Below are 72,089 nucleotides of genomic sequence, written 5' to 3'. Positions count from 1 at the left end.
GCTCATCACAAGTTTGGCAGTGGCTGCATCGGACTGAGATGCAAATTAGCGGCAGGGGGGCCAGGACGGTTGATGGCGGCAATTTTGTAGTAGATTGGCATAGGCAGCAGCCATTAGCAGCAGCAGCAGTGGGTATTGGCTTGTGGGGCAATAGAAGACATCAGCTCAGCGGTGGTAGGGGTCATTGGTGGGCCTCAGCGTACATTATTGCTGCAGTGCCTCACCAGCCACTGACCTCACCGCACGCCACTGCTAGACACATATATATACAAACACACACACACACTGCACAGCACTCTCACCTTTTATATTGATTCAGCCAGTCACTCAGTTCTGCCAGCCAGTCTCTATTGTTATCACCAGTGTCCCAACGTGCCGCACTACAGGGAAGTAGACGCACTACATAAACTACAGCTCCCAGCAGCCCTTAGCGCCGAAGCATTCCGCCCCTTAGGGCTGCTGGGACCTGTAGTTTATTGCGTACATCTTCTTCCCTGTAATGCGGCGCGTTGGGACACCGGCGCAAACAATAGTGACTGCCTGCTGTGCGAGTCTCCAGGAGAGCCACTGCCAAAGGGAGGACAGCAGCTTAGCTGCTGACAGGAGGAGAAGCATTACCCGCCCCTCCCCCACTCACAGTACTTTCGAGCCCCATCCGCGGCACCCCCACACTCCCCCTCTAGCACCCGCGATAGCTCCGGACCCCCTGCCCCACCCGCAGCGACCCCGCACCCGTACCTCCCGCCGCACCACCGCAGCCACCCCTCCCCCACCTGGGGCAACCCCGCAACTGCTCCTCCCCCACCTGAAGCGGGTCCGGACCACCACCCGCAGCACCCACGCACCCTCCCCCACCTGCGGCCCCACCACAACCGCCCCTCCCGTGGCACCCCAGGATCCCATCCGCCTCTTCCCCGCATCCCCTACTTCCCCAACCAAAGCACCTACTAGGTGATTCACCAGGTTCTGCATGCGCTGTTCACGCCGTTGCAAGGGGCTATGACCCCTTAACCATTGCACGCCCTTTGTCCATGCAATATTTAACCACTCACACAATTATGATTGGATGTAATACTCCATATAATAAAAATATTCCACGCCACAAGGGTGTGCAAGGGTTAAGGGGCCGTAGCCCCTTACGATGGTGTGAAGAGCGCCCGTAGGGCGCGATGAATCACCTAGTTTTATATATATATATATATATATATATATACTGTATATATGTGTGTGTGTGTGTGTGTGTGTGTGTGTGTTTATAGAGAGCAGGACCTGATGAAAATGTAACACTAAAACACTGAAACGTTGACTAAAATAATGAAACCAGTGTGCTGTCATCTTTTATTATGCTGTGGATTCTGTATACATTGTGGCAGGGATGGAACCTGCCATATCTGGAGGGCACCGGTTTTTTACATCAAGTCTCCAGGTGTCTGTATGGGATATAGATATGTATACAGTACTTAAAGTGGTCCTAGAGAGGTGGTGGAACTCACCCCCCTCCCCTCCCCCCGGCGCCCATGCAATAAAAGTATTGCACGCGCCAAAGGGGCGTGGTCTCAAAATAAAAGGGCCGTGGTCACACAATAGTAATAATGCCCACAGTAGTAGTACACCTAATACACATAATGCCCACAGTAGTAGCACCCCGTAATACACAATGCCCACAGCAGTAGCGTCCCTTTTACAATGACTACAGTAGTAGTGCTCCTTATGCAATGTCCACTATACTGGTAGTGCCCCTAATATATAGAGCCCATAGTAGTGGTGCCCCTTATACAATGACCCCAGTAGTAGTGCCCCTTATGTCCCCAGGAGTGATGCCCCTTATGAAGTGCCCCCTTTACAATGTCCTCATTAGTATTGCCCCCAGTAGTAATGTAGCCTGTAGTAATGCCCCCAGTCGTTTAGCCCCCTGTAGTTTAGCCCCAGTAGTTATGCCCCAGTAGTTTAGCCCCCAGTAGTAATGACCCTGCAGTTATGACCCCAGTAGTTTACCTCCACTTTAGTTTAGCCTCCCAGTGGTAATGCCCCCAGTAGATTAGCCCCATGTAGTTTAGCCCCCAGTGGTAATGCCCCCTGTAGTTTAGCCCCTGCAGTTATGCCCCCAGTAGTTTAGCCCCCCAGTAGTAATGCCCTCAGTAATTTAGCCTCATGTAGTTTGCCCAAAGTAGGAATGCCCCCAGTAGTTTAACCCCTGTAGTTATGCCCCCCCTGTAGTTTGCCCCCTTGTAGTTTAGCCCCCCTGTAGTTATGCCCCCAGTAGTAATGCGCCTATGTAGTTTGCCCCCTTGTAGTTTGCCCCCAGTAGTTAGCCCCATGTAGCTTGCCCCCAGTAGTTAGCCCCATGTAGCTTGCCCCAAGTAGTAATGCCCCCAGTAGTAATGCGCCCCCAGTAGTAATGCACCCCTGTAGTAATGCACCAGTAGTAATGTGCCCCTGTAGTTATGCCCCCAATAGTAATGCGCCCCTGTAGTTATGCCCCAAGTAGTAATGCACCCCTGTAGTTTGCCCCCAGTAGCTTGCCGCCAGTAGTTAGCCCCTAGTAGTTAGCCCCATGTAGCTTGCCCCAAGTAGTAATGCCCCCAGTAGTAATGCCCCCTTGTAGTCTAGCCCCCCTGTAGTAATGCCCCTTGTAGTTTAGCCCCCTGTAGTTTAGCCCCCCTGTAGTTTAGTCCCTAAATAGTAATGCCCCCAGTAGCTTAGCCCCTGTAGTTATGCCCCCAGTAGTGTGCCCCAAGTAGTCATGCCCCCAGTAGTAATGCGCCCCTGTAGCTTGCCACCAGTAATTTACCTCTTGTAGCTTGCCCCCAGTAGACGTACCTTAAAAAAAACACACAAAAAAAACACCATACTTACCAAGCCCCAATCCCGCATCCAACCGCTGTGATCTCCTGGCGTCCGGCTCCCTGCACTATGAGAGAGACGTCATGACGTCTCTCTCATAGCGCACACTAGAGCCGGGAGCACGAAGCAGGAGCTCAGTAGTGAGCTCCTGCCGCCGGGCTTCCACTGTGCGGGGACAGCTGGGCGCCGCTGGTAACAGCGGGCGCCCGGCATCTCCCTGCGGCGCTTGCACACATCGGGTGAGGTGAGCCGGAGGAGGCGGAACTGCGTTCCGTCTCCAAGTGGAACTGACGGAATGCAGTTCCGCCCCGTTCCGGCTCACTTTAACCCCTGTACATATATATATATATATATATATATCTACTCCATCTTTAGAGTCCACGATATGCCCAGGCGCCTCTGAAGGTGATAGATTAAAATGGAGCCAAAGATCTCAGCACTCATCATACTTGTCCACAAGCTACTACAACAGTGGTTCTGAAACTGGGTGCCACTAGGCCCTTGCAGCGGTACCTTGGCTTGGTGGTCCAGGACCAATTCAAAATAATTTATGGACAATGTAATAGTCAAAACCAGTGCTTCTGGCTGGCAATCATCAAATATGTGGACAACGGAAGCAAATTTTGTCCCTGAACCTAAGGATGACATATAAACACAACTTCATATTTTTTTCTGATTTTCTAAAGAAGAAAATTTTGACCTGGGGGTGCTATGAAAAAAATGATGGTACTGTAGGGCGCCGTGATTCAGAAACGTTTGGGAACCACTGTACTAAACACTAGGGAAGGGATGTAATGGTGTCCGAGATCAGTGGAGGTGTGGGTTGTCGGCTGATCTCTGACTTTTTTTAATGTGCCACTCACTTATAATGCATAGTTTTGCCATATAAGTGATTATACCTTTAAAAAAAAGGCCAGGATCGGCCGGCATCATGCACCTTCGGTTATTTCTGACACCATTACATCCCGCCGATGGTGTTTGACACTAGTTTGTCTGTGAAAGTCCAGTGAGTACCACGTCCGCTGATACCGTGGGCAGGTGTATAAGCATTTACCATATAAGCAGCACTGATACTGTGGGTATGTGTATAAGTGGCACTGATCCTGTGGGCATTAAGTGTATAAGCGGCACTGCTATCGTGGGCATTATTATGTTTTTAAGCGGCACTGATATTGTGGGCATTATTATGTGTATAAGCGGCACTGATACTGTGGGGATTATTATGTGTATAAGCGGCACTGCGACCATGGGCATTATTATGTGTATAAGCGACACGGATACTGTGGGCAGGTGTATAAGCAGAACTGCTATTGTGGGCATTATCATGTGTATAAGCGGCACTGATACTGTGGCCATTATTATGTGTATAAGCGGCACTGATACTGTAGCCATTATTATGTGTATAAGAGGCACTGATACTGTGGGCATTTGGGGGTACTGTTGTGTGGCCATGCCCCTTCTTTGTCATACCACACCCATTTTTTGCTCCGTGCACCTTTTGCACGTACTGTTCCTTTGGCTAGGAAACAAATTTGTAGTTTGCAGGGGGACACCAAACACCCTACCATTGGACCTGGCTCCGCCTAATGGGAGGTTAGTAGCCGGTGACTGGGGAGATGAGTTCCATTTCCTTTCCATGACCACTTTAAGCCCTGCTCATTATTATTAGAACCTAAAAGAAACCCATCCCTCTCTATGGACTGTTAGCCCTCTCTCCTTTTCTAGAAGTTCTTTTTTTTTTTCTAGGGTATGATTGTGTTGTCTTATACAGTGTTATACCCAGAATGTTTTTTAAAGCCAGGACACATTATGACGTAATGTAACTGGTGGGGAGGGTGTACTGGGAGATGATGATGATGACGAACCCTATTATTGGAGGTAAGCCGTATCATGCACCCTCTCACCCAACACCTCACTTACTGTTCAGCAGTCTCCGAGTAGGAGATGTTGTGAGTCTGAAGTGCTTCACTCCAGTGCAGGGTGGGCCGGGTCAAGAATGAGGCAGGCAGCAGCTATGCCCTCCATGGTGCTAGTCACATGCCACACACCCCCTGTGCAGACCATGCTGATCCTACCGCCACAGCAGCACACAATAGGCCCTTCAAAAATTGCAGCTCCAGGCCCATGTAAACCTTAATTTGGCACTGCTAATACCGGAGGGATCTGTGAGGTGATTATTGAAAGGGAGAGGGTGCCTGCAGTGGCAGATTTCCCACTGGGCATGTGTGGCACGTGCCTAGGGGTGCCACTTGCTTAGGGGGGCACATCAGACAGGGCCCCTTTCCGCCCGCTGCATCTGAGCAGCAGGCCTTTTTTTTTTTTACCAGGAAAGGAGAGGGAGAGTGAAGTGTGAGCAGGGTGCTGCTGTCAGAAAGTTGTAGCTAGCTGCTTTAGATCCCCTGCTGCCTGTGATGTTAGTGTGTGTGTGTGTGTGTGTGTGTGTGTGTGTGTGTGTGTGTGTGCAGTGCATATGTGGGTGTTTGTATGTTCACTGTTTGTATGTGTGTAGTGTGATGGGGCAGTGAGCTGTGATGGGAGCAATATGAGCAGTAGGGGGGCAGTGAGGGATGGGGTAGCAGTTATCTGGACAGCGAGGTGTGATAGGGCAATAGGCTCTGATGGGAGCAATGTGAGCAGTTGGGGGGCAGTGAGGGGTGGGGGAGCACTAATGTGGGCAGTTAGATATGATGGGGTACTGATCTGGGAGGGAGGGGGAGAGTAAGGTGTGAGGAGGAAAGTGTGAGCTGTGGGCGCAGAGTTGTTAGCAAACCAAAAAAAGCACACCAATGGGAAAAACCATGTTGTACAGCAGGTGGAGCAGATGTAAAATGTGCAAAGAGAGTTAGACTTGGGTGGGGTGTGGCTCATTCGGTTGGACGTGTCTAGATCGACAATGAAAAGGTCGACAACGGTACTTAGACAGGATCTTAAGATCAGCACATTCTACATCGACAGTAACTTTAGACAGACATTAATTTAGTCGAACATGGCAATAGTTCAAAATTAAATACATTGAATAACTAACATGCAGGTATAATTAGATCGACAATATTTAGATAGACGTGTAATCGTTAGACAATCTAAAGTTCAACAGTAATGATAATTCGGTTTGTCCTAGATACTGAGTTAGATTTAGTTAGATTAGAGTTAGATTTTGGTGGGGTGTGTTCAAACTGAAATCTAAATTGCAGTGTAAAAATAAAGCAGCCAGTATTTACCCTGCACAGAAACAAAATAACCCACCCAAATCTAACTCTCTCTGCACATGTTAAATCTGCCCCCCCCCCCTGCACTGCAACATGGTTTTGCCCATTAGAGGAAGACTTTGCTTTTGCAATCAACCTTGAATTAGGCCCTATGTCCCACTGTGGCACTCTAACACAGTCATAACATGGTGCTACTCATGCGCAGAAGTAGAGATGGCAGCCATCTTGCTTAGGGAATGAAGCCCCCCTAAAAGAGCCGATATGAGCGTGCGCAGTAGTCCTCACCTGGCTTCAACAACTTATGCTGTAGTTTTCTTTTTCTTGCCACCATATCTGTTTTCACAGGGGTAGCTTGTTGTCCATTTATTATATGCTGCCAGTGGACATGAGCAAGAAGTTATGGGACCAATTAGACAAGCCAGTATGCTGAAATCAATGAACGTACTGTTTGGGGACGTTTTACTTAGGATAGTCCAAGTAAAATGTAATTTTCAGTTTAAACTAAAATTCTAATACTAAAACATTAAATATATCATGAATTGGTCAATTGTTTATTATTTGCTCTTACTGTATATTCTCATGCTTATATCATAACAGACAAAAGCATAATACTAACTGATAGCAAATTATGTGTCTGAGATGTTTGGTAACAGTTATACAGCGACAGTGATAAGAATTTGTGGACCACACAGTTCTTACGCAAGGATAAGTAATTCCAAGGTTAGCTCTAACGAGAATATGCATGATTCCAATCTTAGTCTCAAAACAAAAGGTTGTTCAGACCAAACATCTCACCTAAGAAGATGTAGGTAAGTTTTAGTGATATTTTACAAATACATTAATATTCATCATTTTAAAATTGTGTCAGCTTTACTGCAGACTTACCTACTCTCTCGGATTCTGCGGGAGACACCCGGTTTCTCGGGTAGTCCCCCGCAGCCCCGGAAGAGTGGGCACCCCTCCTGCATTCTGCCCACTTACTAGGAAAGTGGGCAGAATGGGGAGCTAAACAGTGCTGAATCGAGGACCCGACGGAGGGGGCGGGGATTAATGACACGATTATATGCTAATCGCGTCATTAAAGCTCCGCCTATATGCAAATACCGCCCAATCGCGGTATTTGCTTGGGCAATGGGTGGGGCCTGATGACGTAATTGACCCGGCCCCACCTCCATCGCCGCCCACCTGCTTCTCCTCTCCGAGTATCTCCCGGAGAGGAGAGAAGAAAAGTAGGTAAGTATGCTTTACTGTTAGGTTGTTAGTAAAGTTCTTATAGAACCGGGGTACTGTAAAAATACAGTTGACCATTTCTCTTTGCTGACACACACGGGCGTTTTAAGTGAGGAGGGACCAGCGTGCAGCCTCCATTGCGCACTCCCTCCTCTCCGTCAACAAGTAGACTCTGACATAATGCCAGAGTCTACTGCGCATGCGCAGGTCTATGGGAAAATTGCGCCCACATCTTATTCCTGGGGACATCTACAGTGCGCATGCGCAAATTACTCGGAAATGGCCGCAGTGGCCATTTTCCAAGTGATTTCTGCCCGTACTGTGGGACTCTGGAGTGTTAAGTATAATTGGTTGGTGTAGGGTGTGCGGTGTGTGCCCCCCTGGACCCAGGGGCCGGTGTGCACCGCACACATTGCACCCATAACACACATTTGTATGTAATTATAATGGTTTGGGCATCTGTTTTGTGTGCACATAAGCTTGCAGTCTGAGGGCCTGATCCGAAGGTGGATGTTGCTGCATCCACACTATTGCCCTTCCCGAATTTGTGGATGATATAATATGCAAATGCTAGTTTCAGCTGCCCCCGTGGGCCCAAATGTGTAGGCTGTGAGACACGGTGGACACCCATTTTCTGCACCTCTGCACGCAGTAGCATCAACGATGGTTCTAGACAGTCTACCAATGCCTATTACGACATTCCCATCACACGCACACTTGGCTGATTTTTCTTTGTGCTCCCTTCAGGCCACCTCCCAGACACTGCCCAGGATGCCCATCGCTTTGCCTCAAGCTCTATTGTGCACTCAAGGTAACGCATGCACCATAGAGGATCCCATAATATTCTGAGCATGCTCAGTAGCAAACAATCAGGCAACTGTGCAAACATCAGCATTGTATGTGGTTTGTATCCGCCTGTATTTTAGGACCTGCATCTACTATGATTACATAAGCTCAAAGGGGGAACCCGCATATTTTGTTTACATTTTTATGTGCGGTGTGTATGCAAAGTCACGCATCATATCACATTACTTCAAAGCAACAGTTCTGAAATTGCAATCCTGATATCTACACCTGGGAAGGCTACACCTATTGCTACATTTTTAGATAAAAAATAATAGCACTTGGTGAAACGCTGATAAAAAATTGTATAATAAACTTGTGGATGCAAACCAGTAAAATGGATTCTGCATACAAATAGTTAAAAACATATAGACAAGGACATGTCTAAGAAAACAAACATTAGCCAAAATTACAAGGTAAATAATATTCAGTTTGTCATAATATCAACAAACCAATATTGGCAAATAGTAATTAACTTAATTAAAATGCATAAATCTTAGTTACACACATCTGCCAATATATGGTAAGCCACTCGACACTTCAGAGAACTTCAGCTACAAGTGGTCCTAATCAGGGCCTTCTTAACAGCATCGCAGGCCCTCAGCAAAGCAATGCACTGGGGCCACTACACACCCATTCACAGGAACCCATAAACATAACATGCCCCTCCTGAAGTCCTGTGTCATCCTTCCACATACTTTCATAAAGTGAATGGCTGTCAGCACTCTGGTGGATAGCTCCAACCATCTACCAGTCAGCATGCAAATAGCCATTCACTGTCTGGCTGCAGGCTGGGAGGCAGATTGGGAATGCTGCCATGCTGCTCTGATCGTGGGACCACCACCCGCCCTTGCTAGAAGGGCCCTAGAGTTGTGGGCTCCTAGGTTGCTAACCATGGCCCTCATTCCGAGTCGTTCGCTCGTTCTTTTTTTTCGCATCGCAGTGAAAATCAGCTTAGAGCGCATGCGCAATGTTCGCACTGCGACTGCGCTAAGTAATTCTGCTATGAAGAAAGGATTTTTACTCACGGCTTTTTGTTCGCACCGGCGAACGTAGTGTGATTGACAGGAAATGGGTGTTACTGGGCGGAAACACGGCGTTTTATGGGCGTGTGGCTGAAAACGCTACCGTTTCCGGAAAAAACGCAGGAGTGGCCGGAGAAACGGGGGAGTGTCTGGGCGAACGCTGGGAGTGTTTGTGACGTCAAACCAGGAACGACAAGCACTGAACTGATCGCACAGGCAGAGTAAGTCTGGAGCTACTCTAAAACTGCTAAGTTTTTTTTGTTCGCAATATTGCGTAAACTTCGTTCGCACTTTTAAGATGCTAAGATACACTCCCAGTAGGCGTAGACTAAGCGTGTGTAACTCTGCTAAATTCGCCTTGCGACCGATCAACTCGGAATGAGGGCCCATGTGTCTATATGTTAAGGGTTCCGTTATGGGTTTAGTATGGTAAGTGGCAGGGGGATACCGTCCCGACAGGAGGACTGACATTTTAGGAGGGTAAGATACTCACTGACTTATTAATCCCAGCAATGTTGTCCACAATGGATGCTTTGTACTTTTAAACCTTTTGCTTCAACATCACAGAGAATCGCATTACTGTGCATGTACCCAGGAGTGGTTCGCGAGTGTGGCTGCAATCTCCCCGCAGGCACCCGCCGCCCACACGCACCCCGCATTCCGCTCCCTGACTGCAGCAGGCGCCGTGGGCTGTGTGGGCACCTGCTGCAGCTGTCACCATTATCAGACACTAGAGGTCATAGTTGACCTCTAGTGTCTGAGTGGCACCATGACGTCTCTCCCATAGAGAGGAGCAGGCGGTCAGAGACGGAACAGCAGCGGTCAGGAAGCAGGAGTGGGGCTGGTGAGTACTGTTTTCCCCCCGTTTTTTTTGTCTTTGTAAGTGGCGCTACTAGGGTGCACAACTACTGGAGGCACATCTACAGGGGGAAGAGCTACAGGTGGCACAGCTACTGGGGGCACAAGTACAGGGGGCACAACCATAGGGGGCACAACTACTGGAGGTACAACTACTGGGGCACAGCTACAGGGGGCACAGCTACAGGGGGCACAACTACTGGGGGCATAACTACAGGGGGCATAACTATGGCCACGTCCCTATTTTTGGACCATGCACGTACCCAATGAGACAGTAACTGTTTATAGTTACACAGTTTAATGCGCTACATCATCGAACACATTGTTGCTACCAGCTTGATTCTCTGTTTTTCCTAATATAGGAAACTGTTCACTTATTGCTGTTTTATATGTATTATTCGTGATATGGTATTCAGAACACATTGTTTTAATAAAAATTCAGTATCTAATATACTCTCCCAGCGCTCCCGCCTCACTTTTTTCATTTCATTGTTTTCTGGGGCAAGCCCGTCCCTTTCTGGTGAGCAGCTTTTAGAGTATATTTTGGCTGTTTGTTTTTTCTGGAGCGCCAGTGTCGATACATCTTTTAATTCAAGTTAAGTTCTTTTCTTTTCTTTCCCCATTGCATGGATAACTGACCTCTAAACTAAAAATCAACATGGGTTTATTTTTTAGATTCTGAATTCCTTAGTGTGAGGGATCTTCTACTTGACAACATTGGATTGGCATGAAGCATAGTTGCGTTTTTCATAGTAATTTTTTATTACATTTTTTATTATTTTTCATTGTAACAGACTGTTCCATTAAACTGTACAAATCTGGTTGAGGATTGATTTGGACTAGTTCATCCTTAATGTTTTCCTTAAGAATTGATTTTTCTGCTTTTATCAGTGTATCTTGCTTTTCAGTGTTATTAAACTATAAAACACAGCATTTCCTGCCCAAAGGCAAGCTGGAACTTTTATTTCCAAAATAGCTGGAGAAACATAGATTACAATGGTTACCAGCCACCCAGAAAATAGACTTAAAGTCGAATTCTGCCATATTAATGGTACCCAGAACCACATTAAGAGATGAGCTTGGGGCGGGCACTGCTCATGTACAATGGGCTGTGTGCTCACCCCTAGGCAAAAATGTAATGGTTTGCGACAAACGGTCCCTCCCTAATGGCTCAGACTATGGGTGTGATGCAGCAAGCACCACATTTTGCTTGCGATGCATCCCACCACTCTCTGCATGCATAGCGCCGCAGGGGTTGTTGAGAGAGGATCCAGTTGGATCTCTCTCACATGTCGTTGCCCACCACATCTAAGCCCCAGAATCTATCGCATTCCGGGGCTAGGTGCATATGCAGTACGTAGCCAAACCTCCAGAAGCTGCATTTTAGCCGCATTTTTATGCTTGCTGCATCCCACCCCATGTTAAGCGTCTGTCACGTTGATGACTGCGGTGTCAAGCATAGCTCAAAACAGAATTCATACACGTAAGTTGTATAATGTAGAAAAATATCTCAGATCAGATTCTGTTAAGTCTATACTTAAAGTTTATTTTTTGAGTTATGAAAATTAAGAATAGACCTTTGCTATAGTGGGTGACTCTTTCTAAAGACTTTAATATGCAAAAAATTAAGTTTCTCAAAGTGTAGTGTTAAGAATAAAATGCAGCTGAGTACAATGTTCTGAGCATGTTAGCCACAGGGCTTGATACAGTAATATACAGTATAATATGATGTCAAAATATGTTGATTGATTTGCAGACTGAAACATTAACTAAACCAAACAAGTTCGGGGGACGTCTAGAGTACATTTCGTTTGAGTATTCTGAACTTTATCTGGGATCAGCAAAAATATGTAACAAGTCTGCAGTAAAATGTGAAAGAAAGGATTTCTATCAGGGAATTTGTGTTGCTTGGATGCGAAGTGACAGGTTGAAACAAGTTCTGCTAATACAAGCTGTATATTCCAGAGAAAGACATATTACTAACAGTTGGATGCATCTACAACTAAATAACATATTCCCTGGTTAAGTTATACTATATGTAGGCTTAGAGCCAGGCAATAAAGGGAAGTGAATGAATCAGCTATCTATCATGTACTTCTTTTTCTACCTTGTTCAACTGTACCCTTAGGGAAGCATTGCATCAATAAGATGTTATTCGACTTACTCAATTTCTTACTATTTCTAATAACATTTGATTGATTTTCCTACAATGGGCAGCTTTAGCTGTTTGTAGTGTTGAACTGGTGCATGAAGGGCCCATCGGGGGTGAGCAGTGGTAGGAGCCCATGTGTAGGGGTGTGGCTAATCTCCACAGGGGTGCATAGTCTGGGCCCCATCATAAAAATTTTAGTAAACCCTGCTACGGTACCAGATAAATGACAGGAATGCTCTGTAGAAAATTCACCGTAGTCTTGTGCAGTATAATGTAACAAATGTATAATGTATAATTCAAGTGCAGTCTGGAACCTAAACCCTAGAGGAGGAAGTGAGTCCTCAGGCAGTGGGACCCACCAAGGGTTTCCCCTGTAGCCCTGTGGGCCAGTCCAACCCTGGCTATTTGCAGCATAAAATTACTAGAGATGAGCAGGTTCGGTTCTCTGAGAACCGAACCCTACCGAACATCACGTCCCAAGCCCGGATCAGAGTCTGGCTTGGGACTTTCCGCCAGACTCGGAAACCAGAATGAGGCAAAACGTCACCATCTCGCTGTCGGATTCCATATAAGGAGCCGCGCGTCACCGTCATTTTCACTCCAGTCCTGGAGAGTGTAGCGAGAGGACGTCTCTCTCTCTCCTCAGTGTCTGTGCGGGAAAGTGGTGTGGTGACCTGCTCTGTCTTATGTGTGTCATTCCAGTGCTGTCTTGTACTGCATCAGTCCAGTGGTGGTGTCTTGTGCTGCATCGGTCCAGTCACAGTGTTGGTGTCCTCTGCTGCCATATGTCCAGTGCTGCTATATAAGTCCAGTCCAGTGGTGCTGTGTTGTGCTGCATCAGTCCAGTGGTGGTGTCTTGTGCTGCATCAGTCCAGTCACAGCGGTGGTGTCCTCTGTTGCCATATGTCCAGTCCTGATGTATAATTCCAGTCCATTGCAGTGGTGCTGTGTTGTCCTGCATCAGTCCAGTGGTGGTGTCCCTGTGCTGCTGTATAATTCCAGTGGTACTGCCATATAAGTCCAGTGATTCTGCCATATAAGTCCAGTGATTCTGCAGTATAAGTCCAGTGATTCTGCCGTATAAGTCCAGTGATTCTGCCGTATAAGTCCAGTGATACTGCTGTATAAGTCCAGTGATACTGTCGTATAAGTACAGTGATACTGCCGTATAAATCCAGTCCAGTGGGACTGCCATATAAATCCAGTCCAGTGGTACTGCCATATAAATCCAGTGGTACTGCCGTATAAATCCAATCCAGTGGTACTGCCATATAAATCCAGACCAGTGATACTGCCGTATAAGTCCAGTGATACTGCCATATATGTCCAATGGTACTGCTGTATAAGTCCAGTGATACTGCCATATAAATCCAGTCCAGTGGTACTGCAGTATAAGTCCAGTGAAACTGCCGTATATGTCCAGTGGTACTGCCGTACAGGTCCAGTGATAATGCCATATAAGTCCAGTGATACTGCTGTATAAGTCCAGTGATACTGCCGCATAAGTAAAGTGATACTGCCATATACTGTAAATCCAGTCCAGTGTGACTGCCGTATAACTCCAGTGGGACTGCCATATAAATCCAGTCCAGTGGTACTGCCGTATAAATCCAGTGGTACTGCTGTATAAATCCAATCCAGTGGTACTGCCGTATAAATCCAGTCCAGTGATACTGCCGTATAAGTCCAGTGATACTGCCGTATAAATCCAGTCCAGTGGTACTGCAGTATAAGTCCAGTGAAACTGCCGTATATGTCCAGTGGTACTGCCGTACAGGTCCAGTGATAATGACATATAAGTCCAGTGGTACTGCCGTATAAGTCCAGTGATACTGCCGTATAAGGCCCGGTGATACTTCCGAATAAGTCCAGTGGTAATGCCGTATAAATCCAGTCCAGTGGTACTGTCGTATAAATCCAGTGTTACAGCCGCATAAATCCAGTCCAGTGATACTGCCGTACAAGTCCAGTGATAATGCCATATAAGTCCAGTGGTACTGCCGTATAAGTCCAGTGATACTGCTGTATAAATCTAGTCCAGTGGTACTGCTGTATAAGTCCAGTGATACTGCCGTATAAGTTCAGTCATATTGCCTTATAAATCTAGTCCAATGGTACTGCCGTATAAGTCCAGTGATACTGCCGTATAAGCCCAGTGATACTGCCGTATATGTCCAGTGGTACTGCCGTATAAGTCCAGTGATACTGCCGTATAAGTCCAGTGATACTGCCGTATAAGTCCAGTGATACTGCCGTATAAGTCCAGTGATACTGCCATATAAGTCCAGTGATACTGTCGTATATGTCCAGTGGTACTGCCGTATAAGTCAAGTAGTACTACCGTATAAATCCAGTGATACTGCTGTATAAGTCCAGTGATACTGCCGTATATGTCCAGTGGTACTGCCGTATAAGTCAAGTGATACGGCCGTATATGTCCAGTGGTACTGCCGTATAAGTCCAGTGATACTGCTGTATAAATCCAGTCCAGTGGTACGGCTGTATAAGTCCAGCCCAGTGGTGCTGCCATATACGTTCAGTGTTGCTGTTCTGTGCTGTATATTATTTACTCCAAATAAAGGGGTTATTAATATTTAATCCAAATAAATTTGACAGGGTTTGCCCAGCGTGGTGTAGAGGTACGCTCTCCTGTGCTACATATTGTTATATAACTCCAGAAACATAATGGAGAACAAAAATGTAGAAGATAAAATAGGGAAACATCAAGAACCACTTCCTTCTACTGCTGCTGCTGCCGCTGCTGTTGTTGGTGCTGGGAGTCGATCGTCACCCCAGAGGGGAAGTCGGAAGACCACTTGTACTACTTCAACTAAGCAATTGACTGTATAACAGTCCTTTGCGAGTAAGATGAAATATGACAACAGTCATCCTGTTGCAAAGCAGATAACTGAGGCCTTGACAGCTACAGTATGTTGGTGTTAGATGTGCATCCAGTATCCGCCATTGGTGCAGTGGGATAGTGTGTCCCCGGTACCAAATCCCATCTAGATTCAACTTCACTAGGAAAGCAATTTCCAGACTGTACAGGGACATTAATAAAAGCGTCCTCAGTGTCCTGAAAAATGCGGTTGTATCCAGTGTCCTCTTAACCACGGACATGTAGACAAGTGGAGTAGGGCAAACTAAGGACTACATCACTGTGACAGCCCACTGGGTAGATATATTGCCTCCCGCAGCAACAACAGCAGTAGCACCACTAGCAGCATCTCACAAACGCCAGCTCGTTCCTAGGCAGGCTACGCTGTGTGTAATACCCTGGAACTGCAAGCACAAAGTTTCTGTGGCACTACAGGTGCCAGCATGACTGTAATAAAAGTAAAAGGGTTGTTGGAGCTGTATAGAACTGAGCCAGCAGCATACAGCTTGCAGCACAGAAGGGGTTAAGCTCACAGCACAACAGATCAGCCTGCAAAAAAGCAAATGCAAGACTCACCAAGTTGCAGCTCAGGGCAGGAAATCCCAGATGAGCTCAGGGCGGGAAATCCCAGATAGAATGTCTCCCTGGGAATAAAAGGTTATAAAAGGCTGTCATGCAGCAGCAGCATGGTCTTTGCAGTCAGAAGCCTGGAGTGTTAGTTAGCAGGTGAAGCACGTGTGTTAGCTAGCAGAAGCGTGGTGGATTCGCCAGAAAGATGTAGCCTTAGTGAGGACTCCTTACATAAACATGTGGGGAGAGCAGCCAGACCCAGCCAGACGCAGCAAGGCACCTGACAGAGGTAGACACCGCAGTGTAAGAGCAGCAGTACTCAGAATCCAGTGAAAGGGTGATGCCAGGAGAAGTGTGTGCTACAGGTGTGAGTCTCGAGAGAGGAGGTATCTGGGGAGTGGTCGGAAGCCACGTGGCATGATTAGAAGCCCCCCATGGACAAGAGTCCTCGCTATGACAGAGAGAGACGGTAACCTGGTATGTGTAGCACTACTGGTCACAGAATGCCCTGGTACGTATTGCTGTTTGCCATATTCATGCCGCTGCGATTAAGTTATGCGCTGGAGGAGGTGCCCTGATATTTGATCTAATGTAACCGTTATGCTTTGTGCTGGAGGAGGTGCGTTAAGAAGTAATTCCTGCTATATCCCTGCTTTGATGTTAAAATAAACTGTTATTCTGTTTATGAGATGGCCTGGCGCCCAATTCTTTATGTGCTGCACCGACACCTGTAGTCCACTCGCACAATGCAACAGTAATTAAACACCTGATTATTCAGGGGACCCTCTGGTATCTGTGGCTGAACCCATGACTAGCCGGGGCAGAGTAAGTGTGATGCACTATACACAGTGACTGCATTTTTTGCATACCTAGTACCAGTGGGGTTTTACATGTGTATCACCGGTTTCCGTAAGAGGCACACAGCTGACAACCTCTTACGGAAACTGTGGGACATCATCGCACAATGGCTTACCTCACTTATACTCTCCTGGGGATTTGTGATATCGGACAACGCAACCAATATTGTGCGTGCATTACATCTGGGCAAATTCCAGCACGTCCCATGTTTTGCACATACAATTAATTTGGTGGTGCAGAATTTTTTGAGAAATGACAGGGGCATGCAGGAGATGCTGTCGGTGGTCTGAAAAATTGCAGGCCACTTTCGACATTCAGCCACTGCGTGCTACTCCTAGATGGGTCAGGTGTTTGTGCCACACACTTGTGTCGCTTAGCTTATCATACAGCGACCTCATTGCACCTCTTTTACTTCTTTGCATGATGTGCTGTTTGGGGCCTAGTTTCTTTAAGTGCCATCCTGTCTGCCACTGCAGTGCCACTCGTGGATGGGGCAGGTGTTTGTGCCGCATGCTTGTGTCGCTTAACTTAGTCATACAGCGACCTTGGTGCAACTTTTAGGCCTAAAAACAATATTGTGAGGCGTAAGGTGTTCAGAATAGACTGGAAATGAGTGGAAATTAATGTTATTGAGGTTAATAATATGTAGAATCAAAATTACCCCCAAATTCTGTGATTTTAGCAATTTTTATGTTTTTTTTAAAAATCATCATGATCTGAAACCAAAACCGAAAGGGTGTTTTGGCAAAACCTATCCAGATCCAGAACACGAGTGGGGATCCAAAACCAAAACACAAAACACGAAAAGTGCCCGCCGCACATCTCTAAAAATGACCATTTACCTTGAACAAGTCACTTTGTGTCACTATGGGGGTCATTCCGAGTTGATCGCTAGCTGCCGTTGTTCGCAATGCAGCGATCAGGCTAAAAATCGGCAGTTCTGCGCATGCGTATGTGGCGCACTGCGCACACGCATCATACTTTCACATAGCCAATGTAGTTTTACACAAGCTCTAGCGACGTTTTTCAGCCGCACTGCTGATCGTTCAGTGATTGACAGGAAGTGGGTGTTTCTGGGTGGTAACTGACCGTTTTCGGGTAGTGTATGTAAAAACGCAGGCGTGCCAGATAAAAACGCAGGAGTGGCTGGGAAAACGGGGGAGTGGCTGGCCGAACGCAGGGCGTGTTTGTGACGTCAAAACAGGAACTAAACAGACTGAAGTGATCGCTAGCTAGGAGTAAGTCTCGAGCTACTCAGAAACTGCACAATCTTTTTTTGTAGCAATTCTGCGATCCTTTCATTCGCACTTCTGCTAAGCTAAGATACACTCCCAGGGGGCGGCGGCTTAGAGTTTGCACTGCTGCTAAAAGCAGCTAGCGAGCGAACAACTCGGAATGAGGGCCTATGTTCCAAGCACCAAAAAGGAATTTATAAACTTGATTGGACATGGTAACTTGGAACAGCATTGCTATGTGTTGCATGTATGCAGGGGTGTATCTACCCATTGGCCAGGATGGCACTCGCCAGGGGCGCCAGACAAGGAGGGGGCGCCGCCTGGCTGTGCCACCCGTGGCCAAAGGGTAGAAAAGCAGTACTGTCAGACTGTACTTGGTGAGAATCTGTTACTGCTGGAGCGGCGCTGGTGTCCGGCAGCACCGCACTTGTAATCAGACTCAAAATAAACTACAGCTCACAGCAGCCCTTGTTGCTGGGAGCTCCTGGCAGCAAGGGCTGCTGGGAACTGTAGTTTATTGTGAGCTTGATTACAAGTGCGGTGCTGCCGGAGACTAGTGCAGTGCAGTGCTGACGGACACCGGCACCACGCCGGCAGTAATAGACTCTCACCAGGTACACAGCAATTGTTATATAGCACAGTGCTATAGGTCTACAAAACTACTACAGGGGCATTACTACTGGGGTCAATACTACACAGGGGCATTACCATTAAGGGTATTACTAATGAGGGCGTTGTAAAGGGGGCACTACTACTGGGGGCGTTGCATAAGGGGCACCACTACTATGGGCTCTATATAAGGGGCACTACCACTGTGGGCACTACCAGTACAGTGGATATTGCATAAGAAGTACTACCACTGTGGGTATTGTATAAGGGGCGCTACTGCTGTGGGCATTATGTGTATTATGGGGTGCTACTACTGTGGACATTATGTGTATTAGGGGTGCTTCTACTGTGGGCATTATTACTATTGTGTGACCACGCCCCTTTCTTTTTGAGACCATGCCCCTTTTTAAATGCCATTATTAATTGGGTGCTGGGGGGAGAGGGGTGAGTGCTCTTTAAGCACTGGTAGCAAGTAAACGAAAACTTTAACTTGTTGAGTGTAATAAAGAAAATACATATCTTACCTATTTCAAGGCCAGGTTCAAGGAAATGTATATCAGTTAATTGTATAATTGATCATTTTATCTTGGAAGTGATTGCACCCTGATGTTTTTTCTAACAGGAAGCACTTCTACCATCCAACTTATGGTGTTTGGTTAATGGCTGGGTCCGTTTGAGGCTCATCTCACAGCAGCTTATTAGCATTTCTTTTGGGATGCAGTCAAGATGCCGGCGTTTGGCATCCCGGCGGTTGGAAAGCTGACTCCAGCATCCCGAAACTGCTCGGAATGCTGATGCTGGCATCCCAACATAGATAGCGATGCAGAATGCCGGTCTCCACTGGCAAGCCACGTGGGAGGGTTAGGCTGCGAGGGTGGGAGAGTTAGGGTTAGGCTGCAGGGAGGGAGATTAGGAAGGGTGGGCTAGGGTTAGGCACCACTGAAGAGGCTTTTGGGGTGGGCAGGTTAAGGTCAGGCTGTGGGAAAGGTGGGTTAGGGGGGAGGGATGGTGTAGCGTGAATACGAGTCACTACTGTGCGGTGTAATGCGAATAAGGGACACTACTGTGTGGCATAATTTGAATTGGAGTACTATTGTGTCCACACCCTTCCGCCACAAGACCATGCCCCATTTCCAATACTCACACCTTATTCCAAAATTGTTTATGGGGGGGCACCATCCCCTTACTTTGCCAGGGGCGCTCGGATGCCTAGATACACCCCTGCATGTATGTGTAGTATAAAAACCAGATAAACATGGCTAGCTCTGCTGGATATGTGGAAATGGCAGGGTTAAATGTTTCATTTGTTAGCAGAACATGATTATAGAGCTGATACTTATTTTATCGTTTGTCTACTGCATCAATCATATTATGGAGTGCTATACAGAGAAAATGTCCCTGTTAAACTTACATTCACTAATTTCATTAACACACACACTCATCTAATGGGTCCAATTTATTAAAAGCTAATTAGAATTTTGGTATGTTTTTGGTTTGTGTGAGAAAGCTGAAGGACCGGGAGGGGTGTGTGACTGTATTATAGTGGGCATGGCCACTGTTAGAACTTTGGTCTGTTATGGTTCCCCACCACCAAGGATCACCAAGGCTTCTGAATTCTGAGCTGCACTTATGGATCTGACCAGAGGTGCTGCCTCCTGACTCTGTGAGCTACACCTGACTATTTACAGTGGTGGTTCTAGGGGTGGGCAAGCAGGGCTATTGGCTGGAGTACTGCGGTCTGAGGACGTGGTCGCAATCACCCGCTAGTGCTGTATAATCTGATGGCGTTCGCCCCCTCTCACCCGCTACATGTTTACAAACTGTGATGCTGTTGTTCCCTCCCAGTCTCTCGAATGCAGGTGACATGCGAAACAACATGATGCTGGGTGACAACATCATGCTGTGTGACGTTGTCGCACATTGCATTCTGGTAGCAGCTGCGGGAGAGAGAGGACGGAAGAATCGCAGCAGCGCAATTCAGCGTTGAGTGTGGCACATGGTACTGCATGTGCTCACCCAGAGCCGGCCATAGGCATAGGCAAACTAGGCAATTGCCTAGGGCATTTGATATGCCTAGGGGCATCATCAGCTTCTGCTGATTAAAATGATATGCGGCATGCCTATATTCTGTATGTAGCATTTCATATGCAGATACAGTCTCACACAGTATATAGGCATGCTGCATATCAGTTTAATTAGCAGAATCTGCTTGTGCATCCTAGCCACATAGCAATGCAAATAAGGTGCCTGACGTTAGCATTGATGCAAGATTTGTGAGGACACATCTGTATCCAAGCAGAGACAGAGGTCACAGTGTTAGTGGATGTGTGAATGCTGTGTGCATGTGAGTGGGTTGGTTGTGCAGTAGTGTTCAGAATATGTGTAAGGAGCATTATGTGTGTCATGTAAAAATGCTTTAATAATGTGCAACATATGTGTAAAGGGCACTATGTGTGTCATTATGTGTATAAGGGCATTAATAATGTGTGGCATATGTGTAACAGGGTACTACTGTATGTGTGTCATTATGTGTATAGGGGCACTAATAATGTGCAGCAAATGTGTAGGGGGCACTATGTGTGTCATTATGTGTATAAGGGCATTAATAATGTGCGGCATATGTGTAAGGGACATTATGTGTAAAAGGGCATTAATAAAGGTTGTCATAATGTGTAAGGTGCATTATGTTTATAAGGACATTAATGTGTCTCATATGTGTAAGGGACATTACTGTGTGGAATTGTGTATAAATGCATTACTAAATGTGTGGCATTATGTGTATAAGGTGCTGTACTATGTGGCGTTGCATATAGAAAGGGCACTACTGTGTCGTCTAATGTGAATAAAGAGCAATAAGATGTGGTGTAATGTGAATAAGGAGCAATTCAGTGTGATGTAATGTGAATAAGGGGCTCTACTGGGAGGAGTAACGTTTATAAGGTAAAGTGATACTACTGTGGGATGTAATATGAATTATGGACACTATCGCAAGATAAAATGTGAATAAAGTTGCAGCACTGTGTGGCGTAATTGGAATTGGGGTTACTATTGTGTGGCCATGCCCCTTCCCAGCAAGACGATGCCCCTTTTTAGGCTGTGCGTCAAATGTGCGAACTGTTCCTATTTAAAATATAGGGGGTACAAGGACTGCTATGGGTGAGGGGTGATGGTGCTGGGAAAGAGGTGCAAGGTCAGAGGCAGAACCAGCGGTGGTGCTAGGGGGCACCAGCCAAAATCTTGCCTAGGGCATCATATTGGTTAGGGCCAGCTCTGTGCTCACCTAGCCCTAAAACACCCGTGCGCTGCAGCCTCGCCAGCCTGCCTGCCTGTCTGACAGTGACTGAGCAGGCCCTGAGGAGAAGTCTAGAAGAGTTTGCGAGTGAGCAGGTATAAAAGAGACCTGTTCTAAGAAGGCTTTCTTGGTGGTGCATTCTTTTGTTGTATTGTGAAAAATTAGTTAATTAAAACATAACTTTTATTTGGTTCTATATAAAATATTAGGACAATTACACACTAATGTTTAAAAATGAAAAACATATGAAAAACATACAGTTCTTTTTACTATATATTCACCTGTATGAGCAAGTAGTAATTTAACTCGCAGATTCCACAGTAGTGTAAATACTTTTCCGTAGATACAGGATAAAGATTAGCTTCAAATGCGAAAATATAATTTTTTAATATCCATCAAATTGTGGACAGTGTAGTCACAGGCCAAAATAATTTTTTTATTATTATGTAGATATAATTTCTGTGAATATATCACCGCAATCAGAAAGAACAACAGGATGGCAGTATCATGCAGTTGTTAGCATATGTCCAAAGAATAATGATGACAGCACAACTCACTTAAATGTGCCTTTGATTCATACTTGCCTACCTGACCCTCTCCATGAGGGAGAAAATGCTCTGTTCCTGGACTTTCCTGGTAATGTATGATTGCCATCACCTGTGGTGAAACACCTTTCTTATCAATTAACTAGCTGCTCACCACAGGTGATGGCAATCATACATTACCAGGAAAGTCCAGGAACAGAGCACTTTCTCCCTCATGGAGAGGGTCAGGTAGGCAAGTATGCTTTGATTACGATAGGTGTCAATAATAAAGCTTTCTAAAGGTGGGTACACACTAGTAGATATATCTGCAGATCAACTGATCTGCAGATATATCTATGGACGGATCGGGCAGTGTGCTGTGCATACACACTGCCCGATCCGTCGGGGACTGACGTCATGAACTGGGCAGGCGTGTATAAAATACTATAAACTGAGATGAGCAACAAGATGGTGGTATGGTCTTCTGGAATAACTGTTTTACAGAGATCAGGACAGTTGGGAGGTATGTCTTTGTTATCAGTGTTACACTGCATTTCTGTAAACTGTATTTCATTTAAAAATGGTTGGAGACACAGGGCCAGATGCATCATCACTTGGAAAGTGATAAAATGAAGAGTGAAAAAGTACCAGCCAATCAGCTCCTAACTTCCATGTCACAGGCTGTGTTTGAAAAATGGCAGTTAGGAGCTGATTGGCTGGTACTTTTTCACTCTCCATTTTATCACTTTCCAAGCGATGATGCATCTAGCCCACCGTGTTAAATATCAATAAAGAATAGTACTGTCTGTTGTAGGATGGTAGAATAGATAGCACAAATTGACTTTCCCCGGTAGGCTGGTGGCCTACATGACATAAGTGGTCCACCAGAAGCATTTTTATCATTTTTATTTTTGATTATTTTCTGTGCTTACGGACTGACTAGCACCCTCCCTTATAGTAGTGTCCCTGACAATGAGAAAGTATTTCTGGCAGCAAACCAGGATAAAGGTGCATACACACGGAGAGATTTTGGCTATGAGAGATTTTGACTAACTTTTCCCTTGAACTGGCAGTAGGAGATTTTGACTAACTTTACCAGAGATTTTGTCTAACTATGCAAGAGATTTTGGCTATGGGAGATTTTGGCTATGGGAGATTTTGACTATCTCATTTAAATAAGGGGATGAGTGTCATATATAGGACGATTTTACAGGGTGGCTGGTATTTAAATAGCTGAAAGTTAAAAAAAAAATTTGCGTGGGGTCCCCCCTCCCATGTAAAACCAGCCTCGGGCTCTTTGAGCCAGTCCTGGTTGTTAAAATACAGAGGAAAAAATGAGTAGGGTTCCCCCATATTTAGACAACCAGCACCGGGCTCTGCGTCCGGTCCTGGTTTAAAAAATACGGGGGACAAAAGACATAGGGGTCCCCCGTATTTTCCAAACCAGCACCGGGCTCCACTAGCCAGGGAGATAATGCCACAGCCGGGGGACACTTTTATACTGGTCCCTGCGGCCGTGCCATTACCCCCCCAACTAGTCACCCCTGGCCGGGGTACACTGGATGAGTGAGGACCCCTTAAATCAAGGAGTCCCCCCCCTCCAGCCACCCAAGGGCCAGGGGTGAAGCCCGAGGCTGTCCCCCCCATCCGTGGCCCGGTGGATGGGAGGCTGATAGCCTTTCAATAGTAATATTGTTCTTTACAGGAGGCCTACAGGTCCCAGCAAGCCTGCCCCAGCATGTTGGCACTTGGAGAACCACAAGTGCCAGCATGCCCGGACATAAAGGGCCCGCTGGCACCTGTAAAGAAAATATAAAAAAAAAAACTCAACACATTCTTTTAAAAATCCTTTATTAAACTGGGTCTTCACCTGGGGGCGGCGGCCTTTAAGCTCTTTTGCATGGCCGCCGCCTTCCCAGGGCTTCCGGCGTCTTCACCTGGGGGGGCGCCACCTCCCCAGGGCTTCTGGGATCTTGCTCCGGCGTCTTCACCTGGTGGGCGGCAGCTGCTAAGCTCTTTTGCATAGCCGCCGCCCATCCAGGACTTCCACGACGTCTTCACCTGGGAGGCGGCGGCCTTTAAGCTCTTTTGCATGGCCGCCGCCTTCCCAGGACTTCCAGCATCTTCACCTGGTGGGCGGCGGCTGCTAAGCTCTTTTGCATAGCCGCCGCCCATCCAGGACTTCCACGGAGTCTTCAGGAGCTCTTCTCCGCTCCTCCTCCGCCGTCGGACTGACAGCCGCTGCCTCGCGCTGACTTATATAAGTCAGCGGGAGGGGGCGGGGCGATGACGCGGCGAGCCGTGATTGGCTCGCGGCGGCCATCTTGAATTTCAAAAATGACGCTGAGGCGCCATTTTTGAAACTGGTACCGCTCCGCTGCCAAACTCTGCAATAGAAAGGTAAATTTCCCCCGCCCGCACCGCTGCCGCAACCCGCCGCCGCCCGCACCGCCGCCGCCCACACCGCCACCGCAACCCACCGCCGCCCACACCGCCGCCGCAACCCGCCGTCGCCCACACCGCCACCGCAACCCGCCGCCGCCCGCACCGCCGCCACAACCCGCCGCCGCCCGCACATCGCTATCGCTGGGAAAAATCGCTGGCCTCTTAAAGTGTTAGCGATTTTGACTAACTTTTGCAGCGACATAGCCAAAATTGACTTGCCTGCACTGACTATTTTTCCCAGCGATAGCGACCTAGCGGGGACGCGCATCGCTATCGCTGGCTGTGTACACACGGAGCGATCTGCACTAACTTTCTGAGCGATTTTGACTATATAGTCAAAATCGCTCAGTTATATCGCTCCGTGTGTATGCACCTTGAGACAGCTGTGCAGCTGCAGAGTACTTGGGGGTCGATCCTATTAGCCTCGATGATATTCTGGGTGTGAATTGCAGCGGCCGCACTTTACAGCGACAGATGTATTAAGCCTGGAGAAGTGATAAGTGGAAGGTGATAACACATCAGCCAGTCAGCTCCTAACTGTCAAGTTACAGGCTGGGTTTGAAAAATTACAAAATTATCACCTTCCACTTTATCACCTCTCCAGGCTTAATACATCTGCCCTGCTGTTAGAATCTGTAATAAGCACAGCTTAGTAGATCGTGGTCAGGTTAGTTCTGTGAGCTCCAGTAACCAGTGCAGACTAGGGGGTCTATTTACTAAGCCTTGAACGGAGATAAAGTGGACGGAGATAAAGTACCAGCCAATAAGCTCCTAACTACCATGTCACAGGCTGGGTTTGAAAAATGACAGTTAGGAGCTGATTGGCTGGTACTTTATCTCCGTCCTCTTTATCTCCAGCTAAGGCTTAGTAAATAGACCCCTAGGTTTCATTCTTGTTGGCTTCAGTCTGACACCTAATTGCTGCAGCTGGAGTTAGTATCTTGATTGGTTCTTTGGCTGGTGCTGATTGGATGTTTCTGCCCTGATAGGGAGACTCTCTGTACATTCTGTTGCGGGTTGTGATCAGTCCAACAAACCTGATTTTGCCTTGTAAATGATTGCCGCTTTAAAAATACAGGCATTCTTGCATAAACTCCCACACCTCAGGCTTCTAGCACCCTATTACATTTACCCCATAGTGGCCCTTTATTTTTAATAATACTCTTTAGGCTATAATAATATTAATATTTAATGTTGCCCCATATTTTCTGTGGATCAGCAGTTTTAGGGGGTTTTCAGAGTTGGTCGCAGGTTTTGCAATCGTAGCAAAATCTGTGATCACCAAAATCACATGCTGGGGCCCAACCAGCACAGGACAAGGTCACACAGCAGGTGTGGTAACGCCTCACGTTGGAATTGCAATCGAATAGCGATTGCATCCAAAACCCTCAAATAGAGGTTGACTACTACGCAGCATGGCATCAGCGACAGTCCCTATAGCTGCTAAACTAGGTAGCTAACACCATCCTCACATGGCATTAGCCCATAGTAGTCTATGGGTTACTATTTTTAATTTTTTTATAGAGAGGGACCCTTACATCCCCTGCCGTGCATGCACATTTGGCTGGCCAGGCCCAAACTTTGAAGCAAAGTACAAATGTCGGGCTCTTATCGGAGCACGTGTCCCTGCAAGAGATTTTTCCTAAATTCAGACAAAAATATGAATTTTTGCTAGCAAATTTGGTTGAATTTATTTAATCACAGCCATGTATTTCACAGCTCTGCAATTCTACAATATACTGTACTAGGTGATTCATCACGCCTCTTCACACCGTCGTGAGGGGCTATGCCCCCTTAACCCTTGCGCGCTCTTGTGGCGTGCAATAGTTGTATTATATGGAGTATTACCTCCAATCATAATTGTGTGAGTGGTTAAATATTGCACGGACAAAGGGCGTGCAATGGTTAAGGGGTCGTAGCCCCTTGCAATGGTGTGAACAGTGCACACAGGGCCTGATGAATCACCTAGTAGGTGCTGTTGTTAGGGAAGTGGTGGGTGCGGGGGAGATGCGAATGGGGGAGGGGTGCCGGAGGTGCCACGGGTGGGGGAAGGGTGGTTGCGTGGGTGGTACGGGTGGGAGAGGGGCTGGTGCGGTGGTGGGGGAGGGGTGGGTGCTGCGAGTGGGGGTCTGGAGCCACCGCGGGTAAGGGGGTGCCGCGGGTGGGGGAGGGGTGGGTGCAGGGGTGCTGCGGGTGAGGGAGGGGGTCCGGAGCCACCGTGGGTGGTGGAGGGAGTGTGTGCGGGTGCCGCGGATGAGGCCCGGAGGTACTGCGAGTGGGGGAGGGGCGGGTAATGCTTCTCCTGCTTCTCCTCCTGGAAACAGCTAGGTTGCTGTCCTCCCTTTGGCAGTGGCTCTCCCGGAGACTCTCACAGCAGTCAATCACTATTGTTAGCGCCGGTGTACCAATGCACCGCATTACAGGGAAGAAGATGCAGTCAATAAACTACAGCTCCCAGCAGCCCTTAGCACCTGAATGCTTCGGCGCTAAGGGTTGCTGGGAGCTGTAGTTTACTTAGAGCTGTATTGCGGCGCATTGGTACACCGGCGCTAACAATAGTGACTGGCTGGCAGAACTGACTGACTCGCTGAATCAATGTAAAAGGTGAGAGTGCTGTGCAGTGTCACTGTCGGCGTCCAGACATTACCCTCCGCGATATCACCCACTCTCTCTGTTACATTAGCCATCTCTGGGGGTTCCAGGCCGCCGGCCGGTCAGGTGCTGTGTTGCGGGGAGGCACTTCTGTAACATCACGTGCAGAGGAGGCTCTGGGGCTCAGAGAGTATGCAGCGCTGGGAGGGCAATGAAAGCCTTCCACTGCACCACTTTCATCTATGCCAGTGGCCGCAGCAGCTTTTGTTCCACGTGCGCCGTGGCTAGGGAGTGGGGATTGTTGATGCCGGAGAGGGCAGGCGGACCGGCAGCAGGACATAGGGGGTCATTCCGACCTGATCGTAGCTGTGCTAAATTTAATACAGCTACGATCACTTACACTGACATGCGGGGGGATGCCCAGCACATAGCTAGTCCACCCTGCATGTCAGCCCCCCCCCCCCCCGCCCCCCGCACAAGTACAAAAGCATTGCAAAGCTTTTGCTTTTGTACTTGAAGAGTAACTCCCAGCCGGCGCAGCTCCTGCGGCTGACCGGGAGTTACTCATCGCTGGCCGGGTTGCAGTGGCTGCGTGTGACGGTCCAGCCACGCCTGCGTTGGCCGGGCCGCGGCCACAAAACGGCAGGCAAACGCCGCCGTGCTGCCCCCTCCCACCCAGCGACCGCCTCTGCCTGTCAATCAGGCAGAGGTGATCACTAGCCAACGACAGCCGTCAGCTGTCTGCCATGTGCCAGCGCATGTTCAGCTCTGACCTGATCGCTGCACTGCGATGAACTGCAGCAAGCGATCAGGTCAGATTGACCCCCATAAGACGCTGCAGTAAAAGGTTTCCCCCCCCCCTATCTACAGCACAGAGACTTGCTGCAGATGCAGTGGCATACCCTCCAACCTTTATTGCAGGTACAGTACCTTTTTTTATGGTCTGTACCGTTTTTTGGCTCTCCAAACTTCCATTGAAAGTATAGGAAAGGGGGTGTGGCCACGTCACTGTACTCATGGCCACACACCCTTTTCGAATATGTTGCGATTTTTATGTGTACATTGTTGGAGGGTATGTTGCTACAGATGCAGTGGGCCTATTTTGGGGTGTGGAGCTGGAGCTGCAGCTCCATCAGCCCCATTGTTAATCCTGCTCTGGGAACACACAGCAGCCAAAAAACAGAGCCTCCCATTGGATGTAACCTGTGTGGGAGGGCGTTTCTCACCCAATCAGCTGTGGACTGAGTGTGATAGACCTGCTGCTAACCCAATGAGAGCTCCTAGCCACGCCCAGCGTTAGCCACACAGTCACAGAGTGACAGATCTGGGCAATTATATAGGAGATACTAGTTTTAAAGGAGAGAGCGGTACAGGATGAGGCTCCCTTATACAAAATTATTTTTTTCTTACGTCCTAGAGGATGCTGAGGTCCACATTAGTACCATGGGGTATAGACGGGTCCACCAGGAGCCATTGCCACTTTAAGAGTTTGAGAGTGTGGGTTGGTTCCTCCCTCTATGCCCCTCCTACCAGAAACAGTTTAGAAAATGTGCCAGGAGGAGTCGGTCACAGCTGAGGAGCTCTACTGAGCTTTTCTAGTTAAAGTTAATAGAGTTTATTTTTTTACAGGAGGCTGTTGGCAACAGCCTGCTTGCAGCGTGGGACTAAGGGGGGGAGCAGTGTCTGCCCTGTGGGGTCTGAGCCACTGACTTCGCTGACTGGACACTGAGCTCCAGAGGGGTCGGATCGTTCTCCGCCACTGGGGACCGCTCGCCCCAGCAGCATGCCGCCAACCCCTTACAGAGCAGAAGAGTGGTGAGTGAGACACCGACCCCCCCTAGCAAGCGGGGGGCCAGTGTGAAGATGGCGACACGGGGAGGGTACTGCGCTCCTATGAAGGTCCAGAGGCACATGGTGCGGCGCTGTGAGGGGCGCCCTGGGTCAGCGCTTACCCCCACACTGGTCAGCAAGTCTGTCTGGGTTCGCGGATCTCAGCCAGCACATTTCTCCTCAGGCCAGTATAATCTGTGAAGAGCGGGAAGACAGCGCCATTAAGGGGGTGGAGCTTCTCCTCAGAGCGGACCCAGCAGCGTTCCAGCGCCATTTTCCTGCCTGCACAGCGCTGGATGGAAGAAAAGGTCCCTCCACAGCAACTCCAGCTATCAGTACACAGTACCAGGGGGTTGTTGAAGGGAGGGGAGGCTGTAAAACTATTGTGTCTCCTATTAAGGGACACAGTCTGCGCTTTACTGAAAGCGCTGTGGTGTGGGTTGGCTCCGATCTCTGTGTCTCTCTTGCCATTCTTGGGGGGAAACTCTGTCTGCCCCCACCTGTGTGTGTGTGGCGTGTTTGGTGGTCTCCTTTAGCTATGTCCAGGGACACTGTATCATATGCTGCAGAGGATTTATCCTCCCAGGATGATCTCATTCCATGTAATCAGGATAGCACTGGTTTAGCACAGATACCAGCAAGGGAACCAGAGTGGTTTTCCTCTATCAAATCTTGGATTTCTCAGATTTCTGACAGGGTTGCAAGTAATGAATCTGCAACCCATGTATTACAGAGCTCTATGGCAGTATGGCCTGTTTTTGGTACCCCAGGATGCCCCGCTATATACCCTCACAAACGTGCGCTTGTGCATGTCACACAAGAAGACACGGATACCAATTCTGACACTACAGATGGTGATGGAGATGTGCTGCGGGGGTCCGCATCTCTTGCAATGGGGGTGCAATTGTTGATAGAGGCTATCAGGGATGTGTTAAATGTTAATGATACCACACCTGAGCAGGTTGAGGAGGTTTTTTTCACTGAAAATAAAAAAACCTCGCTAACCTTCCCTGCATCAAAGGAATTGAATGCTATAATTGAAAAAGCATGGGAAAACCCTGAGAAAAAAATTCAGGTCCCTAAAAGGGTCCAGGTGGCATTTCCTTTTCCTGAGGAGGATAGGAAAAAATGGGAAAACCCGCCGATTGTTGACGCCTCTGTGTCCAGACTCTCAAAGAAGGTGGTTTTACCTGTTCCATACCGCCTTAAAGGAGCCGGCTGATAGGAAAATTAATAACACGCTTAAATCAATGTATACTGCTTCAGGGGCCATATTACGTCCCACTATTGCTACAGCATGGATTGCAAAGGCAATAGTAAAGTGGTCGGCTAACTTACTTGAGGATTTGGATACGATGGAAAGGGATGACGTTGCTTTGTATTTACGCAACAAACATGATTCTGCAGGTTTTATGGTAGAATCCATGAAAGACCTGGGTTCCATGGCTGCGGGAATTTCTTCCATGTCTGTTTCAGCTCGTCGGGGACTGTGGCTGCGCCAGTGGTCGACTGACGCGGAATCCAGAAGGAGTGTGGAGTCCCTACCCTATACAGGTCAGGCTCTCTTTGGGGAAGGTCTAGACGCGTGGATATCCACCGCTACAGCGGGTAAGTCTCCGTTTCTTCCCTCAGCAGCACCTGCTCCAAAGAAATCTTTCTCTTCATCTGCACCGCAGTCCTTTCGGCCTAACAAGCCCAGAAAGGCCAGAACATCCAATACCTTCTTTAGGGGAGCTCGGGTTAAGTCCAAGAAACCTGCCGCTGCAGGTTCCCAGGAACAAAAGCCTACTTTGGGTACGCCAAAGTCCTCCGCATGACAGTGGACTGCACGCCCCGGTGGTGGGGCCAGTGGGAGCGAGACTATTCAGTCATGTCTGGGTATCGTCCGGCCTGGATCCCTGGGTGATAGATATTGTGTCTCAGGGATACAGGCTGGAATTTCAAAGTCTCCCTCGTCATCGCTTTTTCAAGTCAGGCTTACCAACTCTGTTGGAGGACAGCACGGTACTACAAGACGTTGTCCAAAAGCTGTGCCAGTGCCAGTGCCACCTCACATGCTGACCAAAGGTTACTATTCGAACCTTTTCGTGGTACCGAAACTGGATGGTTCGCTCAGGCCCATTCTGAACTTAAAATCATTGAACCCCTTTCTAAGGGAGTTCAAGTTCACGATGGAGTCTCTCAGGGTGGTGATATCAGGTCTGGAAGAGGGGGATTTCCTGGTATCACTGGATATCAAGGATGCATACCTCCACATTCCAATCTGGCTGCCACATCAGGTTTATCGCCGCTTCGCATTGCTGGACTGTCATTTCCAGTTTCAAGCCCTGCCATTTGGCCTCTCCACAGCACCGAGGGTGTTTACCAAGGTGATGGCAGAAATGATGATTCTCCTCCGCAAGCAAGGGGTGAACATCATTCCATATCTGGACGATCTGCTGATAAAGGCATCGTCCAAGGAGAAGCTACTGCAGTCCATTGTTCTCACAACACGACTGCTCCAGAGTCACGGTTGGATTCTGAACCTTCCAAAGTCACATTTGGAACCAACCCAGAGGTTGTCATTTCTGGTAATGATCCTGATACGGAAGTGCAGTGGGTGTTTCTTCCGCAGGAAAAGGCGTTGGTGATACAAGCTATGGTCCGGGATGTCCTGAAGCCACCCCGGGTGTCGGTTCATCAATGCATTCGCCTATTGGGAAAGATGGTGGCCTCGTACGAGGCTCTCCAGTATGGGAGGTTCCACGCTCGGACCTTCCAACTGGATCTCCTGGACAAGTGGTCGGGATCTCACCTTCACATGCACCAGATAATTTGTCTGTCACCAAGGGCAAGGATTTCACTCCTCTGGTGGCTCCAGTTGCCTCACCTTCTGGAGGGCCGCAGGTTCTGGATTCAGGACTGGTTCCTTCTAACCACGGATGCCAGCCTTCTGGGCTGGGGAGCAGTCACTCAGGGAGTGACCTTCCAAGGAATGTGGTCAAGCCTGGAAGCCGGCCTCCCCATCAACATCCTGGAACTGAGAGCCGTCTACAACGGTCTTCTTCAGGCGGCCCCTCTTCTAAGAAATCGGGCCATTCAAGTACAGTCGGACAACGTAACAACAGTGGCTTACATAAACTGACAAGGCGGAACGAAGAGCAGAGCGGCAATGTCAGAGGTCACAAGAATACTCCTCTGGTCAGAAGAACACACGTTGGCGCTGTCAGCCATCTTCATTCCGGGAGTAGACAACTGGGAAGCAGACTTCCTCAGCAGACACGATCTCCATCCAGTGGAGTGGGGTCTCCATCCGGAGGTGTTCACAGAAATAACAGACCTTTGGGGTTTGCCCCAAATAGACATGATGACCTCTCGTCTCAACAAGAAGCTTCGGTGTTATTGTTCCAGGTCGAGGGACCCACAGGCAGTGGCAGTGGACGCCCTGGTGTATCCGTGGGTCTTCCAGTCAGTGTACGTGTTTCCACCACTCCCACTCATCCCAAGAATCCTAAAGCTCATAAGGAGAACAAGGGTTCAAGCGTTCCTCATTGCCCCAGACTGGCCAAGAGGGCTTGGTGCGCGGACCTTCTGAATCTACTGCAAGAAGAGCCGAGGCCTCTTCCTCTTCGGGAGGACCTGCTGCAGCAAGGGCCGTTTGCCTATCAAGACTTACCGCGGCTACGTTTGACGGCATATAAGTTGAGCGCCTGATACTTGCTCAGAAGGGTATTCCGAAGAAGGTTATTCCTACCCTCATACAGGCTAGGAAAGGGGTAACGTCTAAACAAATCACATTCTATGCCAGAGTGCTCATAATTCACATTATACAGTATGCCACACAGTGATCCCAATTCACATTATATGATGCACAGTGCCCATAATTCACATTATATGCTACACAGTGATCCCAATTCACATTATATGCCGCGCAGTGCCTGCAATTCATAAATTCACAATTCATAGTTACATAATTAATGAGGTTGAAAAGAGGCAAAATGCCCCTTGGTTCAACCTGTATTCTGTGTTAAGATGTTCACATTATAATGCACCTGCTGAAGTAATAGTTTAGTACCAATTGACAACTAGGATTCTTACCACTCCCAGATATTTAATGTCAATATGTTAAATGCTATAGCCCTGGATACATTTTCCATTTAGAAATTTGTCCAATCCGTTTTTAAATGCATTTACAGAGTCTGACATTATTACCTTCTCCGGCAGGGAGTTCCAAATCTTTATTACCCTTACCGTGAAGAACCCTTTCCTACGTTGTGTATGGAATTTTCTTTCCTCTAGCCTCAGCGAGTGCCCACGTGTCCTATACAGAGTTCTTTTAATAAACAAATCCCCTGCTAACTCCTTGTAATGACCCTTTACATATTTGAAAATATTAATAATGTCTCCTCTTAGACGCCTCTTTTCTAGTGTATACATATTTAACCTAGTAAGCCTTTCTTTGTACTCCAGTGTCTCTAACCCTTTAATTAATTTAGTAGCTCGCCTTTGAACTCTTTCTAGTTCCCCGATATCGTTTTTATAATATGGTGCCCAAAATTTAACACAATATTCCAGGTGCGGACGTACCAATGATTTGTACAGCGGCAGGATTACATCCTCATCCCTTGTCTCAATGCCCCGTTTTATACACGCAAGCACTTTACTTGTCTTCTTTGTTGCATTTTGACATTGAGTACTGTTATTAAGTCTATTATCTAATATCTATGATCACCACCAAATCTTTTTCCACCACATTTACCCCTATATTTTCCCCATTTAGAGTGTAGGTTGCAAGTGTGTTTTTTGTCCCAAAATGCATAACTTTGCATTTTTCTATATTGAACCTCATTCTCCATTTAAACGGCCAGGTTTCGGCCCTATCCATTTTCTTTCAGAAACAATTGGCTGCCCTCCCTGAGGTTCAGACCATTTTGAAGAGAGTTCTGCATATCCAACCTCCCTTTGTACCACCTACGGTGCTCTGGGATCTTAACGTGGTGTTGCAGTTCCTCCAGTAGGATTGGTTTGAGCCTCTACAGAAGGTAGAGGTCAAGTTTCTTACATGGAACACGGTCACGTTGTTGGCCTTAGCTTCTGCTAGGCGTGTGTCCGAGCTGGGGGCTTTATCCTGTAAAAACCCTTACTTGATCTTCCACAAAGATAGAGCTGAGCTCCGGACACATCAGCAGTTTCTTCCGAAGGTTGTGTCGGCATTTTATATCAACCAACCTATTGTGGTGCCAGTGGCTACGGACTCCTCAATTACATCAAAGTCCTTGAATGTCGTAAGGGCTCTGAAGATATATGTGAAGAGAACTTCTCGTCACAGAAAGTCGGACTCTCTGTTTGTCCTATATGATCCCAAGAAAATTGGGTGTCCTGCTTCTAAGCAGACGATCTCTCGCTGGATCAGGTTCTCTATCCAGCATGCTTATTCTATGGCAGGACTGCCGTGGCCAAAAGCTATTAAGGCCCACTCTACTCGTAAGGTGGGGTCTTCCTGGGCAGCTGCCCGGGGTGTCTCGGCATTGCAACTTTGCCGAGCTGCAACTTGGTCTGGGTTGAACACGTTTGCAAAGTTTTTTCAAGTTCGATACTTTGGCCTCTGATGATCTGAAGTTCAGTCAATCAGTTCTGCAGGAGCCTCCACGCTCTCCCTCCCGTTCTGGGAGCTTTGATACATCCCCATGGTACTAAAGTGGACCCCAGTATCCTCTAGGACGTAAGAGAAAATAGGATTTTGGTACCTACCGGTAAATCCTTTTCTCGTAGTCCGTAGAGGATGCTGGGCGCCCGCCCAGCGCTTCGTTTTCCTGCAAATGTTATTTGGTTCAGTACCACTTCATTTAGTTGAGTACTGCATTGTTACTTGGTAAGTAATATTTCAGCTGTTGCTGAGTGTTCAAGCTTAGTTGGCTTGCCGTGCCTTGTATGTGTGAGCTGGTATGAATCTCACCACTATCTGTGTATAATCCTTCTCTCGAAGTATGTCGTCTCCTAGGGCACAGTTTCTAGACTGAGTCTGGTAGGAGGGGCATAGAGGGAGGAGCCAGCCCACACTCTCAAACTCTTAAAGTGCCAATGGCTCTTTGTGGACCCGTCTATACCCCATGGTACTAATGTGGACCTCAGCATCCTCTACGGACTACGAGAAAAGGATTTACAGGTAGGTACCAAAATCCTATTATTTCTGATGGCTCATATAGTAATTTATTGAAAAATTATATGCTCGTTAAGTTCTATTAAATACACACGTGTTGGCTTCCTCATTACAAAATCAAATGTAATCTGTTTTCATAGCACAGAACCATAGCACATACCACTAAAGTAATATGAATAAGGATATCAAGAAGCTGCAATAATAATAATAATCAGGGGCTGGCTGGCAACTTTCAGCCCGGGGGGCAAACACAAGCAAGTGGCCCCAGAGTTAAGGTTGCTATATTTCAAAAAGAAAAAACTGGGACTCTTTCTTGGGGATCCCGCTGGGCACGTCAATCCACACCGCAACCTCAATTACACATGCTGCTACAAGTGTAGTGTCTATCAGTGGGGGGTACTAGCTTAGTGTCTTTGATTGCTACAGGTGCAGCGTCTGTCAGGTACAGGCATCAGTTAGAAACAGCATCTATCAGTCAGGTTACCCTGTCTGTTGGATATGTACAGGAGTAGTGTCTATTGCTCAGGCTTACTCAACCTGCCGTCACAGATGAACATTGCGACCGATGGTTACGATGTTCAAAGATGCGAGGTATGCACCTCCTCCTGCATTTGCATTGCAATTCTTACTGAATTAGGCCCTGAGTCCATGTGGACACACACACTTTTGTGGAATGGAAATTTTTAACTGAATGGCCGAAGCTTTTATATTAAACGTTTGAGATGTGCTGTTTTTTTTAACACTTCTGTCACCAACTGATACTCAAATATTAGGCCCCTTAAAAAATGTACATTGTATGTGTGAAACCCTACTGGTACTGTGGTACACTTACTTGGGGTATCTGAATATAGTGTCTCACCCCTTTACGGTTGCTCTCTTTTGTTCCGGCTACACCGTGAGTATGGCATCCATGACCATCAGGGCCCCCGAATAAGCGGGTGCTTAGCACAAAGTACCTGATGGAGGCAGGGCCAGATTAAGCCTTGGGGGGGCCTGGGGCACTTAGGACAAGGGGGCCCTGGTGGAGTGGGGGGGGGGTGTATATTCGGTTGTGCTATCTACTTGGACTTCCATTTTAATATATGATTAGCATCACATGTGTTAAACTATTTCTTTGATTTAAAAAAAAAAAGGTATTTCAACAAAAATGATTACAATTATAAATTAAGAGGGTAGTCCAGGTAGGGAACAATTGTCCCTCCTGGAATGGGTCATGTTGGGTGGTATGGATTTTGTATATTAAATATAAACCAATGGTGTATATTAGATTTAAACTAATAGTTTAATAATGCCTGGGTACTGTTTATATCTCCACCTAATAGAGAGACAACTATTTTATAACATTTTCTTGCAGTGGAACAAAGACAATTTTAGCTTAAAATACACATAGAAAAATAAAATCTATCTTGCAAAAAATGCAATAGCAGCAGCCTCTGTGCTACTTACACACTGGGACAGGACACAGGAAGATGCTTTGTGTGTGTCTCTCTCTACACATGAGCGCTCTCATTAGATAACAGGTTACACAGGACCCTAACACCCAGGCGGGAAGAGAAGCTGGGATCACTAGGTCACTTACAGAGTAGGGCCCGGGGTACAGTATGCCCTGCATCCCCCCACCCCCCTTGATCTGGCTATGGATGGAGGGAACACACATGGACAATGGGTGCAGTGCAAGAAAGAAAAGTTGGGCGCCAGACCATCTCGTAATGCAAGAACAAGAAAACTTTATTTACACTCCTCCATATCCTCCAGTGCAGTAATCATAAAGGTTACAAGCTCTACTTTGCCAACTTCCTCCAGCACAATACTTACAGCAGATGGTAAATGCTGTATACTTAAATGTTGATGGTTACAAAAGGTTAGAAATACAGTAGTTTCCACTCCAAACGAGCACCTCCAGCACAGTCTTACGCATATGACACAGTAGTGAAAAGACGTGCTGTACCTGATGTTGCTGGGTACAGTAGTTCTACACCATGTCAATCCAATAATGACACCATTCGAGTCATACAGGGGACTCCAGATTAGAGATGTGCACTTGAAATTTTTCGGGTTTTGTGTTTTGGTTTTGGGTTCGGTTCCGCGGCCGTGTTTTGGGTTCGACCGCGTTTTGGCAAAACCTCTCCGAATTTTTTTTGTCGGATTCGGGTGTGTTTTGGATTCGGGTGTTTTTTTCAAAAAACACTAAAAAACAGCTTAAATCATAGAATTTGGGGGTCATTTTGATCCCAAAGTATTATTAACCTCAAAAACCATAATTTCCACTCCTTTTCAGTCTATTCTGAATACCTCACACCTCACAATATTATTTTTAGTCCTAAAATTTGCACCGAGGTCGCTGGATGACTAAGCTAAGCGACCCTAGTGGCCGACACAAACACCTGGCCCATCTAGGAGTGGCACTGCAGTGTCACGCAGGATGGCCCTTCCAAAAAACCCTCCCCAAACAGCACATGACGCAAAGAAAAAAAGAGGCGCAATGAGGTAGCTGTGTAAGTAAGATAAGCGACCCTAGTGGCCGACACAAACACCTGGCCCATCTAGGAGTGGCACTGCAGTGTCACGCAGGATGGCCCTTCCAAAAAACCCTCCCCAAACAGCACATGACGCAAAGAAAAAAAGAGGCGCAATGAGGTAGCTGTGTGAGTAAGATAAGCGACCCTAGTGGCCGACACAAACACCTGGCCCATCTAGGAGTGGCACTGCAGTGTCACGCAGGATGTCCCTTCCAAAAAACCCTCCCCAAACAGCACATGACGCAAAAAAAAAAGAGGCGCAATGAGGTAGCTGTGTGAGTAAGATAAGCGACCCTAGTGGCCGACACAAACACCGGGCCCATCTAGGAGTGGCACTGCAGTGTCACGCAGGATGTCCCTTCCAAAAAACCCTCCCCAAACAGCACATGACGCAAAGAAAAAAAGAGGCGCAATGAGGTAGCTGTGTGAGTAAGATAAGCGACCCTAGTGGCCGACACAAACACCGGGCCCATCTAGGAGTGGCACTGCAGTGTCACGCAGGATGTCCCTTCCAAAAAACCCTCCCCAAACAGCACATGACGCAAAGAAAAAAAGAGGCGCAATGAGGTAGCTGTGTGAGTAAGATAAGCGACCCTAGTGGCCGACACAAACACCGGGCCCATCTAGGAGTGGCACTGCAGTGTCACGCAGGATGTCCCTTCCAAAAAACCCTCCCCAAACAGCACATGACGCAAAGAAAAAAAGAGGTGCAATGAGGTAGCTGTGTGAGTAAGATAAGCGACCCTAGTGGCCGACACAAACACCGGGCCCATCTAGGAGTGGCACTGCAATGTCACGCAGGATGTCCCTTCCAAAAAACCCTCCCCAAACAGCACATGACGCAAAGAAAAAAAGAGGCGCAATGAGGTAGCTGTGTGAGTAAGATAAGCGACCCTAGTGGCCGACACAAACACCGGGCCCATCTAGGAGTGGCACTGCAGTGTCACGCAGGATGGCCCTTCCAAAAAATACTCCCCAAACAGCACATGACGCAAAGAAAAAAAGAGGCGCAATGAGGTAGCTGTGTGAGTAAGATAAGCGACCCTAGTGGCCGACAAAAACACCTGGCCCATCAAGGAGTGGCACTGCAGTGTCACGCAGGATGTCCCTTCCAAAAAACCCTCCCCAAACAGCACATGACGCAAAGAAAAAAAGAGGCGCAATGAGGTAGCTGTGTGAGTAAGATAAGCGACCCTAGTGGCCGACACAAACACCGGGCCCATCTAGGAGTGGCACTGCAGTGTCATGCAGGATGTCCCTTCCAAAAAACCCTCCCCAAACAGCACATGACGCAAAGAAAAAAAGAGGCGCAATGAGGTAGCTGTGTGAGTAAGATAAGCGACCCTAGTGGCCGACACAAACACCTGGCCCATCTAGGAGTGGCACTGCAGTGTCACGCAGGATGGCCCTTCCAAAAAACCCTCCCCAAACAGCACATGACGCAAAGAAAAAAAGAGGCGCAATGAGGTAGCTGTGTGAGTAAGATAAGCGACCCTAGTGGCCGACACAAACACCGGGCCCATCTAGGAGTGGCACTGCAGTGTCACGCAGGATGGCCCTTCCAAAAAACCCTCCCCAAACAGCACATGACGCAAAGAAAAAAAGAGGCGCAATGAGGTAGCTGTGTGAGTAAGATAAGCGACCCTAGTGGCCGACACAAACACCGGGCCCATCTAGGAGTGGCACTGCAGTGTCACGCAGGATGGCCCTTCCAAAAAACCCTCCCCAAACAGCACATGACGCAAAGAAAAAAAGAGGCGCAATGAGGTAGCTGTGTGAGTAAGATAAGCGACCCTAGTGGCCGACACAAACACCGGGCCCATCTAGGAGTGGCACTGCAGTGTCACGCAGGATGGCCCTTCCAAAAAATACTCCCCAAACAGCACATGACGCAAAGAAAAATTAAAGAAAAAAGAGGTGCAAGATGGAATTGTCCTTGGGCCCTCCCACCCACCCTTATGTTGTATAAACAGGACATGCACACTTTAACGAACCCATCATTTCAGTGACAGGGTCTGCCACACGACTGTGACTGAAATGACGGGTTGGTTTGGACCCCCACCAAAAAAGAAGCAATTAATCTCTCCTTGCACAAACTGGCTCTACAGAGGCAAGATGTCCACCTCATCATCATCCTCCGATATATCACCGTGTACATCCCCCTCCTCACAGATTATCAATTCGTCCCCACTGGAATCCACCATCTCAGCTCCCTGTGTACTTTGTGGAGGCAATTGCTGCTGGTCAATGTCTCCACGGAGGAATTGATTATAATTCATTTTAATGAACATCATCTTCTCCACATTTTCTGGATGTAACCTCGTACGCCGATTGCTGACAAGGTGAGCGGCGGCACTAAACACTCTTTCGGAGTACACACTTGTGGGAGGGCAACTTAGGTAGAATAAAGCCAGTTTGTGCAAGGGCCTCCAAATTGCCTCTTTTTCCTGCCAGTATAAGTACGGACTGTGTGACGTGCCTACTTGGATGCGGTCACTCATATAATCCTCCACCATTCTTTCAATGGTGAGAGAATCATATGCAGTGACAGTAGACGACATGTCCGTAATCGTTGTCAGGTCCTTCAGTCCGGACCAGATGTCAGCATCAGCAGTCGCTCCAGACTGCCCTGCATCACCGCCAGCGGGTGGGCTCGGAATTCTGAGCCTTTTCCTCGCACCCCCAGTTGCGGAAGAATGTGAAGGAGGAGATGTTGACAGGTCGCGTTCCGCTTGACTTGACAATTTTCTCACCAGCAGGTCTTTGAACCCCAGCAGACTTGTGTCTGCCGGAAAGAGCGATCCAAGGTAGGCTTTAAATCTAGGATCGAGCATGGTGGCCAAAATGTAGTGCTCTGATTTCAACAGATTGACCACCCGTGAATCCTTGTTAAGCGAATTAAGGGCTCCATCCACAAGTCCCACATGCCTAGCGGAATTGCTCCGTGTTAGCTCCTCCTTCAATGTCTCCAGCTTCTTCTGCAAAAGCCTGATGAGGGGAATGACCTGACTCAGGCTGGCAGTGTCTGAACTGACTTCACGTGTGGCAAGTTCAAAGGGCATCAGAACCTTGCACAATGTTGAAATCATTCTCCACTGCGCTTGAGACAGGTGCATTCCACCTCCTATATCGTGCTGAATTGTATAGGCTTGAATGGCCTTTTGCTGCTCCTCCAACCTCTGAAGCATATAGAGGGTTGAATTCCACCTCGTTACCACTTCTTGCTTCAGATGATGGCAGGGCAGGTTCAGTTGTTTTTGGTGGTGCTCCAGTCTTCTGTACGTGGTGCCTGTACGCCGAAAGTGCCCCGCAATTCTTCTGGCCACCGACAGCATCTCTTGCACACCCCTGTCGTTTTTAAAAAAATTCTGCACCACCAAATTCAAGGTATGTGCAAAACATGGGACGTGCTGGAATTTGCCCAGATTTAATGCACACACAATATTGCTGGCGTTGTCCGATGCCACAAATCCACAGGAGAGTCCAATTGGGGTAAGCCATTCCGCTATGATCTTCCTCAGTTGCCGTAAGAGGTTTTCAGCTGTGTGCGTATTCTGGAAAGCGGTGATACAAAGCGTAGCCTGCCTAGGAAAGAGTTGGCGTTTGCGAGATGCTGCTACTGGTGCCGCCGCTGCTGTTCTTGCGGCGGGAGTCCATACATCTACCCAGTGGGCTGTCACAGTCATATAGTCCTGACCCTGCCCTGCTCCACTTGTCCACATGTCCGTGGTTAAGTGGACATTGGGTACAACTGCATTTTTTAGGACACTGGTGAGTCTTTTTCTGACGTCCGTGTACATTCTCGGTATCGCCTGCCTAGAGAAGTGGAACCTAGATGGTATTTGGTAACGGGGGCACACTACCTCAAGAACTTGTCTAGTTCCCTGTGAACTAACGGCGGATACCGGACGCACGTCTAACACCAACATAGTTGTCAAGGCCTCAGTTATCCGCTTTGCAGCAGGATGACTGCTGTGATATTTCATCTTCCTCGCAAAGGACTGTTGGACAGTCAATTGCTTACTGGAAGTAGTACAAGTGGGCTTACGACTTCCCCTCTGGGATGACGATCGACTCCCAGCAGCAACAACAGCAGCGCCAGCAGCAGTAGGCATTACACTCAAGGATGCATCGGAGGAATCCCAGGCAGGAGAGGACTCGACAGAATTGCCAGTGACATGGCCTGCAGGACTATTGGCATTCCTGGGTAAGGAGGAAATTGACACTGAGGGAGTTGGTGGGGTGGTTTGCGTGAGTTTGGTTACAAGAGGAAGGGATTTACTGGTCAGTGGACTGCTTCCGCTGTCACCCAAAGTTTTTGAACTTGTCACTGACTTATTATGAATGCGCTGCAGGTGACGTATAAGGGAGGATGTTCCGAGGTGGTTAACGTCCTTACCCCTACTTATTACAGCTTGACAAAGGCAACACACGGCTTGACACCTGTTGTCCGCATTTCTGTTGAAATACTTCCACACCGAAGAGCTGATTTTTTTGGTATTTTCACCAGGCATGTCAATGGCCATATTCCTCCCACGGACAACAGGTGTCTCCCCGGGTGCCTGACTTAAACAAACCACCTCACCATCAGAATCCTCCTGGTCAATTTCCTCCCCAGCGCCAGCAACACCCATATCCTCCTCATCCTGGTGTACTTCAACACTGACATCTTCAATCTGACTATCAGGAACTGGACTGCGGGTGCTCCTTCCAGCACTTGCAGGGGGCGTGCAAATGGTGGAAGGCGCATGCTCTTCACGTCCAGTGTTGGGAAGGTCAGGCATCGCAACCGACACAATTGGAGTCGGACTCTCCTTGTGGATTTGGGATTTCGAAGAACGCACAGTTCTTTGCGGTGCTACTGCTTTTGCCATCTTGAGTCTTTTCATTTTTCTAGCGAGAGGCTGAGTGCTTCCATCCTCATGTGAAGCTGAACCACTAGCCATGAACATAGGCCAGGGCCTCAGCCGTTCCTTGCCACTCCGTGTGGTAAATGGCATATTGGCAAGTTTACGCTTCTCCTCCGACAATTTTATTTTAGGTTTTGGAGTCCTTTTTTTACTGATATTTGGTGTTTTGGATTTTACATGCTCTGTACTATGACATTGGGCATTGGCCTTGGCAGACGACGTTGCTGGCATTTCATCGTCTCGGCCATGACTAGTGGCAGCAGCTTCAGCACGAGGTGGAAGTGGATCTTGATCTTTCCCTAATTTTGGAACCTCAACATTTTTGTTCTCCATATTTTAATAGGCACAACTAAAAGGCACCTCAGGTAAACAATGGAGATGGATGGATACTAGTATACTTATGGATGGACTGCCGAGTGCCGACACAGAGGTAGCTACAGCCGTGGACTACCGTACTGTGTCTGCTGCTAATATAGACTGGATGATAATGAGATGAAATCAATATATATGTATATATAATATCACTAGTACTGCAGCCGGACAGGTATATATATTTATTATGTAATGACTGATGACGGACCTGCTGGACACTGTCAGCTCAGCAGCACTGCAGACTGCTACAGTAAGCTACTATAGTAGTATGTATAAAGAAGAAAGAAGAAAAAAAAAACACGGGTAGGTGGTATACAATTATGGATGGACTGCCGAGTGCCGACACAGAGGTAGCTACAGCCGTGGACTACCGTACTGTGTCTGCTGCTAATATAGACTGGATGATAATGAGATGAAATCAATATATATGTATATATAATATCACTAGTACTGCATCCGGACAGGTATATATATTTATTATGTATTGACTGATGACGGACCTGCTGGACACTGTCAGCTCAGCAGCACCGCAGACTGCTACAGTAAGCTACTATAGTAGTATGTATAAAGAAGAAAGAAAAAAAAAAAACCACGGGTAGGTGGTATACAATTATGGATGGACTGCCGAGTGCCGACACAGAGGTAGCTACAGCCGTGGACTACCGTACTGTGTCTGCTGCTAATATAGACTGGATGATAATGAGATGAAATCAATATATATGTATATATAATATCACTATTACTGCAGCCGGACAGGTATATATATTTATTATGTAATGACTGATGACGGACCTGCTGGACACTGTCAGCTCAGCAGCACCGCAGACTGCTACAGTAAGCTACTATAGTAGTATGTATAAAGAAGAAAGAAAAAAAAAACACGGGTAGGTGGTATACAATTATGGATGGACTGCCGAGTGCCGACACAGAGGTAGCTACAGCCGTGGACTACCGTACTGTGTCTGCTGCTAATATAGACTGGATGATAATGAGATGAAATCAATATATATGTATATATAATATCACTAGTACTGCAGCCGGACAGGTATATATATTTATTATGTAATGACTGATGACGGACCTGCTGGACACTGTCAGCTCAGCAGCACCGCAGACTGCTACAGTAAGCTACTATAGTAGTATGTATAAAGAAGAAAGAAAAAGAAAAAACCACGGGTAGGTGGTATACAATTATGGATGGACTGCCGAGTGCCGACACAGAGGTAGCTACAGCCGTGGACTACCGTACTGTGTCTGCTGATAATATAGACTGGATGATAATGAGATGAAATCAATATATATGTATATATAATATCACTAGTACTGCAGCCGGACAGGTATATATATTTATTATGTAATGACTGATGACGGACCTGCTGGACACTGTCAGCTCAGCAGCACCGCAGACTGCTACAGTAAGCTACTATAGTAGTATGTATAAAGAAGAAAGAAAAAAAAAAAACCACGGGTAGGTGGTATACAATTATGGATGGACTGCCGAGTGCCGACACAGAGGTAGCTACAGCCGTGGACTACCGTACTGTGTCTGCTGATAATATAGACTGGATGATAATGAGATGAAATCAATATATATGTATATATAATATCACTAGTACTGCAGCCGGACAGGTATATATATTTATTATGTAATGACTGATGACGGACCTGCTGGACACTGTCAGCTCAGCAGCACCGCAGACTGCCACAGTAAGCTACTAAGCTACTATAGTAGTATGTATAAAGAAGAAAGAAAAAAAAAACCACGGGTAGGTGGTATACAATTATGGATGGACTGCCGAGTGCCGACACAGAGGTAGCTACAGCCGTGGACTACCGTACTGTGTCTGCTGATAATATAGACTGGATGATAATGAGATGAAATCAATATATATGTATATATAATATCACTAGTACTGCAGCCGGACAGGTATATATATTTATTATGTAATGACTGATGACGGACCTGCTGGACACTGTCAGCTCAGCAGCACCGCAGACTGCTACAGTAAGCTACTATAGTAGTATGTATAAAGAAGAAAGAAAAAAAAAAAAACACGGGTAGGTGCTAGGTGGTATACAATATTATATATATATTATATACAATTATATATATATATATATATATATATTAAACTCATAAACTGGTGGTGATTATTAAACTGGTGGTCAGGTCACTGGTCACACTATCAGCAACTTGCAAGTAGTACTCCTGAGTCCTAAGCAGACAATCACAATATATATTATACTGGTGGTCAGTGTGGTCACAAACAATGGCAGTGTGGCACTCTGGCAGCAAAAGTGTGCACTGTACGTTATATGTACTCCTGAGTCCTGAGTCCTGCTCTCAGACTCTAACTGCTCCCCACTGTCAGTGTCTCCCCCACAAGTCAGATAATACAGTCACACTATCTCTATCACTTCAGCAAGTACTAGTAGTAGTAGTACTCCTCCTAATGCTCCCCAAAATTACTACTGTGTCTCTCTCTGTCTCACTCTCTTCTCGAATCTCTATAAACGGAGAGGACGCCAGCCACGTCCTCTCCCTATGAATCTCAATGCACGTGTGAAAATGGCGGCGACGCGCGGCTCCTTATATAGAATCCGAGTCTCGCGATAGAATCCGAGCCTCGCGAGAATCCGACAGCGTGATGATGACGTTCGGGCGCGCTCGGGTTAACCGAGCAAGGCGGGAAGATCCGAGTTGCTCGGACCCGTGTAAAAAAAACTGAAGTTCGGGCGGGTTCGGATTCCGAGGAACCGAACCCGCTCATCTCTACTCCAGATCCGAAGTTCATTGCACTCATCTTAGTCTTAATAATAGACTTCTAATGTACGGAAACATCCCAATACAGGAGCACTCTCCACTGCACACTTCTCACTGCAGCAGTCACGTAACATCCAAACGCACTCCCCCTCTTGTCCTCTGCCAGGGGGTCTCTCTCTCTCTCTCTAAAACTGCAAGCTTTGTTACTACAGCTGCAGTCACTTGCATGAGGCAACATCATGCCTCTCTTATGAGCTTCCTTGCTATCGGGGGGCACCTGGAGAGGGCCTCTATACTACAGGGCTTTCTCCTTCTTTTCAGGTGGTGGGGCACTTCAAAGGGGGCCCTTTACTTATTGGGCTTTTCCCTTGCATTAACTGTGCCCTTGTAGCAGTGCCATGCAACCCTTCCTAATGACAGGGTACCGCGGGACCCTCCTACCTCCCGCACCGCGACCCGAGCTAAAATGAGTGCCACTCTCCTCATGGAAGCAGGGTACCTGAGTCTTTATAGACTCAGGTCCCATAGTCAGGGGCTGCATCAGCGGGCGGGATGCGCCGCTAGGCCATGCCCCTATGCAGCTAACTTCCCCCTGCACTCCTGGTGATTGACTGGTGACATCACCTGGAGGCTGGGCTTAATTGCGGCAGTGTCGGGAGTGAGGCTTAGAAATGGGGGAAGAGCTTAAGCCCGGAGCTGCTGGGTATGACATATGCCACAGAGTGACCCCAATTCACAGAGTGTCTGTGAATCACATTACATGGCATAGAGTGCCCTCAATTTATATTATATGTAACAGAGTGCCCGTGATTCACATTATATGCCAGAGAGTGCCCGTGATTCACATTACATGCCACAGAGTGCCCCTAATTCATACTACTTGCCACAGAGTGCCCCCAATTCACATGATATGCCAGAGTGCCCCCAATTCACATTGCATGGCACAGAGCATTCCCAATCCACATTACATACTACAGAGTGTCCCCATTTCATATTATATGCCACAGAGTGCCTGTGATTCACATTATATGCCACAGAGTGCCGTGACTCACATTACATGCCACAGAATGCTCCCAATTCATATTATATGCCACACAGTGCCATAATTCAAATAATAAGCTGCACAGTGGCCACAATTCACACTATAGGCCGCACAGTGCCCATAATTCACAATATATGCATAGTGCCCCCAATTCATATTATATGCCACAGAGTGCCCCAAATTCAGATTATATGATGCACAGTGCCAGTAATTCACATAATGGGGGTCATTCTGAGTTGATCGCTCACTAGCAGTTTTTAGCAGCCGTGCAAACGCATAGTCGCCTCCCACTGCGGAGTGTATTTTCACTTTTCAGAAGTGCAAACGCTTGTGCAGCAGAATGCCTGCAAAAAATGTTTGTGCAAAACAAGACAAGCCCGATAGTTGCTCTTCGTGTGCGTTGATTCTAACGATGGAGGGCCGGCTTTTGACGTCACACACCAGCCCAGCGAACGCCCAGCCACGCCTGTGTTTTTTCTGGCACGCCTACGTTTTTCTAAGCACTCCCTGAAAACGGTCAGTTGACACCCAGAAACGCCCACTTCATGTCAATCTTTCTGCGTTCGGCCGTGTGTCTGGAATGTTCGTTACACTCTGTGCAAACCCACGATGCTCATTGTACCTGTATGACACGCCTGCGCATTGCGGTGCATACGCATGCACAGAAATGCTGATTTTTAGCCTGATCGCTGCACTGCAAACAACAGCAGCTAGCGATCAACTCGGAATGACCCCCCGTATACCACACAGTGCAGTTCACATTATATGCCGCATAGTGAACCCAAATCACATTCTATGCCATAGAGTGCTCATAATTCACATTATACAGTATGCCACACAGTGATCCCAATTCACATTATATGATGCACAGTGCCCATAATTTACATTATATGCCACACAGTGCCTGCAATTCATAAATTCACAATTCATAGTTACATAATTAATGAGGTTGAAAAGAGGCAAAATGCCCCTTGGTTCAACCTGTATTCTGTGTTAGGATGTTCACATTATAATTAGTGATGAGCGGGTTCGGTTCCTCGGAATCCGAACCCCCCCGAACTTCACCCATTTTACACGGTTCCGAGGCAGACTCGGATCCTCCCGTCTTGCTCGGTTAACCCGAGCGCGCCCGAACGTCATCATCCCGCTGTCGGATTCTCGCGAGATTCGTATTCTATATAAGGAGCCTGCGCGTCGCCGCCATTTTCACTCGTGCATTGGAGATGATAGGGAGAGGACGTGCAGCGTTCTCTCAGTTGTGTTCAGTGTGCTGCAAATATCTGTGCTCAGTGTGCTGCAAATATCTGTGCTCAGTGTGCTTGCAAATATCTGTGCTCAGTGTGCTGAAAATATCTACGTTCTCTGCCTGAAAAATGCTCCATATCTGTGCTGCATTGTAGTATATAGTAGGAGGACAGTGCAGAATTTTGTTGACCAGTGACCACCAGTATTATATCAGTACGGTACAGTAGTCCACTGCTCTACCTACCTCTGTGTCATCAAGTATACTATCCATCCATACCTGTGGTGCATTTTAGTTGTGCGTAGTATATATAGTAGGAGGACAGTGCAGAATTTTGCTGAGCACCAGTATATAATATATAACAGTACGGTACAGTAGTCCACTGCTCTACCTACCTCTGTGTCGTCAAGTAGACTATCCATACCTGTGGTGCATTTTAGTTGTGCGCAGTATATATAGTAGGAGGACAGTGCAGAATTTTGCTGACCACCAGTATATAATATATAGCAGTACGGTACAGTAGTCCACTGCTCTACCTCTGTGTCGTCAAGTATACTACAAAAGTTCAGTAAAATGACCCAAAAATCAAAATTAAAAGCGTCGGATGAGAAGCGTAAACTTGCCAATATGCCATTTACGACACGGAGTGGCAAGGAACGGCTGAGGCCCTGGCCTATGTTCATGGCTAGTGGTTCAGATTCACATGAGGATGGGAGCACTCATCCTCTCGCTAGAAAACTGCAGTGCCACTCCTAGATGAGCCAGGTGTTTGTGTCGGCCACTTGTGTCGCTTAGTTTAGTCACACAGCTACCTCATTGCACCTCTTTTTTTCTTTGCATCATGTGCTGTTTGGGGACTATTTTTTAAATCTGCCATCCTGTCTGACACTGCAGTGCCACTCCTAGATGGGCCAGGTGTTTGTGTCGGCCACTTGTGTCGCTTAGCTTAGCGATCCAGCGACCTTGGTGCACCTCTTTTTTTCTTTGCATCATGTGCTGTTTGGGGACTATTTTTTAAATCTGCCATCCTGTCTGACACTGCAGTGCCACTCCTAGATGGGCCAGGTGTTTGTGTCGGCCACTTGTGTCGCTTAGCTTAGTCACACAGCTACCTCATTGCACCTCTTTTTTTCTTTGCATCATGTGCTGTTTGGGGACTATTTTTTAAATCTGCCATCCTGTCTGACACTGCAGTGCCACTCCTAGATGGGCCAGGTGTTTGTGTCGGCCACTTGGGTCGCTTAGCTTAGCCATCCAACGACTTCCGTGCAAATTTTAGGACTAAAAATAATATTGTGAGGTGTGAGGTGTTCAGAATAGACTGGAAATGACAAATGAGTGGAAATTATGGTTATTGAGGTTAATAATACTATGGGATCAAAATGACCCCCAATTTCTACGATTTAAGCTGTTTTTGAGGGTTTTTTGTAAAAAAACACCCGAATCCAAAACACACCCGAATCCGACAAAAAAATTTCAGGGAGGTTTTGCCAAAACGCGTCCGAATCCAAGACACGGGCGCGGAACCGAATCCAAAACCAAAACACAAAACCCGAAAAATTTCCGGTGCACATCACTAATTATAATGCACCTGCTGAAGTAATGGTTTAGTACCAATTGACAACTATGATTCTTACCACTCCCAGATATTTAATGTCAATATGTTAAATGCTATAGCCCTGGATACATTTTCCATTTAGAAATTTGTCCAATCGGTTTTTAAATGCATTTACAGAGTCTTCCATTATTACCTTCTCCGGCAGGGAGTTCCAAATCTTTATTACCCTTACCGTGAAGAACCCTTTCCTACGTTGTGTATGGAATTTTCTTTCCTCTAGTCTCAGCAAGTGCCCAGCCCATGTGTCCTATACAGAGTTCTTTTAATAAACAAATCCCCTGCTAACTCCTTGTAATGACCCTTTACATATTTGAAAAAATTAATAATGTCTCCTCTTAGAAGCCTCTTTTCTAGTGTATACATATTTAACCTAGAAAGCCTTTCCTTGTACTCCAGTGTCTCTAACCCTTTAATCAATTTAGTAGCTCGCCTTTGAACTCTTTCTAGTTCCCCGATATCTTTTTTATAATATGGTGCCCAAAATGTAACACAATATTCCAGGTGCGGACGTACCAATGATTTGTACAGCGGCAGGGTTACATCCTCATCCCTTGTCTCAATGCCCCGTTTTTTACACGCAAGCACTTTACTTGTCTTCTTTGCTGCATTTTGACATTGAGTACTGTTATTAAGTCTATTATCTATGATCACCACCAAATCTTTTTCCACCACATTTACCCCTATATTTTACCCATTTAGAGTGTAGGTTGCAAGTGTGTTTATGTCCCAAAATGCATAACTTTGCATTTTTCTATATTGAACCTCATTCTCCATTTAAACGCCCAGGTTTCAAGTTTAAATAAGTCATTCTGTAGAGACTCCACATCGCTTTCTGAATTAATTACCTTACACAGTTTAGTATCATCTGCAAAGATTGACACTGTGCTTTCCATGCGTATTCCTAGATCATTGATAAATATATTGAACAGTAGCAGGCCAAGTATGGACCCTTGCGGTATTCCGCTGAATACTGGTGCCCAGCTGGAGAACACCCCATTGACCACTACTCATTGTACTCTGTTATGCAACCAATTACTTATCCATGTACAAATAGTATATCCTAGGCCAAGTTCCCTTAATTTGAGGATCAGTCTCCTTGAGGCACTGTATCGAAGGCTTTTGCAAAATCTAAATACACCACATCCACTGCTTTTCCCTGGTTGAGATTCTTGCTCACTTCCTCGTAGAAACTAATTGAGTTAGTTTGACATGATCTGTCCCTTACAAACCCATGCTGACTTTTGCTAATAATCGTAGTAGCCTGCAGATAATCCTCTATGTTATCCCTCAAAATGCCTTCCAATATTTAACCACTATAGAGGTTAAACTAAATGGTCTGTAGTTACCAGGATTATTTTTAGTTCCCTTATTAAATAAAGACCCTACCTCAGCTATGCGCCAATCCTTTGGTACCATGCCTGATCTAATTCAACTATGGAAAATCAAGAATAGGGGTTTTGCTAGCTGTGACCTAAACTCCATAATAACCCTTGGATTGAAAACCATCTGGGCCTGGTGATTTATTAATCTTTATGTTGCTTAGTCTCTCCAGGACTACTTCCTCACTGAAACAAGCATCAAGCTAAGAGTCATTATCATTATGCACTATCATTATGCACTACTTTCACCGTCTGATCCTCCCTGGTGAATACTGAGGAAAAACAATTGTTCAGTATTTCCACTTTTATTTTGTCATCGTTTATCAAAGCTCCCATTTCATCTTTTAATGGGCCTACGTTTTCCTTCTTTAACCTTTTACTGTTTATGTATTTATAAAACTTTTTAGGATTGGTTTTACTTTCTATAGCGATTTGCTTTTCGTGTACAATTTTAGCTGCTCTTATTACTTTTTTGCATCCTTTATTGCATTCCTTATAATACTGGAATGACTTCTCCCCTCCATTAGATTTAAATGTTTTGAAAGCACACCTCTTTTTAGCGACAGCTTCTTTGACCTCTTTATTAAGCCACATTGGTTTGTTTTTAATACTCCTGCGTTTACTGCTCATGAGAATGAATTTGTGAATATTGCTATCAAGCAAGCCTTTTAAAGCATCCCACATTTCCATTGTGTCTTTACCATGAAACAAAACTTCCCAGTCAATGTCGTTTAGTGCCCGTATCAGCATATTGAAGTTAGCTTTTCGAAAGTTAAATGTTTTGGTTGATCACTTATAGCTATGTTTCTTGAAACAGATGTCGAATGTGATCATATAGTGGTCACTGTTTCCCAAGGTCTCCCCAACTTTAGTGTTTGGTATAATGTCCACATTATTGGTAATAACTAGGTCCAGAAAAGTTTTACCTCTAGTTGGGTCCTCGACTAAATGAGTCAAGTATTGATACTTTAATGTATTTAAGAACCTGCTTCTTCTAGTTTTTACACATGAATCGTTACTCCAATTTATATCAGGATAGTTAAATTCCCCTATCACTAGGATGTCCCCCAATCCCGCAGCTTTTTCAATTTACTGTAAGAGTTGTTCCTCCTCATGTATGCTAATATCCGCACAGTGCCCGCAATTCACATTATATGCTGAGCACAGTGGGCCAAAATAGCACTATCTACACTTTGATTATTATGGTGGGAGAGCCTGCAGGGGACAGGGAGTACCTCTGTGTAGTGCTCCACAGCTGTCCGATATATTCATGCCCAGCCTTCTTCTGTGCATGCAATGCAAGACAGTGGAAGCAGCAGAGACCAGGGAGGAAGGAAGACCGTTAAGAGGAAGAGAGTTGTGAGCGGGGCTAATGCAGAGCACAGAGGGAAGGAAAGCTGATCAGGTGGTGGGGGGATCTGAGTGGGGAACCTGTCACTCTGCCCCCTGCCCAGCCAGCCATTGATAATAATAATAATAATAATAATAATAATATCAGTGAGAATAATGAACATCAGAAGTGGCTGAATATCATCATCAACTTCAGTACATACTTTGCACTAGGGAAGAGTACCCACAAGTTAAATGACTACTGGTAGGCAGATATGTATCTTTATAGCATAAACAAATACATACATGTTCAGTTTTAAAAAAAAATATTATTTATATTAAATGAAAATGAACAGCATATAATTATGTACAATTATACCATTGTACTGAGAAATGTTACTATAACGATAATTTATTTGGGCAGTCTTTGCCCTAGTAATGAAATACCACGGTTATGTTCATATGATTAACAATTGAGCACCATGGATGGGTTTTTAAGTGTAATATTAAGCATGATATCGCTATGGAAGACCGGTGTTAGATATTGTTGCGAGATATTGGAGGCTGGTGGTTAAAATGGAAATCCAGATTAGGAATAAAATCTAATTATGTGGACGTTGAGCTTGATTCATTTACAGTAGCTCTAGCAACTTTCACGTAGTTGCCCATACTGCACATGGGCAGTATGGGTCCTGTGTCCTCGAACACAGTAAGGCTGCAGATGTCAGGTGATTGACAGTCCCCAGCCGTACGGGGGCTGGGAGGGTGGGGGTGGGGGGCGGGTGTTGCTTCTATTTGGGAGTGCCAAGGCCAGAGTCTCCCAACAGAGATTTACTGGCATCAGCGACAGAACTGCAGCGGCCAGCTGGCGTTACCTCATTGGACACACAGCCAGCCAATAGTGTTGCAGAGTGATCCGATGCTGCATTCTCGGACACAGCAGGGGATCACACATGCATGCAGGAGGCATCAGGGGCGTAGCCAGAACTTTGTGGGCCCCATAGCATCATTTTGAAGGGGCCCCATCCCAATGCTTCTAGAGAGACACTTCTCTGCAGCAGTTGTTAATTGTATGCCCTGTAATAGTGCCCTAGTTCATTTTCTGAACCATGGTAGTGCCTTATTTAATGTTATACCCCATAGTAGTGCCCTACTTTCTTTTATGAATCGCAGTAGTGCTTAAGTTCACCCTATGTCACATTTCAGAGCTGCCAGTACACATTATGCCACACAGTACCCCCAATTCACATTATGATATATAATGCTCCCCATTCATATTGTGCCTCATTACAGTGCCCCGGTTCATATTATATAACATTTAAATCCCCTCCAGTTCATTTTATAACACACTACAATGAGCAGGTCCAGGGGCATACCTAGATATTTTGCAGGCCCCAAGGAAAAAGTTTGAAAGGACCCCTACGTACCACCCTATGGCGAAAAATGTATATAACACATGCAACTTTTATTGGGAAGGTGGGCCCCTCTCAGCTTTGGGCCCCACAGCAGCTGTACTGCCTGCACCTATGGTAGCTACGTCCTTGGGAGGCATCTATTTATACCTCCTTACTTGGAAGTAGTGATGTGCACCGGAAATTTTTCGGGTTTTGTGTTTTGGTTTTGGATTCGGTTCCGCGGCCGTGTTTTGGATTCGGACGCGTTTTGGCAAAACCTCCCTGAAATTTTTATGTCGGATTCGGGTGTGTTTTGGATTCGGGTGTTTTTTTACAAAAAAACCCCTCAAAAACAGCTTAAATCATAGAATTTGGGGGTCATTTTGATCCCATAGTATTATTAACCTCAATAACCATAATTTCCACTCATTTCCAGTCTATTCTGAACACCTCACAGCTCACAATATTATTTTTAGTCCTAAAATTTGCACCGAGGTCGCTGGATGGCTAAGCTAAGCGACACAAGTGGCCGACACAAACACGTGGCCCATCTAGGAGTGGCACTGCAGTGTCAGACAGGATGGCACTTCAAAAAAATTGTCCCCAAACAGCACATGATGCAAAGAAAAAGAGAGGCGCACCAAGGTCACTGTGTGACTAAGCTAAGCGACACAAGTGGCCGACACAAACACCTGGCCCATCTAGGAGTGGCACTACAGTGTCAGGCAGGATGGCACTTCAAAAAAATTGTCCCCAAACAGCATATGATGCAAAGAAAAAAAGAGGTGCACCAAGGTCGCTGTGTGACTAAGCTAAGCGACACAAGTGGCCGACACAAACACCTGGCCCATCTAGGAGTGGCACTGCAGTGTCAGACAGGATGGCACTTCAAAAAAATTGTCCCCAAACAGCACATGATGCAAAGAAAAAAAGAGGTGCACCAAGGTCGCTGTGTGACTAAGCTAAGCGACCAAAGTGGCCGACACAAACACCTGGCCCATCTAGGAGTGGCACTGCAGTTTTCTAGCGAGAGGATGAGTGCTTCCATCCTCATGTGAATCTGAACCACTAGCCATGAACATAGGCCAGGGCCTCAGCCGTTCCTTGCCACTCCGTGCCGTAAATGGCATATTGGCAAGTTTACGCTTCTCATCAGACGCTTTCAATTTTGATTTTTGGGTCATTTTACTGAACTTTTGTTTTTTTGGATTTTACATGCTCTCTACTATGACATTGGGCATCGGCCTTGGCAGACGACGTTGATGGCATTTCATCGTCTCGGCCATGACTAGTGGCAGCAGCTTCAGCACGAGGTGGAAGTGGATCTTGATCTTTCCCTATTTTAACCTCCACATTTTTGTTCTCCATTTTTTAATGTGTGGAATTATATGCCAGTATCAATACCAATGGCCTACTACTATATATACTAGAGATGTGCGGGTTCGGTTCCTCGGAAACCGAACCCCCCCCCCCGAACTTCACCCATTTTACACGGGTCCGAGGCATATTCGGATTCTCCCGTATGGCTCGGTTAACCCGAGCGCGCCCGAACGTCATCATCCCGCTGTCGGATTCTCGCGAGATTCGGATTCTATATAAGCAGCCGCGCGTCGCCGCCATTTTCACTCGTGCATTGGAAATGTTAGGGAGAGGACGTGGCTGGCGTCCTCTCCGTTTATTGTTGAACTTGATTGTGCTTTATTGCTTAATTGTGGGGAGGACTGGGGAGCAGCTGTATAATATAGGAGGAGTACAGTGCAGAGTTTTGCTGATCAGTGACCACCAGTTTTATCCGTTCTCTGCCTGAAAAAAACGCTCCTTATCTGTGCTCAGTGTGCTGCATATATCTGTGCTCACACTGCTTAATTGTGGGGACTGGGGAGCAGCTGTATTATATAGCAGGAGTACAGTGCAGAGTTTTGCTGACCAGTGACCACCAGTATACGTTGTCTGCCTGAAAAACACTCCATATCTGTGCTCAGTGTGCTGCTTTATTGTGGGGACTGGGGACCACCAGTATAATATTATATGAGAGGAGTACAGTGCAGAGTTTTGCTGACCAGTGACCACCAGTCTACGTTGTCTGCCTGAAAAACACTCCATATATGTGCTGAATTGTAGACAGTATATAGTAGGAGTACAGTGCATAATTTTGCTGACCACCAGTATATAATATATAGGAGTACGGTACAGAAGGCCACTGCTGTACCTACCTCTGTGTCGTCAAGTATACTATCCATCCTTACCTGTGGTGCATTTCATTTTTGCACAGTTTGCTGACCACCAGTATATAATATATAGCAGTAAGGTACAGTAGGCCACTGCTGTACCTACCTCTGTGTCGTCAAGTATACTATCCATCCATACCTGTGGTGCATTTCATTTTTGCACAGTTTGCTGACCACCAGTATATAATATATAGCAGTACGGTACAGTAGGCCACTGCTGTACCTACCTCTGTGTCATCAAGTATACTATCCATCCATACCTGTGGTGCATTTCAGTTTTGCACAGTTTGCTGACCACCAGTATATACTATATATAGCAGTACGGTACAGTAGGCCACTGCTGTACCTACCTCTGTGTCGTCAAGTATACTATCCATCCATACCTGTGATGCATTTCAGTTTTGCAGTTTGCTGACCACCAATATATAATATATAGCATTACGGTACAGTAGGCCACTGCTGTACCTACTTCTGTGTCGTCACGTATACTATCCATCCATACCTGTGGTGCATTTCAGTTTTGCACAGTTTGCTGACCACCAGTATATAATATATAGCAGTACGGTACAGTAGGCCACTGCTGTACCTACCTCTGTATCGTCAAGTATACTATCCATCCATACCTGTGGTGCATTTCAGTTTTGCACAGTTTGCTGACCACCCGTATATAATATATAGCAGTACGGTACAGTAGGCCACTGCTGTACCTACCTCTGTGTCGTCAAGTATACTATCCATCCATACCTGTGGTGCATTTCAGTTTTGCACAGTTTGCTGACCACCAGTATATAATATATAGCAGTACGGTACAGTAGGCCACTTCTGTACCTACCTCTGTGTCGTCAAGTATACTATCCATCCATACCTGTGGTGCATTTCAGTTTTGCACAGTTTGCTGACCACCCGTATATAATATATAGCAGTACGGTACAGTAGGCCACTGCTGTACCTACCTCTGTGTCGTCAAGTATACTATCCATCCATACCTGTGGTGCATTTCAGTTTTGCACAGTTTGCTGACCACCAGTATATAATATATAGCAGTACGGTACAGTAGGCCACTGCTGTACCTACCTCTGTGTCGTCAAGTATACTATCCATCCATACCTGTGACCTGTGGTGCATTTCAGTTTTGCACAGTTTGCTGACCACCAGTATATAATATATATAACAGTACGGTACAGTAGTCCACTGCTGTACCTACCTCTGTGTCGTCAAGTATACTATCCATCCATACCTGTGGTGCATTTCATTTTTGCACAGTTTGCTGACCACCAGTATATAATATATAGCAGTACGGTACAGTAGGCCACTGCTGTACCTACCTCTGTGTCGTCAAGTATACTATCCATCCATACCTGTGGTGCATTTCATTTTTGCACAGTTTGCTGACCACCAGTATATAATATATAGCAGTACGGTACAGTAGGCCACTGCTGTACCTACCTCTGTGTCGTCAAGTATACTATCCATCCATACCTGTGGTGCATTTCATTTTTGCACAGTTTGCTGACCACCAGTATATAATATATAGCAGTACGGTACAGTAGGCCACTGCTGTACCTACCTCTGTGTCGTCAAGTATACTATCCATCCATACCTGTGGTGCATTTCATTTTTGCACAGTTTGCTGACCACCAGTATATAATATATAGCAGTACGGTACAGTAGGCCACTGCTGTACCTACCTCTGTGTCATCAAGTATACTATCCATCCATACCTGTGGTGCATTTCAGTTTTGCACAGTTTGCTGACCACCAGTATATAATATATATAGCAGTACGGTACAGTAGGCCACTGCTGTACCTACCTCTGTGTCGTCAAGTATACTATCCATCCATACCTGTGGTGCATTTCAGTTTTGCAGTTTGCTGACCACCAATATATAATATATAGCATTACGGTACAGTAGGCCACTGCTGTACCTACTTCTGTGTCGTCAAGTATACTATCCATCCATACCTGTGGTGCATTTCAGTTTTGCACAGTTTGCTGACCACCAGTATATAATATATAGCAGTACGGTACAGTAGGCCACTGCTGTACCTACCTCTGTATCGTCAAGTATACTATCCATCCATACCTGTGGTGCATTTCAGTTTTGCACAGTTTGCTGACCACCCATATATAATATATAGCAGTACGGTACAGTAGGCCACTGCTGTACCTACCTCTGTGTCGTCAAGTATACTATCCATCCATACCTGTGGTGCATTTCAGTTTTGCACAGTTTGCTGACCACCCGTATATAATATATAGCAGTACGGTACAGTAGGCCACTGCTGTACCTACCTCTGTGTCGTCAAGTATACTATCCATCCATACCTGTGGTGCATTTCAGTTTTGCACAGTTTGCTGACCACCAGTATATAATATATAGCAGTACGGTACAGTAGGCCACTGCTGTACCTACCTCTGTGTCGTCAAGTATACTATCCATCCATACCTGTGACCTGTGGTGCATTTCAGTTTTGCACAGTTTGCTGACTACCAGTATATAATATATATAACAGTACGGTACAGTAGGCCACTGCTCTACCTACCTCTGTGTCGTCAAGTATACTATCCATCCATACCTGTGGTGCATTTCAGTTTTGCACAGTTTGCTGACCACCAGTATATAATATATAGCAGTACGGTACAGTAGGCCACTGCTCTACCTACCTCTGTGTCGACAAGTATACTATCCATCCATAAACTTGGTGCATTTCAGTTTTGCACAGTTTGCTGACCACCAGTATATAATATATAGCAGTATGGTACAGTAGGCCACTGCTCTAGCTACCTCTGTGTCGTCAAGTATACTATCCATCCATACCTGTGGTGCATTTCAGTTTTGCACAGTTTGCATACCAACAGTATATAATATATAGCAGTACGGTACAGTAGGCCACTGCTCTACCTGCCTCTGTGTCGTCAAGTATACTATCCATCCATACCTGTGGTGCATTTCAGTTGTGCGCAGTATATATAGTAGTAGGCCATTGCTATTGATACTGGCATATAATTCCACACATTAAAAAATGGAGAACAAAAATGTGGAGGGTAAAATAGGGAAAGATCAAGATCCACTTCCACCTCGTGCTGAAGCTGCTGCCACTAGTCATGGCCGAGACGATGAAATGCCATCAACGTCGTCTGCCAAGGCCGATGCCCAATGACATAGAAGAGAGCATGTAAAATCCAAAAAACAAAAGTTCAGTAAAATGACCCAAAAATCAAAATTAAAAGCGTCTGAGGAGAAGCGTAAACTTGCCAATATGCCATTTACGACACGGAGTGGCAAGGAACGGCTGAGGCCCTGGCCTATGTTCATGGCTAGTGGTTCAGCTTCACATGAGGATGGAAGCCCTCATCCTCTCACTAGAAAAATGAAAAGACTTAAGCTGGCAAAAGCACAACAAAGAACTGTGCGTTCTTCTAAATCACAAATCCCCAAGGAGAGTCCAATTGTGTCGGTTGCGATGCCTGACCTTCCCAACACTGGACGGGAAGAGCTTGCGCCTACCACCATTTGCACGCCCCCTGCAAGTGCTGGAAGGAGCACCCGCAGTATAGTTCCTGATAGTCAAATTGAAGATGTCACTGTTGAAGTACACCAGGATGAGGATATGGGTGTTGCTGGCGCTGGGGAGGAAATTGACAAGGAGGATTCTGATGGTGAGGTGGTTTGTTTAAGTCAGGCACCCGGGGAGACACCTGTTGTCCGTGGGACGAATATGGCCATTGACATGCCTGGTCAAAATACAAAAAAAATCACCTCTTCGGTGTGGAATTATTTCAACACAAATGCGGACAACAGGTGTCAAGCCGTGTGTTGCCTTTGTCAAGCTGTAATAAGTAGGGGTAAGGACGTTAACCACCTAGGAACATCCTCCCTTATACGTCACCTGGACCGCATTCATCAGAAGTCAGTGACAAGTTCAAAAACTTTGGATGACAGCGGAAGCAGTCCACTGACCACTAAATCCCTTCCTCTTGTAACCAAGCTCCTGCAAACCACACCACCAACTCCCTCAGTGTCAATTTCCACCTTACACAGGAAAGCCAATAGTCCTGCAGGCCATGTCACTGGCAAGTATGACGGGTCCTCTCCTGCCTGGGATTCCTCCGATGCATCCTTGAGTGTAATGCCTACTGCTGCTGGCGCTGCTGTTGTTGCTGCTGGGAGTCGATCGTCATCCCAGAGGGGAAGTCGGAAGACCACTTGTACTACTTCCAGTAAGCAATTGACTGTCCAACAGTCCTTTGCGAGGAAGATGAAATATCACAGCAGTCATCCTGCTGCAAAGCGTATAACTCAGGCCTTGGCAGCCTGGGCGGTGAGAAACGTGGTTCCGGTATCCACCGTTAATTCAGAGGCAACTAGAGACTTGATTGAGGTACTGTGTCCCCGGTACCAAATACCATCTAGGTTCCATTTCTCTAGGCAAGCGATACCGAAAATGTACACAGACGTCAGAAAAAGAGTCACCAGTGTCCTAAAAAATGCAGTTGTATCCAATGTCCACTTAACCATGGACATGTGGACAAGTGGAGCAGGGCAGACTCAGGACTATATGACTGTGACAGCCCACTGGGTAGATGTATTGCCTCCCGCAGCAAGAACAGCAGCAGCGGCACCAGTAGCAGCATCTCGCAAACGCCAACTCGTTCCTAGGCAGGCTACGCTTTGTATCACCGCTTTCCAGAAGAGGCACACAGCTGACAACCTCTTACGGAAACTGAGGAACATCATCGCAGAATGGCTTACCCCAATTGGACTCTCCTGGGGATTTGTGACATCGGACAACGCCAGCAATATTGTGCGTGCATTACATCTGGGCAAATTCCAGCACGTCCCATGTTTTGCACATACATTGAATTTGGTGGTGCAGAATTATTTAAAAAACGACAGGGGCGTGCAAGAGATGCTGTCGGTGGCCCGAAGAATTGCGGGCCACTTTTGGCATTCAGCCACCGCATACCGAAGACTGGAGCACCACCAAGCATTCCTGAACCTGCCCTGCCATCATCTGAAGCAAGAGGTGGTAACGAGGTGGAGTTCAACCCTCTATATGCTTCAGAGGATGGAGGAGCAGCAAAAGGTTATTCAAGCCTATACATCTGCCCACGATATAGGCAAAGGAGGGAGAATGCACCTGACTCAAGCGCAGTGAAGAATGATTTCAACGTTGTGCAAGGTTCTGCAACCCTTTGAACTTGCCACACGTGAAGTCAGTTCAGACACTGCCAGCCTGAGTCAGGTCATTCCCCTCATCAGGCTTTTGCAGAAGAAGCTGGAGACATTGAAGGAGGAGCTAAAACAGAGCGATTCCGCTAGGCATGTGGGACTTGTGGATGGAGCCCTTAATTCGCTTAACCAGGATTCACGGGTGGTCAATCTGTTGAAATCAGAGCACTACATTTTGGCCACCGTGCTCGATCCTAGATTTAAAACCTACGTTGTATCTCTCTTTCCAGCAGACACAAGTCTGCAGAGGTTCAAAGACCTGCTGGTGAGAAAATTGTCAAGTCAAGCGGAACGTGACCCGTCAACATCTCCTCCTTCACATTCTCCCGCAACTGGGGGTGCGAGGAAAAGGCTAAGAATTCCGAGCCCACCCGCTGGCGGTGATGCAGGGCAGTCTGGAGCGAGTGCTGACATCTGGTCCGGACTGAAGGACCTGCCAACGATTACTGACATGTCGTCTACTGTCACTGCATATGATTCTCTCACCATTGAAAAAATGGTGGAGGATTATATGAGTGACCGCATCCAAGTAGGCACGTCAGACAGTCCGTACATATACTGGCAGGAAAAAGAGGCAATTTGGAGGCCCTTGCACAAACTGGCTTTATTCTACCTAAGTTGCCCTCCCTCCAGTGTGTACTCCGAAGAGTGTTTAGTGTAGCTGCTCACCTTGTCAGCAATCGGCGTACGAGGTTTCTTCCAGAAAATGTGGAGAAGATGATGTTCATCAAAATGAATTATAATCAATTCCTCCGTGGAGACATTCACCAGCAGCAATTGCCTCCAGAAAGTACACAGGGACCTGAGATGGTGGATTCCAGTGGGGACGAATTAATAATCTGTGAGGAGGGGGATGTACACAGTGAAAGGGGTGAGGAATCGGAGGATGATGATGAGGTGGACATCTTGCCTCTGTAGAGCCAGTTTGTGCAAGGAGAGATTGATTGCTTCTTTTTTTTGGTGGGGGCCCAAACCAACCAGTCATTTCAGTCACAGTCGTGTGGCAGACCCTTTCGCTGAAATGATGGGTTCGTTAAAGTGTGCATGTCCTGTTTATACAACATAAGGGTGGGTGGGAGGGCCCAAGGACAATTCCATCTTGCACCTCTTTTTTTCTTTCATTTTTCTTTGCATCATGTGCTGTTTGGGGACAATTTTTTTGAAGTGCCATCCTGCCTGACACTGCAGTGCCACTCCTAGATGGGCCAGGTGTTTGTGTCGGCCACTTGGGTCGCTTAGCTTAGTCACACAGCGACTTTGGTGCGCCTCTTTTTTTCTTTGCATCATGTGCTGTTTGGGGACAATTTTTTTGAAGTGCCATCCTGTCTGACACTGCAGTGCCACTCCTAGATGGGCCAGGTGTTTGTGTCGGCCACTTGGGTCGCTTAGCTTAGTCACACAGCTACCTCATTGCGCCTCTTTTTTCTTTGCATCATGTGCTGTTTGGGGACAATTTTTTTAATCTGCCATCCTGTCTGACACTGCAGTGCCACTCCTAGATGGGTCAGGTGTTTGTGTCGGCCACTTGAGTCGCTTAGCTTAGTCACACAGCTACCCCATTGCGCCTCTTTTTTTCTTTGCATCATGTGCTGTTTGGGGACAATTTTTTTAATCTGCCATCCTGTCTGACACTGCAGTGCCACTCCTAGATGGGCCAGGTGTTTGTGTCGGCCACTTGGGTCGCTTAGCTTAGCCTTCCAGCGACCTTGGTGCACCTCTTTTTTTCTTTGCATCATCTGCTGTTTGGGGACAAATTTTTTAATCTGCCATCCTGTCTGACACTGCAGTGCCACTCCTAGATGGGCCAGGTGTTTGTGTCGGCCACTTGGGTCGCTTAGCTTAGTCACACAGCTACCTCATTGCGCCTCTTTTTTTCTTTGCATCATGTGCTGTTTGGGGACAATTTTTTTAATCTGCCATCCTGTCTGACACTGCAGTGCCACTCCTAGATGGGCCAGGTGTTTGTGTCGGCCACTTGGGTCGCTTAGCTTAGTCACACAGCTACCTCATTGCGCCTCTTTTTTTCTTTGCATCATGTGCTGTTTGGGGACAATTTTTTTAATCTGCCATCCTGTCTGACACTGCAGTGCCACTCCTAGATGGGCCAGGTGTTTGTGTCGGCCACTTGTGTCGCTTAGCTTAGCCATCCAGCGACCTCGGTGCAAATTTTAGGACTAAAAATAATATTGTGAGGTGTGAGGTGTTCAGAATAGACTGAAAATGAGTGTAAATTATGGTTATTGAGGTTAATAATACTATGGGATCAAAATGACCCCCAAATTCTATGATTTAAGCTGTTTTTGAGGGTTTTTTGTAAAAAACAAACCGAATCCAAAACACACCCGAATCCGACAAAAAATTTTCAGGGAGGTTTTGCCAAAACGCGTCCGAATCCAAAACACGGCCGCGGAACCGAATCCAAAACCAAAACACAAAACCCGAAAAATATCCAGTGCACCTCACTAATATATACTGCGCACAACTGAAATGCACCACAGGTATGGATGGATAGTATACTTGACGACACAGAGGTAGGTAGAGCAGTGGCCTTCCGTACCGTACTGCTATATATACTGGTGGTCACTGTCAGCAAAACTCTGCACTGTACTCCTCTTATATAATACAGCTGCTCCCCAGTCCCCACAATTAAACAGTGTGAGCACAGATATATGCAGCACACTGAGCACAGATATGGAGTATTTTTCAGGCAGACAACGTATACTGGTGGTCACTGTCAGCAAAACTCTGCACTGTACTCCTCCTATTTAATGCAGCTGCTCCCCAGTCCCCACAATTAAGCAGTGTGAGCACAGATATATGCAGCACACTGAGCACAGATATGGAGTGTTTTTCAGGCAGACAACGTATACTGGTGGTCACTGGTCAGCAAAACTCTGCACTGTACTCCTCCTATATAATATGCTAGTGGTCCCCAGTGCCCACAATAAAGCAGTGTGAGCACAGATATATGCAGCACACTGAGCACAGATATGGAGTGTTTTTCAGGCAGACAACGTATACTGGTGGTCACTGTCAGCAAAACTCTGCACTGTACTCCTCCTATATAATACAGCTGCTCCCCAGTCCCCACAATTAAGCAGTGTGAGCACAGATATATGCAGCACACTGAGCATAGATATGGAGTGTTTTTCAGGCAGACAACGTATACTGGTGGTCACTAGTCAGCAAAACTCTGCGCTGTACTCCTCCTATATAATATACTGGTGGTCCCCAGTGCCCACAATAAAGCAGTGTGAGCACAGATATATGCAGCACACTGAGCACAGATATGGAGTGTTTTTCAGGCAGACAACGTATACTGGTGGTCACTGTCAGCAAAACTCTGCACTGTACTCCTACTATATAATACAGCTGCTCCCCAGTCCCCACAATTAAGCAGTGTAAACACAGATATATGCAGCACACTGAGCACAGATATGGAGTGTTTTTCAGGCAGACAACGTATACTGGTGGTCACTGTCAGCAAAACTCTGCACTGTACTCCTCCTATATAATTTGTCACAAAAAGGGAGAAAGAACTGGGATGAAGGGTGGGAGGGGGGAGGAGAGGTAAAGTCAGTTGCACAGGATAAGAATTTATAGAAGAAACCCCTAATTCATATATCTCATTAATTGTTCATATTTTCAAGGGGGTGCTACCACAGATCATATTGTAGATATGCAGCAAGGGGAAAGGAAAGGATCTGTCTTAGGTGCACAAATTTTAAAATATAACTTTTAATTATTACCGTTAAAATTTTTAATTTGACACTGTATTGTAGCGTATTCTACTGAGTAGCTTATATGCGAAATATTAAAACCACAAATAACAAATATGTGAAAGTATAACAACACTGTGAATTACAGAAAAAGAAAATAAACATAGATTTAAAAAACTGAGCGTCTGTTTGGTGTCTGTTCTGTTATATCCCTGTTTGTTTCTATATAATACAGCTGCTCCCCAGTCCCCACAATTAAGCAATAAAGCACAAATATTATTAATAAACGGAGAGGACGCCAGCCACGAACTCTCCATAACATTTCCAATGCACGAGTGAAAATGGCGGCGACGCGCGGCTGCTTATATAGAATCCGAATCTCGCGAGAATCCGACAACGGGATGATGACGTTCGGGCGCGCTCGGGTTAACCGAGCCATACGGGAGAATCCGAGTATGTCTCGGACCCGTGTAAAATGGGTGAAGTTCGGGGGGGTTCGGTTTCCGAGGAACCGAACCCGCTCATCACTACTTGGAAGCAGCAGCTATTCTACTTCCAACCGAACCTGAGTCAGGCCCATTAAGCCATGGAACAAAAAGAACAGATCTCTTTATATAGGAGCTTTAAGACAGAACAGATAAGAGCTCAGAGTGGAACAAATTTTGTATCTGCTGTTGAAAGATATGCCACTACTAAGCAGCATGACAGAATTTTTAAGAGCATGACTGCTAAGATCTATGTGATTTCAAATAAAGGATAATGTAATGGAATGTAGTATAAAAATGATTGGTGTCCAAAAGCGTTTTCTAATGTTCTGAAAGTGTTCTGAAAGTATATTAGGCTAGTGTTGAAAAAATGCTGCAAAGTAAAGGGCCCTACACACTGGTCAATTTGCCACTGAGGTGCCCAACGGCCGATGCGGCCAACGGATGACCAGGCGTCGGGGGTGGGGGGAGTGAATTTTCGTCACTCGCTGACATCACATAGCTTGCAAGTATAAACGAGTCGGCACCAGCGATGAATGACAGCGGGGCCGCGCATCATTCATCATTGGTGCCTACACACTGAAAGATATGAACAATTTCTCGTTCATTACTGAACGAGATTGTTCATATCGGCCAGTGTATAGGGCCCTTTAGAATGCTTTAAAAAATAGAAATATTAATAGTTTATTTTTAGCAATTAACAAAATACAAAGTGAATGAACAGAAGATAAATCTAAATCAAATCAATATTTGGTGTGACTGCCCTTTGCCTTCAATGCAGCATCAATTCTTCTAGGTACAATGGCACACAGTTTTTGAAGCAACTCAGCAGTTAGGTTGTTCCAAACATCTTGGAGAACTAACCACAGATATTCTGTAGATGTAGGCTTGCTCAAATCCTTTTATCTCTTCATGTAATCCCAGACAGACTCGATGATCATGAGATCAGGGCTCTGTGGGGACCATATAATCACTTCCAGGACTCCTTATTCTTCTTTATGCTGAAGATCATTCTTAATGACATTGGTTGTATGTTTGAGGTCATTGTCCTGCTGCAGAATGAATTTGGAGCCAATCAGACGCCTCTCTGATGGTATTGCATGATGGATAAGTACTTGCCTGTATTTCTCAGCAATGAGGACACCACTAATCCTGACCAAATCCCCAACTCCATTTGCTAAAATACAGCCCCAAACTTGCAAGGAACCTCCACCATGCTTCACTGTTACCTGCAGACACTCATTACTGTACCGTTCTCTAGCCCTTGAGCACTTGGGTGAACAAACTGCCTTCTGTTACAGCCATATATTTCAAATTTTGAGTCATCAGTCCAGAGCACCTGTTGCCTTGCTTCCACATTTAAGGTATGGCTTTTTGGCTGCAATTCTTCCATGAAGACCGCATCTGGCCAGACTTCTCTGAACAGTGTATGGGTATACCTGGGACCACTGGTTTCTGACAGTTCTGAGCTGTTGGCACTGCTGGACATCTTCCGATTTTGAAAGGAAAGTAAGCATGATGTGTCTTTCATCAGATGCTCTAAGTTTCCTTGGCTGGGTTATATTGTTCCTGTGCAGGGTAAATACTGGCTGCTTTATTTTTTTACACAGCAAATTAGATTTCAGTTTGAACAAACCCCACCCAAATCTAATTCTCTCTGCACATGTTATATCTGTCCCACCTACACTGTGCACATGGGTAGTCATTTCGAGTTGATCGCTAGCTGAATTTGTTCGTAGCGCAGCGATCAGTCTAAAAATTGGCAGTTCTGCGCATGCGTATGCTGCGCAATGTGCACACGCGACGTACGGGCACAACGAACGATGTAGTTTTGCACAGTTTCTAGCGATGCATTTCAGTCGCACTGCTTGCCCCTGAGTGATTGACATGAAGTGGGCATTTCTGGGTGGCAACTGACCGTTTTCAGGGAGTGTTTGGAAAAACGCAGGCGTGGCAGGGAAAATGCAGGCGTGGCTGGGCGAACGCTGGGCGGGTGTGTGACGTCAAATCCGGAACTAAATAGTCTGAAGTGATCGCAAGTGCTGAGTAGGTTTTGAGCTACTCTGAAACTACCAAAAAATGTTTGCAGGCGCATTGCGATACAACCGTTCGCACTTCTGCTAAGCTAAAATACACTCCCAGTGGGCGGCGGCATAGTGTTTGCACGGCTGCTAAAAACTTCTAGCGAGCGATCAACTCGGAATGACCCCCACGGTTTTGCCCATTAGGGGAAAATTTTATTTTGCAATCAACCTTGAATTAGGCCCTTACAGTAAGAATGAAAACACAAAAAAACATATAATTCTAAAACAAAAATTTATAATAACTATATATGCAAATTCTTGGCACCAGATGGATATTTGCAATATATGAGGCAAAGTGTACATCTGGGCATTATACACAGGTACAGCAGTATAAATTCCTGGAAATTTGGTGAGTTTTGATCAGAGATGTGCGGAACAGTTAGCCAGGTGAGGCACCGCCTCACCTGCCACAGACTTTATACTCCAGAGTTTTGGCTATAAAATTTATTAGAATAATGCAAAAAAGATATTTCAAACATATTCTTTGTATTTTTCATATACATTATATAGTCAAAACTCTGGCACAAACGTTAGAATGACAGGAAAGGCTCTGCCTCACCTGCCTCACCCCACCGCACGTCACTGCTTGAGACTGCTCCAGCAATACATGGGTTTCGCAAAAAGGCGAGGCAACATAGGCATGTTATGGGAGTGTCATGGATGTGTTTTCGACATTGTGGCTGCGATCTCTTTCGTAGCACCACTGCCACAGTAGCCATATCTGAACACATTTAAAAGGGGGACTCTGCGCCAGGCATCAGATGCTTGAGGAGTCGATGTTGTGACTGATGGTATGTCAGTGGTGGAGAAATTGGATCCACCAGTGCACTTGAGCATTGCTCAGATATGCAGAGTGGGTGTTGCAGGATTCGCTAAGTCCGTCACACACTAGTGCAAATGGGGAATGCTTAAATAGACATTTGCATGTTTTTGCAGTTGAGAATCTGCAGCTGCACATGATATTCATGCACCTCTGAATCGGGCCTAGTCATGTGATACTTTTTGTCTGCCCTTCCGAGGACATTGGGTCATTGAATGTTACTGATAATCATTATTTCCCTCTTAGCTCTCACTATCTTAGTCATATTTACATCTTGCTGTTTGATTTTTCTGTCGGACGGATCTCTTAGCAGGAACGCTAATATGTGTTTTTTCATACAGCGCATGCGCAGAAGCGAATTTATGCATTTTTGCATATTTCAGTCCTGTTCTGAACTTGCCCAGATATCTCTTTCTGTGAAATAAGTCATTTTGGGGCGAGAATTAGGTGGTGACAATGACCCTATTGGACAATTGGGGGTAAAAGCTGTAAAGATACAGAATATTGGAACCGTAGTTCGCTAAGTGTGCCCATATCCTTAGGTTAAGCAATCACACAGATAAGGTGGAGAGGAATGTACAACAGCAATTTTATTGCACATACAAGTGCAATACAATTATCTACATAACCACCATAAAGGTAACACATTAACTAACATGCCAGGTAATTACCAGCCCCCTTAACAGCCTCTGCATAGTCCCCAACTTCAATGCAAGTTACTGCAGATCTGTCCAGTCTCACCTGGGGGGGTATTGTTCTGATGGCACTGTATACAGCTGCTTTAGATCCTCTTGCTTGCTGACTCCTTACGGTATTATTCAACGGGTCTCACTCCCGGGGTACAGCAGCTTTACCCACTCCTTTGGCTGCTCAAGTCCTCCCCGGATTTCTCTTGAACTGGGAGAGCTCAATCTGTCACCGATAGTCCAGTACACAGAATGACTTATTGTCTGTTTTCCCTGTCCCCTCATTGCACTCCCTCCTCTGCCCCAGCTGCCTGGGGTATTTGGAGCATATCCATTGGTTGGGAGTGATGTAATTGATTATGTCAGATGGACAGCCTTTTACATTGTGGCTGGGGATTGCTCATGTGTACTTCCTGTAAAAGCTCTTCCTCCGACCCTGATGTCTGCAGGGAATCGGCCTGACTACTGGCACCCATTTAAGAGTCTTCAGGGCCTCTGGCTAGATTCCACTAAACCAACACAAGAACAGCATGAACTAGGAAACAGGGGCTGCTGTGTTTGGTAGATGGCAGTCCACAGTCTGGATTGTCACAAATGAAATAGTCCAGTGGTTCTTAAACTGTGTGCCTAGTCACCTTGGTGTGCCAGAAAACAATTGCAGAGGTGCCTCGGGTTGGTGGTCTAGGACCAAAACAAATGATTTATGGTCAAAGTGATAGGCAAAACCAGTGCTAATGCCTGCTAATCATAAAACATGTGGACAAGAAACCATAACTATGTCCACCACCACATAACTGACCCTAAGGGTGACAGGTTTATTTCTCCATAAGAAACTTTTGGACTAGGGGTGCTTTGAAAAATTTTTGATACTCTAGGGTGTCGTCAGGGCCGGTTCAAGGGCGCTCTGCGCCCCGGGCAGGAAAAGGGGTGTGTCCTAATACAGGGGGCGTGGTCAGTTACGCCCCCTGTACATTGCTAGCGCCGCTTGAATGCTGAGCGGTGCACGATGACGTCATCGCGCACCGCACAGCAAAAGGTCCTCTCCACGAAGGGAAACTAGACGCTATGCGTCTAGTTCCCTTCGTGGAGAGGACCTTTGCTGTGCGGTGCGCGATGACGTCATCGCGCACCGCTCAGCAAAGTTACTCTCCATGAAGGGAAACTAGATTATGCGTCTAGTTCCCTTCACAGGAGGCGGACGGGGACGGCAGCGGGCAGCGGAGGCGGACAGGGGACACAGCGGGCAGCAGTGGCGGATCTTGCCACGGTGCGGCACCCTCCGGATGGCGCCAGCGCCCTCCGGAAGGCGGCGCCCTGGGCAAAAGTCCTGCTTGCCCGTGGCAAGATCCGCTACTGGGTGTCGTGATTCAAGAAAGTTTGGGAACCACTGCTGAATAGCCTTATATTTTAAAGAGGCAAACATATAAAAGGTGATAACAATCTGGCTTTGTTTTTTAAATGATTGCCCCTTGAAACTAAAGGTGGACTCGCCAGAAACTCATCATGCCTGTGTCACACTGGTTATTACATTTACCCGTAGGACTGGGTCTGTGTTCCCACATGGTGCCTGGACACTAAACCTCTAGACTAATGGGTATTTTTTTCATTCTGGGGCCCACGATATCTCAGTCCCTTCACTGTCCTCTATAATAGTATTCCCTTTTCTGGCAATGCTGTCCTTGATAACAGCTCTTTACTCTATATCCACCATCTCAGCTCTAGCAGTACTCTCTATGGCCAAATGTCCATTCCTAGGAGCACTCTCCTCTAGGGACCTACCTCACTTTCAAGTCACTCTCCTACTTTACCCTCTCCTCCATACTGCTTAGTGAGCAGGTAATGGCCAGGGATTGTTGTGTTGAGAAATAATATCACAACACAGTGCAACATGCTACTAAGAAGTGAAGAAACCTTTCCACCCACTCATTGGGGTGTAGCACCTAGTGCACCCAGGGTATGTGCGTTGGCCCTTATTGCTTTCCATACTAACAAATACCAATGGTATATGGTGTGTACACAAACATAAATGTGTAGCTATTTCTACATGCACTATGTATTTATTGTTTAAGCAAAATAAGACAAAAAATATATTTATAGAATGTTTTATCACATTATTATTACTACTACCTACAAAGATAGCATTTCTTGCTGACATTTGACCATTTATTTCCATTTTTCCTAAAATCTTCCCAGCTAAAGGAAGGGCAGTTTCCTAACTTGGCTAAGAAACAATGTCACATTTTTTAACGCAATGCACCTTGTGCCAAATAAAATATTCCCAAAAGTCCTCATAAACAAGAAGTTGGGAGCTGAAATAATTAAACATCTGTTTATTAAGACGACCAAGTGCTTTCTCTGTGACTGTAGCTTAAATAGGGTGAGATTGCATAAAAGTCGATAATATCTGCTGATAACTGGTCTACATCTCTCCCCTACATAATCATATGCAAACTAAGTTTAAATGTAAAAAGAAAGTATATCTGAAGACATTTTTAACTTTAGTACATGTAGGAACATTTTTCAGCTATCTTATGTTGCATGTTTTACAACACAGTTTTACTGATGACTTTACACTGTATTTATATTTCAGTTTATTTACATTTGCTTAAATACCTTCTCTACACAGCCCTCTTTTACTGCAAGTACAAATCTTTTCTGTATTAGAGCACAATCATAAGGAGATTTCTGCTACATTCATAGGGAGAGAAGCAAAACTTAAATACTGATATATAAACAATGTTCGCCTGTGCACATCCACAATAATTATATTATGTGTTGGTCAAACATTCATTGACAATTATCTTATACACCTCCAGGAGGTAATGCTGGCCATACATCAGGATGACCTTCACCTGAGGCAATTCATAACACGATTTCCCTTTAACCTCCTGGCACTGGAGACTGGACACATGATTTGGTGTTTTTTGGACACATGATTTGCACATACGATGTGCATATGATCTTACATCCCATTGTATGCCCCCATATGACGGCTCGTTACACAACAGTCGTATGCAGGGCCGTTTCTTGGGGCAGGCGAGCAGTGCAACCGCACTGGGCGCCCGCCGCGGCACTAACTGTGGCTCCCTGCTTCCCCCTCCTATTTCTCCCCGAGTAACCCACTCGGGGGGCG

This window comes from Pseudophryne corroboree, chromosome 4, assembly GCF_028390025.1.
Source record: "Pseudophryne corroboree isolate aPseCor3 chromosome 4, aPseCor3.hap2, whole genome shotgun sequence".
Taxonomy (NCBI): Eukaryota; Metazoa; Chordata; class Amphibia; order Anura; family Myobatrachidae; genus Pseudophryne; species Pseudophryne corroboree.
This window is presented reverse-complemented; position numbering follows the sequence as displayed.